The sequence below is a fragment of the Struthio camelus genome, chromosome 7, assembly GCF_040807025.1.
Source record: "Struthio camelus isolate bStrCam1 chromosome 7, bStrCam1.hap1, whole genome shotgun sequence".
Classification (NCBI taxonomy): Eukaryota; Metazoa; Chordata; class Aves; order Struthioniformes; family Struthionidae; genus Struthio; species Struthio camelus.
The window spans coordinates 1,849,255-1,921,011 of NC_090948.1; the positions used below are offsets into that span (position 1 = coordinate 1,849,255).

General features: G+C 41.8%; 2 protein-coding genes across 9 annotated transcripts; one reads left to right on the top strand and one right to left on the bottom strand.

Moving 5' to 3' along the window:
* Positions 1-6,077: 6,077 nt before the first annotated feature.
* On the bottom strand, positions 6,078-32,312 carry GLRX3 (glutaredoxin 3). Of its 5 annotated transcripts, XM_068951386.1 has the most exons (13): positions 32,158-32,248; positions 30,807-31,577; positions 28,331-28,461; positions 26,720-26,828; positions 23,659-23,733; positions 22,848-23,049; positions 17,323-17,495; positions 17,162-17,223; positions 14,385-14,442; positions 12,411-12,463; positions 11,187-11,226; positions 11,016-11,108; positions 6,078-9,538 (listed from the first exon to the last, which is right to left on the bottom strand). In XM_068951386.1, exons 3-13 carry the CDS (start codon positions 28,423-28,425, stop codon positions 9,488-9,490), a joined length of 1,011 nt encoding a protein of 336 aa, XP_068807487.1. In that variant the 5' UTR covers positions 28,426-28,461; positions 30,807-31,577; positions 32,158-32,248; the 3' UTR covers positions 6,078-9,487. The 5 variants fall into 5 exon arrangements, with proteins under 5 accessions (XP_068807487.1, XP_068807490.1, XP_068807488.1 ...); XM_068951389.1 differs by lacking the exon at positions 28,331-28,461 and having other exon boundaries at positions 32,158-32,241; XM_068951387.1 differs by lacking the exons at positions 30,807-31,577; positions 32,158-32,248 and adding an exon at positions 31,983-32,035.
* C7H10orf143 (chromosome 7 C10orf143 homolog) lies at positions 32,292-54,358 on the top strand. Of its 4 annotated transcripts, XM_068951394.1 has the most exons (5): positions 32,292-32,402; positions 32,698-32,781; positions 46,233-46,373; positions 46,492-46,557; positions 49,462-54,358. In XM_068951394.1, exons 2-5 carry the CDS (start codon positions 32,764-32,766, stop codon positions 49,489-49,491), a joined length of 255 nt encoding a protein of 84 aa, XP_068807495.1. In that variant the 5' UTR covers positions 32,292-32,402; positions 32,698-32,763; the 3' UTR covers positions 49,492-54,358. The 4 variants fall into 4 exon arrangements, with proteins under 4 accessions (XP_068807495.1, XP_068807492.1, XP_068807496.1 ...); XM_068951391.1 differs by lacking the exons at positions 32,292-32,402; positions 32,698-32,781 and adding an exon at positions 40,706-40,820; XM_068951395.1 differs by lacking the exons at positions 32,292-32,402; positions 32,698-32,781 and adding an exon at positions 41,769-41,795.
* The last annotated feature ends 17,399 nt before the right edge of the window (positions 54,359-71,757 follow it).

Below are 71,757 nucleotides of genomic sequence, written 5' to 3' on the forward strand. Positions count from 1 at the left end.
TGGTGGAGTCTCCTTCCCTGGAGATATTCAAAACCTGCCTGGACGCGATCCTGGGCAATGTGCTCTAGAGGACCCTGCTTGAGCAGGGGGGTTGGACTAGATGATCTCCAGAGGTCCCTTCCAACCTCAACCGTTCTGTGATTCTGCGATTCTGTGATCACCTCGCACACATAGCCTCACTAACACAAGAGACAGCAGCAAACGAAGAGTTTATAGATTTGTACGTACAGAAGCTTTTGCGAGACGGGCAGCATAGTGCAGCTGCACGACTCCTTCCCACACAAGCTGACAGCCTGCTGAGGAGCAGCTGAAGGGAAGCTGCTGGAACAGCTGTCTGTCAGAGGCAGGAGAGACATTGCCTGCCCAGCCGGATTTCCGAAACTGCCTTGTCAAGTGAAGCGCTGTTTCCTCTAGAGGCCGTTTCCGCCTTGGCTCAGGCCATACGAAGGCCTTTGGGAAGGCCGGCGCCCAGCCCCACTGCCCCAGGCCACCTCGAGCTCGCCGCTTCTCCTGAGGTGATGCCACGCGGCGCGCTGTGATTGGGCCACCTCTCCGTAACCCGCTCCCTGATTGGCTGCTGTGACACAGAGCTGCCGCCCACCAGCGCAGCCAGCTGGCCGCTGCTGGCCTGGACTGGCTGGAACCGGTCACAGCCAGCTGCCAGCTGCCGGGTCTGCGGGCGCTCTGTCCCTCCCACAGCACAACCATGCTGGCCCGTGGTGGTTTTTTTCCCCTCTCGGAGGGCTTCTTTGGCACCGTCTGCTTTTTTGCTGTTGTTTTGTTTTTCGTTTTTTTTTAATGAAGTGTTTAAGGCACCTGCGGGAGTTAGACACCCAAATCCTGCGCTTTGGGGGCTTGATTCTCAGGCTTCTGGAAATTTCCAGCAGCTACATGCAGTCTTATATGGGGGCCTGCTCGGTATTAAGCAGCAAAACCCTACAGCCCTGCCTTCTTCGCATACCCAGACCTCGCCACACCGGGTGGCTGGTGTGGCGCCTCCGCTCTGCCTGGCTCCAGCCCCCCTTCGCTCCCGGCAAACTCCACCACAGAAAGCAGAGGCTTGTGGACCCCAGAGGCTCAGCTCTCCCCGTTCGCGCCGCTCCTCTTTCTGCCTCTCCCTTATCTCCTGAAATAAGCTTAGCAATGCTTTACGTCTTTATTTCCAAAACAATCAGGCATTCCGCAGTACTCACCCAGAAAACAGCCGTTTGGGGGATTTACTAGCAACTGGTGGTGGTTTGTTGTTTTGTTTTCTTTTTAACCTTAAAAAACCCTTAAAAGTCCAAATTCTTCTATTTAAAAAAAAAACAATATAGTAACACTTCAAGACTGCTTGCTATTAACCTGATAGCCATATCAGATTATATGCTGAGCTAATAAACTCCTCTAGCTTCAGCAGTTACGAGCTCATAAATAAGATGTGCCCTCAAGTTGTATTTAAATAGCTTCCTATTGCTGTGCATTTCATTATTTTTTCTTTCACCCTCCCTGACTGCAGACTTCATCTGGTTTCTCAGAACACTGCAGCCCCTACAAAACCTATCTTGTTTTCCCAGCCCTGGTTTACAGCAAAAACACTGCAGAACCATTGCTCCGAAACTGAGGTGTTGGCATGTGAAGGACATGAAGTACATTTTACTGTTCTTTTTGGTGACCCATTAAAAGCTGTAACAGGAGAGCTGACTACAACCCATAGCTGTGCAAGCCCAGAAGCAATCCAGAAGGTGTCTGCAGCACCTAACAAACTTTTCTCCTACCCTTACATTATTCCCAGACCCCTTTGGTGAGGGGCTTAGTCGATATCTCCTGGAGAACGCTGTGACGAGGGATACTGCTAGTCCATGCATGCCCACAAACAGGCAGGTCCTCTCTGACCAGGAAAGTGCCAGACAAGCACGTGCACACCACTGGAACATGGCGCATCTGGTCCCTCTGGGCCATCGTTTGCTATTACTGATTTTGTTGCGGTTATGCAAAGTGCCACTCTGTGCCTCTAATTTGATCACGAGGCGAGCCTGTGTCGCTGTGGCAAGTCGGGCTCCGCGCGCTGCCCTGTGCACATCTAGCAGCCCAGTGACAAGTTTGGCCTTTGTATTAACGGACAGAAACAGGTTTCATTCCTGAGAAATTCATGCCCTGAGGTGTTTGTTCTGCTGCAAGTGACGGCTGGCACCTGTGATTGAAAATGGAGTTACTGCAGACAAGACGTTTCTGCAGAGGCTGGAAGCCCTCACGCTGCAAGCGGGGAGGTTGAACTCCAGAAAAAAATAACGCGTAGGCACCAGGCACGTTTTACCGTCTCATTAGCTATCCGTTAGCAAAGTTTGTCACCTGTCTTCTGGGTACGAATCAGCCGCGCACTGTCAGGGCGGCTTTTTGCCGATCCCATACGTGCTCCTGTGCTGACACCTGCTGTTGAAGCAGGTTGTCACATGCGAAGGATTTAGGCCGGCCTCAGTTGCTGCGGTGCGCAGCACCCTCTTGCGGAGGTCCGCTGGCACTGTCAGCTGATGAGCAAAAATCTAGCTCTTCTTCCACGTTGAGGAAAGAAAACACAGCAAAGTTAGAACTGTTTTATATATGAAGTCTGTGCTTTTCAAAATACTGATCAGACTGTTTCTTATATTAGTAAATAAGCATCCACGCACACGACATGAAAGTGTTCTTATTAGGTATAGATAATCTAACTTATCTTCTGGAGCACTGAGGAAACAATGTCTGAAATAGCTTTATTATTATTTTACTAATATTTTAAGTATTCACCTTGAGATTAGCCCTCAAGGAATGGAAAAGAATATGCTAACTCAAGATGCATTGGGCACTCTCTTGTAAGTCACAAAACTAGGAACGTGTGGCAAAAGTTTGTGGCTATTTTTGAAAATTCATCTCAAGAAACTAGTGTCTGTGCAAGTTAAAACGTTTACCATGGACATGGCAGTGTATGGGAAAAGATCACTGTGAAGGTGGTAATGAACCAGACCCTTGAGCATCCCAACATGACCCAAGCAAGCAGCCTTGGTCTTACTGCATGGTTCCAGTTGCTTCAACTTGACCTGAGCACAGGCAGCAGCAGAAGAGCTATTCCTCCTTCCCCCAGGGCTGGCAGACACTGGGTCTTGCCCCTCGCTGTCAGCCTTAGCCTCTGTGCCACCATATAGTAAGCCAGGTCCAGAGATTCTTATATTGCCTGTCTTAGGGATCATGGGCCAGCTCAGAGGCTATTTAATTGCTGACTGTGCAGCTAGAGCTACTGCAGCTTATGCTGAGTGTTCATATAGGACATGGTACAAAGCATCTTCTGTTGCAAACGTGTTTTCTCTTTCATGTAGGAGATCCTACCCAGTAAGAACCAATCAATCTGCAGCTTTTCACCATTCGAATTTATGTTACACCCTCCTCTTCAACTTTCAGAGGAAGTGCTTTTATATCTTAAGAGAAAAGGCTGCAGATAATCTGTGGTCTGTGCTTCCCCATCCCTTCACATCCTCTGTAGAAAATTGGAGCTTAAACAGATTTCAGCTTAAGGTAGGAAATAAGCTGGGAAACAGGTAACTGGGAGAAATATTTTGAGAAAGTAAATGGCTATGAAAAAAAGTAACCCAGTTTTCTGCTCTGAAGACTCGAGACCAATGTCCTAATACACTATGCTCTACTCAGATCAATGAAGTATCAGAAATGCCTTTACCTCTCACTCACACTTCAGCTTTGCTTGATACTACTGAAAACAGAGTTCACCTGAATAACTAGCTTGAAGATGGCTCTCCATCTCAGTACTGGCCCATAACCCAAAGAGAAGGAGTCACTGCTAATCCCGAACTGCCTGTCAGGGCAGCTAGCCCTGGTTATGCTAGCTAGTCCAGGTTACGCTGAATACTCAAAAAGCCTTACAGAGCATATCATAACCTGTCCTACATACTGTTTTTCTAGAGCTATTTGTGATAGGCTATGTGCCATACCACTATTGACAGTGGCCCCTCACATCCCCCTTTGCTTTAATAAGGCCTAAGCCAGAATTTCATGCGTCAGAACACATTGCTCCCTATTAAGGGCTGTCAGTAGCTAAAAGTTGTGTCTGTGTTCGTGGTCTGGCCGAAGTGCTCTCATTTCTGTCCTGTTAGATCTAAAGTCTTTAAATATACAGAAATAAGGTATTTTCATTCTACAGTGCACACTGGGAACCCCTTTATGTCGTTAAATCTTTATGCTGATGAGCAACAATGTCAGTAGAAATATTGGTTACGATTCCATGGTATGACTGCTCTTGTACTGGAGGAAATGCTTTTGTTTTTTTTTTTTTTTTCCTCCTCACTATGACAAAGAGAAAAACACTACAACTAAATATCCCCTCTAACTCTTATTTTTCCCTCTAAGAGGACAAACACATTATTTCTCAATTCCATCACTGGCGATATGAAGCGGCTGAATGCCATACTGTAGATTTCGGTAAAGTTTGTTCTTGGTTCTACCAAACATAGACTGTGCTTTGTCTTCTAAAATCCTTTGCATCTTCAAGAAAAAAGCACTTAAGAGGCATTACAGAAGAACTTTTAGACTCTGAGGTAAATGGTGGGAAGGGGAAAGGTTAAGGTTTTCTGTGAAGAGGTGAGGACTTTACCGACGTCTATCTCCTCCCTCCCTAATTTTGTTAACACACTTCACAGCGTTTCCCTGTTTTAGAAAGAGGCTCTATTCAGTGACTATAAGCATCAGTATAGATGAAATTATCGTGATCAAGAAAAAAAGACAGTTATTTCCACTGAATGGAGTTTGACAAAAGTCATTATGCTATTTATTCATGTTGCAACAGAGCAGACTGCAGTTAAATCAGGGAAACGAGGAAAGTAATAGTCAGAAATGAGCTAAAGACTGGCTCTTTAAAGACATATTTATTGATTGGTCTTTGAATAGGTCAGTAGCTTGATCTGAACTGGCTGCCTGGAACTAGAGCTTGAGGAGGGAAAAAAATCACTAGTTTTCTCCACTTCTCAGTACTGTCAAACAAGATACTCTATGTTACAAATTATCATGCATGAAATAGTCCCCTAATTAAAATTGACTGCATCAAATTTCTCCTTTTTCCTCATTGGACTATCAGAAGCCTTTAACTAGTATTCACATATATACATATTAATAATTTTTAATTCAAAAACTATATTGCATTACTTATCTCAGTTATATAGCACTTGCCTTTAAAGAACTGAATACTTCATAGTGTTTTCAGTAATCCTTAAGTACTTCTTGTTTCAGTATAGAGGGAGTGACTAGGGAAAATGAAGTTCTGTAGTTATGTAAAGTTTATATATATAAAGCTAATATCATTATCATATAGGAATTTATCACTCCAGAAGGGCTGATAATGCTATGACTCCTTAGAGGGTTCACATTTTGGCCACTTGAAGTAAGCCATAGGTGCGCTTTAACACTTCGGTCTATTTTAAAATTATAGAATAATTTAGGTCAGAAGGGACCTCTGGAGGTCATCTAGTCCAACTCCTTGCTTGAAAGGAGATCCATTTAGATTAGGTTGCCCAGACGTTTGTCCGAGTCTTGAACACCTCCAAGGATGGAGATTCCACCACCTCTCTAGGCAGCCATTTCCAGTGTTTCATCTCCCTAACAGTAAAAATAGTTTTCCTTATACCCTAATATGAAAGGAAAAGAATAATCTAACTGAAATCTTGGGGACAGACAAGGCAGAGAGAAAATACAAATAAGGGTATGTTAAGTAGTGTTGACTGCACACAAATACTAATGCCAAATGCTTCTCCTTTTGTAAAAAGTAATACAGGATCTCGAGTAGCCATTAAAGTTCAAGACCTCACTTAATATTTCACCTGGGAGTCTTATAGTTCCAATTCTTTATTGCCTTCTTCCCTTCCATGCAATACATGGATTTTTCTTTGGATGTCTCCCAGCTCAGTGCTAACTAGGCCTGACCATGTTCAGTTTTAGAGGTCTGGTAACACCACATAAACTGTAGAGCTTAATGCATTCCAATAAATGAATGTTACAAAAAACAGTTACGCAACTTGGTCTGTAGTTTTCTATTAAGAGCTAACAGAAGTGACTTGAGAACATTACCAAGAAAACATATTTATTTGTAGAAGACAACAACTGTGAATGAGCATGCATGCAGAAAGCTGAAATAAGAAGCAACACCCTGTTTATGGAAGTGAACGGTGTAAGTTTTCTCAGCATTTCTTACCCCCTGCTACTTCATCTTTCATTGAATGTAACTAAATCATCTTCCTCTCATTACAAATGAAGATAAACTACATGACCATTGTCTTTTTCATTCTATGTAAAGCCAAAATTTTAATAGAAACAGTCTATTCCAATGACAGAAGGACAATTTATTTCCACAAGAGGGCTTCAGTTATCCCTGAAGGCAGAAGTTGTTCACTAGCAACACCTATCCTCAGTATTCCCTTGAAGTAAGGTTTCAGCCATAAGGCTGAAATTGTTTTCAAGTACATTTTATACAGTTGCAGACTTCACTACTTTTTTTTTTTTTTTTTTTTGCAGTACCAAGGGATTGTAGGCCAACTGCACTTGAGTAATGTACAGTTTTCTACCACAAAGAGGCAGCCTCCACCAACAGATTCTTCCCTTTACGAAGAATAAGTGTTAGAGCTTAACAGTTGCACAGCTCTTTAGACACACAAAAAATCCTAACCAAAATTAGTTACGGGATATTAAAGTCTCCACATATTTGGAACAAATTATTAAATGACACAACTGTAGGGGTGTACCGACGCCATGCAAAAGTGCAAACCCTATGCAGAAATACTAGCATTTTCAAAAGCATTTTAACAGTATTAGCACAAAATTCAGGTATGACACCTCATTGATACCATTAAACTGCTGGAATGCGATATTCCAGTTCCCGTGTGTGCAGCTGTGGTTCTGCAGCAGCCTCCTCCAAGCCGCATCCCACTGCGCTGCACAGCCACCTCTGGGCACTCTGAGCCCAGCCATAGACTGGGCTCATAGCCAGAAACAAAATTGTTTAGCAAAGCTGCTTCTGCAACTAACCATTTTTAAAGTGCTTGTTTCCAGAAAGTCTATTTTGTCTAAAGAAACACCAAAGCATTACTTTAACTTATACAGAGCTAGTTTACACTGAATTTTGATAAAGGAGTAACTATGAGATATATCAAATGCTGCTAATTCCCCAAGTTAGAGACCCACAATTTAGCACCATGAAAAATTTAAAAGAATAATCACCGAGGAAGAATAATTAGTCCAGGGTATATAAAGTAGCATAGTAGTTTTACTTTAGTAAGACTCCCATATTGGTATAAATAGTGTAGCACCAGAATATATGGAATATAAATTGTCAAAGAAACAACTGCTATCCATTGGCAGTCTTTCACACTTCTGTAAGTACTCTGTGTAGACTCTAAACCTGGCATAGTTAAATTCTACTATAGTGAATTCTGATTTTTTTTTTAAACACTATTGCAGAAGAAGCAACATTTTGTACTTGCTTAATTAAAAGCTTCTAACTCCTAATTTGACCACAGGGATCCAATTTTTTGGTATACTTTTTTTTTTTTTTTAAAAACAAAGTAGGTTATGATTACTACTGACAGCTGCCTGGATGCATTTGCAATTCACTTTGAGAGATCAATTAAGGCTTGTTTTCATGACAGGGACAAGATTTTTTATGATCAGATTAAAATTGTTTTTAAATTATAATATATATGATTTTAAAACAATTACCAAAATTATTCCTAGAAAATTAACACTTGGATTGAATTAAGTATCTTAAGACTTTTGTATTATGTATAAACACCTTTTGCTTTGTAGTCAACCATTACCAGTTATGGACTAAGTCCAATGACAGTTTTGCTTCAGGTTCCTATATACATAGGTAGGATTCAAGCAACAAAGCCCAAACTTAACTCCAAAACCTTCCTTCTCAGCTGCTGCCTAGAACCTCACAGCACATAACTCATTAGACATCTCTTCTTGTCATATTTTAAAGAGCACATGTTCAGACCTGACCCCTCCTGAGAGGGGAGCAACTCTCCAGGGAAGATTCTAGCCAAGATTCCCAGGTAGACACTGGTGTTTCTCTGCAAGCCCAAGTAACACAAACATCAGCACGGCACAAGCTTTGAGCAACAACTCTGGCTCAAAATTTATTATTGGCAAGGGCTGGGCACTTCTCTGCTCACCACAGTTTTGTTTTCTGGGCTTCATAAATGGAGCTTACTCCGCTTCAGGTTCTAGACCAAGAATACGACATCCTTGTCCTTTTCATTGACTATAGCCAATGCACTTAAAGTATTTTAAACCGGCATGTCTCAGCTAGAAGTCAATAGCATGGCTATCATACACAGCAGTCTACATGTAATTAACTAGAAATATCTTCATATTTCATAAACAGACAAAAACTGCCTCCAAAATAAATACCTCAGCACAGAGACTAAGAACTCAAATGACTACAAGCAAACATTATTTCTTTTGAGGAAATGGTCCTCTCCAGCTGAGCACTGCAGATGATAAGGACTGTGCTGCATTTTGATGCAACTGTGTTTTATTTCTCCAAAGATAAAACATAGGGTATATGTTTGCAAGTATACATGTGCTGTTGCTGGTTTGATGGTCAACCTATTACTAGACTCTATTCCAACTACTAAAGTTTGAGTGGTAGAAATATATAAAGTATTACAGGTATTGAAAGAAGGATTAAAAAACAAATTAGATCCTCTGAATACAGAGGCAAAGGATCCATATATTAACACAATCGTATAAACTGCAGAAGTCACAGTCCAGAAAGTAAACACTTCCTTCTAACTGAAGTAACATTGATGATATACTAGAAGACTGGCCTAATCATTGCGTTTATTGGCTCATTTCCATTGTAATCTAAATATAACCAAAAAGCTACGTTTAAATAGGCTGAACTCCTGAAGTTACTGTACATACTTAAGATAACAAAGATGCAAAGTACACAGCTGAAACTTATTAACAACAAACTCCTAATGGTGCACTAGGAATACTAGGTGCAGTATCAGTAGCGTTATTCTTGCTCGCTAGACATGAAAACAATTATTAGCTGAGACACAGAAAATTATTATGTTCCATACTACGGAGGTATTCCCATTAATATTCTCCTAATGGAAGCTGAGTCCAAAACCAGATACAATTTAGTCCTGTGGTTGTGCGCTGCACAGTGGAGTCATTATTCCACTGTTAAATGTCTAGATACAATGAATATGTACAAAGAGTATAATAAAAACTCCAAACTTTTTCAGCATTACATTTTAATTGAATTTGAAGATGTTGACAATTTCATATCTTCAGTGAAAACATGTGTTTTCGTAAGTAGCATGTTCTTGTGAAATATACAGAGCCAGTAAGGAACCTTCATTTACTTCTGATTGGTTCCACGGGGCTAAGTCAGGGATTGCTCCAGTATAATCTATACACGAATAATTTTTCCAAGTATTTCAGTTCCCATTGATGTCCTTTTGCATTAATTCTCTCCCTTCAGAATAGGCAACAGTTCACCATTTTCCTTTAGTTCCTGTGAAGAAATATATAAAAAAATAATAATTCTCTATGTATATTTTGTGATTACACTAACAAGATTTCAATAGAGACGGTTCATGTATAAGAAAATAATTCACTGGCTATTAAAGGGATGAACTAAATGACCCACTAGAGGTCCCTCTCAACCAAGACTATTTAACATTCATAATACGGTATTTAAATTCTATTTTATATCCATTTAGCAAAAGAGGACTTCCTTTGTGTGTATGTATGGGGGGGGGGGGATATGCCCCTCTTCCCTCCTCCTGAGGGGAACGCCACGTTACTACTTTATGAGGTAAATTATTTCCCCTTTCAGATATATTTTGCAGGTACACACAACATTTTACAACATTCAAAATGCCGCCCCCAAAATGAAAAAGTGACATCCATTGATAGAATTTGTTCCTACCATACATTAAAACAAACGAGACAGATTCAGAAGTTATAAATAAGAAATATTTGCTTGCATTATCTTGATAGTTTAATGCAAATTATATAGCTTTTGACTTATTAAACAGATATGTTATTTTCCTACATCTCAAGAGAAATAATTCTATATTCCACAACATGTTATCTTAAAAAAAACTGCTGATATTCTGTCTCAATTTTATTTCATATTATGCTACATTATGGAATGTATTTTAAAATACTGACAACATTCATCTACCCATACAAATTAGTCAGTGTGAACTGAACACTATTAACAACGCAAATAGAAAATTTGTATTTAAATAGCAGAAAGGAAAGTATTTTGCAGCATCTCTGCAATGCCCAGGACTACACTTACTGATCACTGAAATAACCCACACACTTGTTAAATAAATAAAATTAAAGTAATCTATATAATTTAAGTAATACCAGTATTTTTAGAGCTAAATGAGATTTATTGATTGTATCTTCCCAAGAGTTACAACGTCTGAGGAATTGGCTATAAACCATTCAGACAAGAATAGGCTCAGGAGTATTTGGAGTTTAGAACACTGTGCCTGCTCTGTTACAAAAATCAAAAACCACAGTAACAGATGCAGATCTATTTTTGTTGCTTCAGGGTCTGTTCAAACAACTACAATAAACCTTACTTTTTCCAGGAATGAGACTGTTTGCTAGGAAAAAACGTCTCCCCCACCTTATTTCAGAAAAGCAATGTCAAAAGTAAAACTAAGAAGCAAGAAAAACCTGTAAAAATGCACCCACGGGGTAAAAATGGTCTTTACAGTAAAGGTAACTGACTGGTGTCAAGAAAATACATTTCACTGCTACATTTTAGCGTATAGGAACGCTAGAGATTTAAAGCTCCTTTCAACCATATGTTGAGATAATGGAAGTCACAGTAAAAGCAATCAAGTCATTCGACTTCAAAATCTCAGGCCACTACACAGGAATTCTTGTATATTATAGTCAGAAAAACATTTTTACAGTTCTCAACAAATGGCCTATTTACATGTCAAACAAAATTCTCCCCGTCTTACCTTAACAATATCCAACCCTCCAACAAGTTCACCCTTTACATATAACTGAGGATACGTTGGCCAGTTTGAATAGGTTTTTAGTCCTTGCCGCACCTAAGAAAAAATCTTAAATGTAAACTTCTGCTTTAGTAAAAGTAACAATGAAATCCACAATGTAGGAAAGACAGTTACCTCTTCATCCTCCAATATGTCAAACGTTTCATAATCAACACTAGAAAGAAAAAAAAAGTGATCTACTATGGACTTTTGCAATGCAAGACCCACAAAATTTCGTAACATTTATGTTTACAAAGCTAGCTTCCAAATCATCCAGGATATAATTAACATATACTAAGAAACAAAGAGGGAAAAAAAAAAAAGTCAGCTACTTAAGCACCAAAAACTAAAGTAAAAGATGTCTAGATTCATGGGAAACTCCTTATAACGCACAGATGACACCACGCTGTGCTAAAAATGGAGCTGAATACCTTTGGATCTTATTGTAAAAGATGTGTTCAAAATAATTGTGTTCACTAAATAGCTTTAAAAAACTCTGGAAGTTTTTATTGAGAGGTCCAACAGCTGCAGCTATTTCTTGATATATTACTTGCATAAAGACACCAAAATATCATGCCAGTGTAAATCTGAGTTCTGGCTGACTCATATATGAGTTTTGGTGTGCAATTCCTAGTACTCCCAGTACTGGCACTCTTTAATAACCAGGAAGTACATGGATCCCAGTAGGTGCACTAGGGCCAATGATAGCGATTTGAATAACTACTGTTTAGTTCTGAATTGATATACACATTGATATGCACAGCTCTGCTCTACTTGGCTATTATCTCAAGAGCTCCTTCTAAGGTCTAGTAATCAAGACAACCACTTAACCTCTAACTAGCGGTCCACATAAAACATGTGTTCATTCAAAGGAAGACAACGTTAATCTCTCACTACAGAAAGAGTTGCTTTGAAGAGAAAAACCGAGTCTGGATAAGACGAGAGGCTCCAAGATTAGGGAAAGATCAAGGGGGCCTCTAAGATGAGTTACTTTCTCAGAGAAGAGTGTTTGTTTTTTTTCCTTTACAGTCAACAATCACAGCAAAAAGAAGAAATCCACTGTTGCAATAACCTCCTAGCACACAATGTTAAATCAGAGCAAGACGATCACTATGAAGTAGTGATTTTTCACGAGTATTTAAGCAGCATAACATCTGACACATTTCAACTTGGTATCCAAGCAAATGTAGCAGGGATTTACACTATTGGTTTCTACATAGGGATAGTTTAAAATACTTTCAAGTAAAGAAAAGGATTCTTTTGTAAAGGCTGTCACAAATATTTTCCAAATGCTTGCTATTTACAAACTGCAGTTTTTAAAACAGAAATAGCTTCCTAAATTAAATAAAGCTTACATACCCAGTACTATTTAGGATTTCTATAATTTGCTTGCTGAAGCCACATTTTGCCATCTAAAAATGCAGAAAAACACCGGTTAAAACATATTTTTGCTAAATTTAGTTGTTTAAATCTACAAAATTCCAGGTCTTCAAATTATGCTACAGCTAACATCAGTTTTTGCTAAAAACATTCTTACTAGATGAGCATTACTGCTAATCCCTTTTTCACTCTTCCTTATACTTCACGCTTTGAGCTTCAAGCACTACTGAACAGTTCTTTCTTTCAGTGCTTTGCTAAAGTAAAAGTAAGTATTAAGAGTGATAATCACTATTACTTCAGTTGTGGTGAAGTGATACAAGGTGCATCTGTTTTCCAGGTTTGGCAATATTATCTTTAAAACTAATCAGGCTTCATTATTTTCCAAACATTCAAAAAGCCAAAGCTATAGGTAGGTTCAATACAAATGCCTAATATACATTTGTAAAAAAGATACGATTTATTCGGAACATACTCCACCCATTACTTAACGTTTTGGAGAGAGCAGCTTCCTACAGTCCACTGAAAATTGTGTGCATGTACAGCAACTTCTACTCTCAATTATTAATTTCAATTATCTACTGTGAACTCTTTCCATAGTAGCAGTATAGCAACACTGAACGTCTAGAAAATGATGGGTATTGTATATTTAATCCAAACTACCTTTTCTTCTTGGGGATTTAACTCCACTGGTAACTCGGGCAAAACCAAAACATGCATTAAGCAACTTTCCCAGACTCTGCTTTCTTCAGGCAAGATACTAGCCTTCTAAGCAGATGCACTTCTAGCGGTTTTAAAAACCTAAGTACAACTAGCGAGCCACCATTGCTTCAGCAAGGCAGCATAACCCACAAGGTTCCAGCGTTTATGAAACAGCTTAGTAAAACAGCCTGTAACACTCTCACAAGTATCTTCTGTTAATGCACAGAGAGGACTCAGGGAACGAATGAGAAAATGAAATGGAAAGAAATACCATGAATGAGCTCAGTCTCCTACTTCTGTATCCCTTCTAAAAAAAACATTGTATGAACGTCTCAAAATCTGATCACTAGATACAGTTACTGCTTAGGGTACATCACTCCAATGAAAAGCTTAAGGTGAATTGGGTGTCGTTCAGGTAACTTTGGCAGGAGGAATTGCACTGCCTTGCTGTTCAAAAGAGAAGAGCTTATCCCCTGCTTACCTTGCATAAGCATGCAACACAAATAAATAGGATGACCTTTTGGTTTACAGTCATTTGCCACTTTGCCACTATTTTAATCCTAATTGTAAACAGTCATCTCTCTTAGGCCACTAGCTTTATTTCAGTGTGAAAGATAATTAATTGCAGCATGAAAAGACACCAGGTACTGACCACTCCATGCATGCAAGAGGAGTGGATCATTTATGGCATGTGGCATTATACATCAGCCTTGAAAACATCTAGCAGTTTTTTTTTTTTTAAATGCAATTGCGCAAGCATAATAAAGTCAAAAAAGTTAAAAAGTATAGGACACTCAATCCAACTAGGTAGTCAGAGGGAAATTCCAAAAAATATGGAATTAACATGTTGGGTAATAGTCAAAGAGTACACCTCAAGCATGGTAGACTTTAGGAGCAAGCATTCAGAACATCCAAAGAAAATTCATTATCTGCAAAGACCATCAATGACCAAGACCAAAAGGATATGCACTGTTTTTACATTTGCACCAGAACTGTAGATCAAGTTGACAGTGGTCACTGAAATCAGGGAATTTGATGCCAGTACTATAACACTGCTATCAGTAGTTCAGCAATACATTTCAATTAGGAAAAATATGGACTGTTCTTCTATGACTTATAGAAGCATCAAATAAAAAATGTAAATAACTTCTTAGAACTACTAATTTTCATTAACAAAGGAAAAGATAACTGTCACTAAATGATGAAGAGCAGCAGTTCTACTCACTTCTAGTCAAACAATTTTTTAACCCTTACCTGTTTATTCCCCTTCATAAAAAGCATCACAGGAGCTTTGTTTATCAAAGTTTTAAGCCTACAGGAGGTAGGAAAAAGGAAGACATAGAACAGCTCAATTATTATCCTATGCTTCAACAGGGAAAAAAAATGCAAAAAGTAAAAAGATAACTTACATGTTTACCAAATTAATTTAAAGCAGTACTATAACCAAATGTATTCATTTATATCGTTCAATTTCATTCACTACACTTATCATAAACAACCTTTGTTACTTTTAGAGCAAAAATTTACTTTTCTAGGTTGACCTGTAAATATCAAGCAGCAATAAATTTAAGGAAGAACATTTCAGGGTATTTTTAAGACAATATCTATATTCAGTCACATATCACTACATAGCACACATCATTTTTCACATATTGAATAGTTAGAATTTTATAGAGCAATAATCATGACTGATGGATAGCAGCTATAAGATCACAAAGGACCAGGCACTACTGATATTCAGGAACAGGTCCACTTTGCTTCATCATGCCCTGTCTTTTTCTGGCCTATCCTTGGTCCACCCACATAACACCTCAGACACTTCTTTTCTCTCCCCTCTCCTTATAGGAAAGGTTTGCTGGGACTGACGGAAAAAGTCAGCAAAGCCTCCTGCCCAACAGTTTCCTGCAAAAGGCAAATTATCTTTTAAAAAGTGTATGGCAGGTGGTAATTTTCTATAAAAGGTCACTTTGCACTACTCGCACAATGCAAAATGATTCTAAACTGGAGAATCCAGGCTCTTTGCAAAATAAAACTGAAATGAAGTTTTGTTGGTGACCTACAGCCTGTGCTTGTGTAAACCTACAAACAAAGCCATTCTTTCCAACCAAGTTGCTGCTAAGGGAAAAAGCAACGGTAAAACTAACAATTACACCAAAAGGTGAGCCACAGGAGACCAGTTCCCCAGCTGCCAGCAAATCTGTTTGGTGAAATCAAGCTTATTTGCAGAGTTCATTTTCCAGGAGATTTTCAATTAAGCAGACACAGTTCACTGACAGGAAGAGATCAAACATTGAGTAAAGGAACAGAATTTAGCATTAAATAGGTTATACTACTGATATTCCTTCCTTTTATTAAGTCTTAACATGTTCAAACAACCCACAGTTTTTGTTTATTTTTTAAATGAGTGAATATCCTGATAGAGTGAATACAGTTAGGAAGAGAGCTAGTTGCCCAGAAACTGCATACAAGGGTAAGTACAAAGAAAAACTAATTAGTGCTGTAGAAAAACACTTCCCAGTTGTCACCAGAAAACAAAAGACAGACCTCAGCAAAATGCTATGCATTAACCTGAGAAACAAATACATCTAAGAGATGAATAACAAACTATGCAACAAGGAGCAGCTTGTGACTTGCCAGTGAATTTTCTACATCAAAATTTGGGAAAACTTCACACCTGTTCAGAAGATGCTGCTGCTTCTCTAGAGAGACATGGAGCTATACCAACAACTTTATTCTATTAAACACATTAGGTAAGTGGAAGACATTTCACGTTACCGTCTCTTGCCCAAAAAGACCAAGCAAAACAAAAAACTACGTACAAACTCAATGAAGTTATATGCTTTGCAAGTTTGCCAAAAGGAGGAGAGACCAAGAGAAGCTTTCTAAAAGTTTAAAAAAGGACATAGACTGAGACAATCCCATCTTTAAGTATAATTTAACTTCAATTAAGCTGCAGAAGGTAGTAAGTGATTGTTTTTTGTGATCTCAGTGAAACAATTTACTAGTTACCCTACCAGAGTAGCAACTGATCCTTCAAGAGTAACAACACGTGAACCTCAAGGATAGAACAAATTAAAAGGCATTATGCACCTGTGAAAGTAAGTCTAGTTCATTACCATACAGAGACAGCTTGCTTTATTTCTCAGCTGTGCTTTATCAAGGCAAAAGGACCAGAACCAGTCACCTCTAGAGCTCAGCAAGACTCTTATGCTCACCATCCTCAGACAGCAAGTGGGAAATCTATGCTAACGTATTTGCCTTCAAGGCACAGGCCTACTTCTTGTAAATCAGCCTTCCTTTGCATGTCTCAATGGCACTATTCACACAAAAGCTAGAGAAAAATGCTGCCATATACTAGCAACTTCTCTAACAATGATGTGTCACATATCTGGAGCTTGTCTGCCTGAGGTATGGCAGAATTTCAAACAGCAGCGTTTCTTCAAATGGGAAGGTTAAAGGAGGACAAATTGGCTTCTAGATATTACCTCCGACTCAGGAGGCAACACGCTTCCTATTGATGCGGCATGCATTCATATTGTCAAAGTGAAAGAAAACAGCAACTGAAGGACATGGGTAATCAAGAAAAATGGGGAGGCAAGCCTAGATATTTTGTCTACGCCGATGTCATAGTTGTGAAGGTAAGTGTGTGTCAAATAAAGCTAACAAAAGCTACTAGTGAGTTTAGAAGAGAGAGTTTTCTGAGTTACCTTTAAAAATAAGTTCTTAAAAATGAAACAAGAAATTCATATATTTTTATAATTTAAAATTAACAAACTAAAAAAAATAAGCAAAGCTTATTAGAACAGTATAGACTAATACTTTATATAAGAGATGCTTACTGTATAGAAAACAGAATATATTAAACAACTTGAAAAAAAGACTGTAGAAGGTCTGTAGTTAAAGAAAAGTCTTAGTTTACTTCTGATAAAGTCAGAGAAAAGGAATTTATATAGCAGATTGCCATATATAAATGAATAGGGAGGAAACCTCAAAAATGAATCCCCTCAAAATAAAGATATAATAGGTCATACTTGTCGTCCAGCTTGTGTGCCTTCGGACAGACTGTGTCCAGTTCTCCAGAAGCCTCGAGTTCCTAGGGAGATTACAGGGAGGAAAAAAAGAAAATCAGATATGAAAAAGAAAAACACTCATCTGGTAACTAGCAAGATTAAGAAATTTCTCAATTTCCAACCTTGACAATATCCAGTCCACCTATAAGCTCTCCAGCTACGTATAACTGTGGATAAGTTGGCCAATTAGAATACGTTTTCAGCCCCTGACGAACTTCTTCATCAGAAAAAATATCAAAACTGCTAAATGAAATACCATGTTTGTTCAGTATCTCCACCATTTGTTTGCTGAAGCCTGCAAATGTAAAAAGAGGAATTACATATAGTTTTAAACAAAGCGTTCCCATGTCTGTATTAAACTTTACTCATTAAAAAATGCAAATCTTTCAGGAAATAACTTCCCACCAACAGCTCTAGTGTATTATTCTTTGTTGTGTTAATATCCCCAAATATTATAAAGAGGCAAAAAATAAACCTGGTTTATTACTAGGCTTATAAAACCTAAGTAATTGAATAGTTTGGTAAGTCTAGAGCTTCTCTACATAGAGCACTACACAGTAAGTAATCTTCATGTACTTCCCTGTTGATCCAACATACAGTTAAGGCAAAATTCAACGCATTCCCTTATTCTTTCTCTTGCCAACTCTTCTCCATTCATAAAGAAAAGCTCCTCAATGACCTTAACAGTATCTTCAGTAGCCTTCTTTCACTTCCTCCACAGTGACTTGCACATCGTTTTCTCTGACTGTCATTTCTTCCTCCAGTTAATAACCTTCTTCCACACCAAAAGCGGATGAAGTTGACACAAAGCAGGAACTATGATTCAAACCCACTACCATGCCAATGATTCAACTTAGAAACTTAGCTTTTACCTTTTTTCTTTATTACCTCTGCTTCAAGAGCATCTCCTTTCTACTTCACAACAGAAGACAGATTCCTTTTTCTTCAATGTTTACTTTCATGAGTAAACAATGTAATTTGACTACCATAACGACACTCATGTACTAGAATTTTGTTTTCCTTTTGTAACCTACTTTGATTATGTCCTATTCTGACAATAATTTCTCATCAGGAAAGTAAGTGAAAGTTAGAATGTAAACATCCATATTTTATAAATCTATTATGTAGCCAGACTTGGAAAGGAGTTTTTCCCTCCTGTAACATAATATTATAGTTTTCTTAGAAAAAAGTGCTTAGTTATGATGTAAAAAGTTGTATGTATGAAGATTGGGATACTACAAAATTTGCAGTCTAGGAACACATAAATCTTCTTCCGCTAAAGGGAAATTCATACAAAATTTTATTTTCTGAACAATTCTCCTTCTTCTCTATTTTAAATGCACCATTCTCACTCATTAAAAGTGAAACCTGAAATCCAACCTTTTTTAAATCCAATTTATTTCTTATTTTATTTTAAAAAAAAAATCCCTACAGAAACTCTTCTAAACAAGCCAAACACACATAGGCTGTATCCTTCATGCCAACACCCCCATTCTTTATGGGGTAACCTGAAAAGCAACATCAGACTTTGACATCCAAAGTCACCTTCCTCCACTTAGCAGCTTCCATGGACAGCATCGCAAGTGCTCCTCTGGAGAGGACAGAGCTCGCTAGATGTTCCAGAGTAGACTGCAGAGAGTTACTCCATAAAGGAACAGATGTGAAGGTCTGCTGTACTTTACAACACAAGGAAGCCAAGGAGTTGATCTTTAGGACTGATGATCAAATCTTGATTTGCAACTCCACTGTTCCCCCACAGCTTATCCACCCTGCTATGAAAACAATGCTAATCAGGAAAAACTGCTAAATATGTAGCAACACACTGAAACATTCTGAAGTTTTGCTTCATTTCTAACATGCAGTCTTTACCTTGAAGTATTTTAACACCTGCCACTGCTGCTTTCATGCACATCCCTTCTGAGCAAAAAAGCCTCCTAGATAACACTACATGATTTGCAAAAGTGATCCATGACAATTTACCCATAGATCAATGCGAAAATAATGTGCGTTTTATGTTTTGCCAACTCATTCTGTTCTGGATTCACATAATCTTGCAACCCTTCCAACATCCTAAAAGAATTCCAACAAGTGCTGTGCAGACAAATAAAAACCTCTACACAAATATATATAAAAAATGCTTAAAGGCTTTAATAAAGAAATGAAAAAAGAATTTTGAAGTGGGGAAAAAAAGAATCAGTGCCATACAAGAATAACCTTTGATTTCAGCTTGCAAGATCACCTACTAGTTTTTGAAATACAGATTTTTACTACAGCTTTCTGCAGTTTTCATGATCTGCAATTTATTGAGATATGAAGTAGTAGTATTTATATGTATGGCATCTGAGTTGCTTTTCTTTCTACAACTGAAGTGTTAAGTTCATGTACAGCCTGGAGTAAAACACAGATTCTGAAATTTTTCATACACCTGGGAGTTCATTAGTAAACAGCTAAAGGCTGATTGCTGATGGTTATTCCATTGCCAATATAGTAACTCATTTCTACTGTAAGAGACTGGGGGGGAAAAAAAAAAAAGCTTTATTTTAGCTGTAGGCAATTATATGCAAACTAGAAAGATTGATTGGTTGTGTTTCATTTTGAAGGGATACAGTAGCAGTCTGGAAGTGTTATGCTTAGGGATAAAGTGCCAGAACAGCTTTACTCTCATAACAAAAGATTTAGGTTGAATTTCTGAAGAAATACCATACATGCATTACAAAGAATAATTAAACCGTGAAAAAAATGTTTTAAGTGGCTTAAGCAGACAACCACAAATGCCACTCTGGATTCTACACTGATAATGACAGACTACATATATTACTGTATCAGTGAAATAAATGAATACAATTAGAGTCCAAAATAATCTGAAATAATACAATGTGCATAGCTAACACATACAATAGCCAGTAAACATAGCCAAGGAGACAAACCTTACTTTACACTACATTGAATCAACTTTTCCAATGAAGAAATTATAAACTACAGAGAGATCTCATAATACACTGCTGAAGAGGGTTCCACACTACTTGCCAACTGTGCTCAAGCCAACACTGCAAGTCGGTATTATTTGAATCAAAATAGATACAATTCACCAATACATTCACCTTTAGAGAGGCATGTCTCCTTTTATTTAATTACATTTTTAATACTCCTACTACTGTTATAATGAATGCATATTATCTTTGACAAAATGTTAAATTCTCTCACGTGGAAAAAGTTTGTCTGTTCTAGGAAGTTTAACAGACCCAACTTACTAATGTCTCCCAACTACTACCAGAAACTCTAATATAAATGGTTCTCCTACAACACAATGTCTACAGATACAACGCAGCAAATACAATAATACAAACAGCAGTGGCTATCTTGTAAATCACGTGTCAAACCTGCATTATTCTCACTCCATCAAATCAATGGATTCCTTATTAATATCCACCCCTTCCCCCATGTCAATAGCACATGGTAATACCACAATCTGCATCCTTCAGGGTTAAAACAAACAGATAGGTCATGTGAAATCAGTTTCTTTTATGTCCTTCTACACTATTTCCTCCATTATTGTTGTTTACACAGTTCTTCTCAATTTAGTTTCTTTTAGGAACTTCCTGAATACACACCAATACAAAGCAAAAGACAGCTACAAAGGCATGTCTAAACTTGGAACTTGTTGACTGAGTTTAATACTTGACACTGTTACAAGATCTTTCATGGCTAGAATATAAGCAGTGCAAGCACACCACAAGGATATCTGGCAATTAACTGAGTATCACATCATTAAATCCACACACCATACCAACTTTTCCAAACAACACACTTGTAGACTTCTGTCAGAGACATAAGGCAACATTCTGCCTCCAGGCTGCACGTTCTGAGCCCTTTCCAGATGGCGTCAGAATAGCTCTGTGAATCCTCATTTCATCCTCAGCAAAACGTTGTAAATGCATTTAGTTCACATGCATCCCTGCCATGATATAAAAACCATTTAAGACCCTATATAGGAATCTTTCAAGTGAGTGTAATTTAACATAACTCATGCACAGGCAGACCAAAAAAAAGAAACTTGAACTTTCACTATTTGCTCTTAAACACAAACAACTGAAGTTTTCCACAACAATTTAACTTCATGAGCAGTAAATCTCTGTACCATTTCTGTAAATATATGCCATATGTCAGTCTCCAGCAGCTTGGCCTGGAAGGAGCTAACTATTTCTAATTCTTTTCTGATTCTCCTGTTACACTTTACAATCCCTTCATCTTTTTGGCCCTGAGATGTGGTTAATATGATTTGACTCATAGGATACGTGTTCACTTAGCAAAGGAATCCCACTTTAGTCATCTCAGTGCGTCAGCTACTGTGGAGAAAGGAATTGTGAAAGTTGCAGTATTTGATCTCTAGACCAATTTGGGGAGAGAAAGGAGGCAAAAGAACTCAAAACATTTTCTCATTGGTTCTCCTCCACCAAAGTTTAGAATTCTAGAATATCATCTTTAAGCCCCTATCCCCAGAATAAGTTCCTTTCAGTCTTCCCACTTCTAGTGAAGCTCTCAAGATAAGTGAGGAATGGTAGGTTTTCCGCATCGCATTTTGCTCCTTGTTTTTTCAAGAGGGAATACGGGCATTTGGGAATAGATGTATATGAAAACAACAAAGCAACTAGCAGCTAAACGTTCGCTTCTGTAAGGTATCAGAGGAAAAAAACTGGTGGGTAAGAAGCAGACTAGCAATAGAAGACATATCTCAGGATAACAGCTTGTTTGAGGCACGTCCCCAAAAGGCAGGCTGGGTTTATGCTCAAAGCAGGCAGTGTGGAAAGCCTCGTGCTGCCAATTGCCAAAACAATGTCCCAGCCCTGCCCTGAGGCAGGAGGGAGCCAAGAGGGAGTCAAGCCCTGCCAAGAGGGCTGTACAGCCAAGCAATCTCCAACCTACACCAAAGTAGTACCCTTCTGTTTACCTCCTGCAGATCACAACAGCACGCCCTGCAAGATCCGTTCTGCAAAGCAGTTTCCTAAGCCTGCGTGAGCAGAAGGATGGCAGCTTCACAGTACTACAATTTTATCTTTGAACATTTGTTTAGGTACTTTTCCAGTATAGATCAATGCTTCAAGTCAGCTAGAAACCAATCACTTTAAACCATGAGCAAACATGAGAAGAGTTAAGCTGAAGAAGAGGTTGCCTCTGTAGTGGCAACACAAGGTACTGGTCTTCCAATTTTTCTAGTTCGGGTAGTTGTACTTTGTTTTTCCAAATGGCAACAGTAATCCAGGATGTTAATCAATTCTTGTTGCTCCTCGAGTTGCTGAATTGAGTAGTTCTCTTCAAACTATTTTACATTTTTAACATGTAATTCGATGCATAAAATGTCATGATTAAACATTGAGCTAGATCAGAAAAAAGCATCCTAGTTGAGGGACAGCATTATACATACGGAAAGCCTTGGAAAACCCCTGACTTCTGTGACTCGTTTCCCAAATTTAAATAGGGGTACAGCAACTCTCTAACTGCATCTAAGCAATACGAAAACACTTCTGTTACGAATGTTTCTAGGTATGCAAGACATTGTTGCAATGCATGTTTCCAAAATTGAGTGAATCTGACAACTAGCCCAAAGCAACTACTGTCACACTGAACAAGGACTTCAGAAAATTCTTACCGCAGCGAGGCTCTTTTGGAGACCCTTTCATAAACAACATGCAAGGGGCAGCATTGATGAGCTTCTTCAGACGTACAGCAAGATCTTCTTTTGCAACGTCATTAGAACCAGCAGAAATGGAACTGCCAGATGCATGGCGCTGGACTTTTTTGGTCAACTCCGGGGCATGGGCACCATCTAACCTGTCAACTTTCTGAGAATTCTAAGGAAGCCAAAATATAGGCTCATATTAACAAACTAAATTCAGTATTTGTACTCTAATTAAAAACACTAAAATCACCATATAATAGATTTTCAGATGCAGAATGGATTAGTGTATTGATCATCTACCTAATCTTTATTTCCAGCAGAGACTCTAGACTTAAACCATCCTGTTAGCTAGTTCCTTTTAATGCTAACAAAATTTGTTATTAATGAATTAAAATATTTTTAATTTTTTTATCATAGGCAAACACAACCCATGCAGACTTGTCATTTCTAGCAAAAGATTATTTACCTGTCTTTTTTGCCATGTTGTAGAACTATAGCCAAGCCAGAAAACATCACTGAAAACAATTTTGACCCAATACAAGCTATGATAGCTAACATAAAAACATTATAGGAATCCCAATGCAATTAAGGAAGTTCTGAAATACTAAGATTAGGTATAAAAACAATTTCTGTCTACTTTCTGAGAATCCACTATCCAGATCACATACATAGATGTTCGTTAACTGTGAAAGTTCTTAACAAGTTTCTGCTGGTCCAGTAATAAAAGTGCACACTAAGAGCCCACACGGAATCCATTTCATTTAAATTCGTTTTCTCTTACCTTAAAGAATAAGAAAGTTGGAACAGAATTAATTTCATATTTTTCAGACACTTCAGGCACAGCTTCAGCTTCCAGCTTAAAAAAAGAAAGAAAGAAAGAAAAAAAAAAACAAGAAAAAAGATGGTTTTATTTTCATAATCTTCCTTAAAGTTTGAATGTGCATGTCAATCCTGCCTAGATTGTTCTTCCAGGCATCTTATATATTTAAAAAGGATTTTGATGCAGAAGTTTGTGACACATTTGCATTTAAATGAGACTCACTGGGTTGGCGTGTCATCCACAGAGCCTACACAGTGTCAAAACAGGTTCAGAGGTTTTTATTTTGCTGCACATTTCAAAAGATGCCTAGAGGCGGCGAATAAAATTTTTGGTGCACTAGTGACCTAGTAAATTTTCAATCATATGCAGCTACTACTATATTGAAATCCATAAATCATTGACCCCAGTTATGTCATGATTACAGTGCTTATTTTCTGCCCACAGCAATTCTTGCTGTTTGCTCTATTGACTAATTTCAAGGGGCAGTACATCATGACCGACATTTGCAGCCTTCTGCAAATTATGAAGCAAAAGGAGTGTTTCTTCAATAAACTATTGATGCCTAGTAAATTTTATTTTTAACTCCTGAAAGGCTACTGAGTATTGAGTGGAAAGCTTGTTTAGATTATTGGTTCTGAGTTTATTCAGCCCTCAAATGCTTACCTTGAAATTCTACAATGAAATTCTATATCTATTCTATTTCATTCTATAATGAAATTTACCGTGAAAATAGTAATCTATTAATTTAATCAAATTTATGATTTTCTATGCAGAGCCTAGAAGCTTATTTTAGTGACAGAGCACAAGGCTGTTTAAATTGCTAGCTCTGTAACACCAGTAGTTAGCAGTAAAATAAAGTGGCTATAATGGATATAAATGTTTCAGACTAATGCACAGAAACCTGTAATCCAGTGTACAGAAAAAAAAAAAAGATTTTCAAACTCTTAATCCACAAACAACAACAATTTATCAACCAGCACCTACAGAGCTACTTAACAGTTTGCTCCTGCTCTCCCCTGTTCATCCTTACTTACCTATTTAGAAAATACAACCTGCGATTGTTCTGTTACCTGAGATATAGTGAGTCTCTGAATCTTTTAGTATTATAATGTTATGTTTTGATTCACTCCAACGATTAAGGCTCTTAATGAGCTCACTGAACACAGAAGCAACCCAGTGATCAACTCAAAACTAAAAGTCCAAGCTTCACCTCGATTCCCATAAATCAATGCTCCACCAGGATCAACTGAGAAACTGTCTACTATGTAGAATTCCAGTTATCTACTTGCTTTCCAGTGGCAAAAGATGATAAACAAAACATACTAAATATACTAATCTTTTAGTAAAACTTCCTATCTACCTAGATACTTATGTTCCACTCTGATGAGGTGGATGCATACAGAACAGACTTCACTTCCTATTTCAGTAACTTACTGCTATTGGTACATCTTTCCAGGACACACTGTTCCTAACCATTTTTTGGATAAAAACACTTTCCTTCTAATCAAGTCAAGGATCTTAGAATTAAGATATGCAACAACGAAATGCAACAACTGAAATGGGAAATTCTATTCAGAAAGATTCATTAACCACTTTTTGAAGTTCAGTACATGCTAATTAGTTCTATTCTAGAATCCACCTATTTATGCCTTGCAAGGTAGTACACTGCTCCTGGTTAGTCATCTGTAACTGTCTGATAAGTTACCAGGTTCTTGCCAGTAAAAAAGTCAGGATCTGGCTATTCTGGAATACAGATCAAAGTTCCGCACGCTGAGTACGTTCAAAATTAAAAGATATTTCCTCTTGGGCGGAAAAAAAAAAAAGTTTTCTTCTCTGAATGAGCATGCTTTTGGCAGGGGTGAGGGGAGAAGATACCATTATCTTAGTTTTGCAGTGCTTGACCACTGAATACAGAACTTTGTTATTAAAAAATAAATAAATTCCTGCTGAATAATAAAGAAGCAGTTGAGAAGTTTCAAGCTTTCTTTGGCCTACTAAAAGTTACAGCAACTCTATACAAACAAATATCAAACATCTCTATTTTCTAATGTTGAACATCTATGTTGTCCGTTTTTGGACACACTAATTAAAATAGTTTTGTAAATTAATACAATTAAAATAGATTCATCCTTCCATTTTACAGAAAAAACACCAACTGTGAGAGGAATCATTAAAAACAAATCACAAAACCTAAAGGCTGTAAGAAATCAAATTAAAACACACACACACAGCTGGCTGTTCTATTACTCCCTGCCCTCATAATCACAGAAGTGTCTCATTAACAAGGGAAAGTTGTTTTAAAATGAACAGCATGATGATGAAGTGCATTCATTTTTCCCTCCACACTAGCCCTCTTACTAGCATATGAAGACGATCTCACAAAAATATAGCATCTCATTTGGGCTTATACCATCTAGCATTATACCACTTACACCCTCGAGTGACAACACTGCACAGGCTATCTACCTTTAAACTCCATAAAGACTACCGCTCTTTAGTAATAGGCAGAAATGAATCCCAAGATCTACTTGACTAACCAGTAACATCATGAGAACAAATGAAATCTCTAACAGACTTGAAAAAGAACAGTGTTGCCATTGTAATCTCAAATCCCTGGACAAAAATCAGGCTTTAACAACATGGCTAACTACAGTACTGAAGTACTGAGTCATTGCCGGAATAGGGAAATTTAAAAGCCTATTTGTTAGATGAAGTAGCTACTGAAAGAAGTGCCTTCACCGTATCTTAGTAGACTGACTTTTTTTTTGTTGTTTTTTAAAAACAGCAATGTAAAAATGAAGGCATTATTTAAGTTTGCAATATCGAGCTTGGAAAGATGAATCTAGAACTTAATCCTATAGATTTTTTGAAGCATCTTGCACGTGCTCAACTCACATCTTCAAACACAAAGCCAGAAAGGAACTTGAAACGCAACTTCATTCATATTTTGTAATAACAGCTCTCCAACATCTGTCTATCCTTTGTTTAAAATAGGACTTACTGTCTGGTAACAAAGACTTACCTTCACAAATGTAACCTGCACATGTTCCTTTGCTAGTGCCGCCATAACCTCATTCATTTGAGCACACTGAGGAGCCCATGGTGCCCAGAAATGGACAACTACAAGAGACCTATTAAAGAAAAAAAAAAAAGTACATAGTGTTTATTTTTTAAAAGTATCATGCAGTTTGATATGCCATGCAAAATAAAAAGAAAAAAAGAAAAAAGTCTTCCTGAGAGGAAAGATAATCAAGTGAAACTAATACCGTTATCTGTGGCTCAAACTAACACTTTTTTCAGGAAGTATCTCAAAATACAAAGAAATATGCCATCCCGTATTTTGGTAGTAAAAGATCACTCTATATGAATGACGAGCCGGAAAAGAACAAGCAGAAACATCAAAGATCAAGCCATACACTCCATGGCTGCAGATTTTGAGACATCCACAAGCCAAGCGCACAGAACCTTTCTCAGGGATCCTGCATCTTTTCCAGGCAGGTCTTCTATTTCCAGAAGCTTTAGGTACTCCACAACTCAGTAGCTTCATGCTAGAGGCTGCACCACTGCTTTTCTCCTCTCAGTGTCACTACTAATTCTTTACTATCTATCCAGAAAATAAAGTAGTAATTTTTCAAGTCAGTTGGGACTTGCTGGGACTAAAAATAAAGTACTCTTATACAGGAACATTAGTTTTTGCTTTTAGTAGTTTCAATTTCTTATTCCTTTTCCAGCATCAGTAAGGGTTCCTTGAATGTTTAGTATTAATCAAACACAGCATTTAAATACAAGAAGCCACACGTGTGAAGAGAAATCCCAAACTGGGTACCATGTCACCTTTCTCATGAGCTTAACCAAACAGGCATTGATGACAACAGTGACAAGACATTTGCATTTAATATTCAGTTCTGGTTTTTAGGTTTTCTGGTTTTAGGCTTTTGTTGAAGTCAAAAGCACTAGATAATAGAGGATAAAGAACAAAAGACATAATGTAGTGCTTTTAATCTACTTCGAAAGAGGTACAGATATCAAAGCAACCATACCCTACAAGTCATTTAGGGTCTTTCATTAGAGTGTAAATAATAGAAGCTCACTATAAATTTTAATAGTCTCACGGGCAGCACAATATTCATACTGGAACAGAAGCTGTATTACCTGACTGCGTACTCTGAATACAACACTAAGCTCAATTCAGACACAGAACTATAAAATTCATATGCTTTATTTTCCAAAGCAATTCTAGAAAAGTTCAGTAGAAGTATAATAAGGTAGTCTTTTTGCCATAACATGAGCAGTCAGCACACAGTTCTGCTTTGAAAGCTGACTAAAACTGGTATAGTTTACAGGCTAGTAAAAACTGAAATTATGTTCCATTTCTCTTCAAGGGCCAGCCTTACAAATTCAGACCTGAACTTAGGAACAGCAAGACATCTTCTCCAGGGTGCTCATCTGTATAGATTCTTCCAACACTTTTGTACAATCATGCACCTATAACAATGATCCTGAAAACAAACAATCTCCCTTGAATTACAATAGAACAGCCGTACATTTCTTTGGACTAATTTCACTGCACACAGTTAACACTAACATTTAGACCCCAGTAAAGGTTTGTTTCAGTGATTTATTCTTTACTTACAAATGGCATATGAAGATACGAACTCCCTGAGAAACATGAGAGTACACGTCACTTCTGGGAGTAAAAAATAACTCCAAAACTCTGCATTTGAACATATAAAATTTTCTATCAATGCTCTTCTTGGAATCTGTCTACAAAGCAAATGAAAATGCAGATAATAGCACAGGTAGCTCGTGAAGAAGCTTTATCTGTCCTTCCAGCAGACAGTCCTCCAAATATTACTACCAATTGCCAAAACCTGCACATTATGCTGTAATTTTTTTTTAAAGTTTTATCTTATTTAGACACATCTTTTGTGAGGTAAAGACAGACAAGACAAAAGAAAACTAAGAATGTTATATTTCTTCCACTTCCATTCATAAATAGAACACAGAAAGTTAACTTGCAGGCCAAAAGCCACAACATAGTGAGGTCATCATAATTAAGCAGGTTGAGAGGCAAAGGGAGTCATTTATATTTATAAGACTACCCAGTCACGATGACAGAGGCTTAAAATGAAAAAAACAGCAGCAGTTTGGTATTTCAGAACCCAGACCAAGCTCTAATGCAAAGAATAATCAAGAATTCACATTTAAAACCAATTATTTACAAATAACTTGTGCATCTGTTGAACTTCAAGCAAGATAAAAGAATACTTCCAGTAGCTTAAAAGAACGATATAACTGAACATAGGAAATATATTACTTCTTGCCTGCCACCAAGAAGTATCTCACAGGTGCTCAGTTTAATTTAGTATGCATAGGAGGGCACATCTGATCACAGGAATGTCACCGGACAACAAGTACAGAAATAATAATCAAATTTGTTTTAATTCTCATTTCATCAGGACTATTATTTCCTTACCAACATACAGTTGAAATGCACTTTAAATTAAAACGAAAGTTTCATGAAGGCAAAAAATAATTGGCACTAAGGGTTGTTTTTGCCAAATTCATTCACAGAACAAGTCTAACTAGTTTTGCAATTACGCTGCTTCCTGAGTTTCTGACAATTATAAATTAAGCTTGAAACACGACAAGAGTAATTCAAAACAATAAGAAAGGAAAAAATTAAGAGTCAACAAAATAAAGTGCATAAGTGATTATTATAATAAAGTGATTCTAAACAAAGTTTTTCTTACATTCAACCAAGATATTTCTACAAACTCTACCACTAGATAATGGTCATGAGAAAGAGCACAGTAATGAAAATGTTATAATGAGTCCCAAATTTTCTCTTCCTATGTCATTTCACATTTCAAATTTTGGCGGAGGAGCTTTGGGCCCAAAAATAAGGGGCCCACGTCCTTCATCCCCAGTAACTTTTGTTAAACTTGACTGGAAGCAGAAGAATATATCATGCATTCTCTATGGATAGATGAAAAGCACAGTCTTTGTTATATTTAAAAATGTTTTTTTTTTTTTTAAAAGAGAAAGATTTGCTTGAGATGGAGTCACAAAACATCTTTAAAATGAAAAGCCTATTTACTGCAGAACCAATATAGCAAGACATTTTCTGAATGAGAAAATCCAGAAAATTTTTGTTCCATAAGTCAATCACCTTTTAAGCTGAGACGCAAGTATTTTGTAAATATTTATATGCTACCACTGACAGGTAATGCAAATAAAATAATTTTATACACTGATCTTTCTAAAACGTAGTCTAGGTAAAAGAACAGACTGCAGAGTGATAATAAAAGTGGTTCAGTAATTTTGAAGACATTGGCTCTGTTCATCTTATGAGCCTATGAAATCTAGGCATGTTTTGGAAAAATATAAACCTTAAAATTTATACTTACTCTGTAACACACAACTTACTAATAAAACAGATGTAAGACAGATTAGCTTTCTGAAACAAGAGATCTTAAGAAATTAGGTTGAAAGATAAAATGGTGGTAGTTGTATCGCAAAGGCAGCAATTCTATTAGTTTGGAAAAGCAGGAAGGTTATCCAAACAGCAAATTTACTCACGAAACAGAACTATGCCTGACCTTAAAAATTCAACGTATCTTCTACCTTAAGCTTTAACTTTCAAAAGAAAAATACTTCCTTCAATAAATTTTCTTCTGTCTCACTTCGTTATTTAAAGCAATGTTTAAAACCACTTTTTGACATCATTAATTTTCAAATTCACTGTGATTATCTAAATATGGAAGGTATCTTAAGGAAACCAGTATCTATTTTTTAAATTCTAATTTTAAAAATTCACCATCAAGAGATGATGAGACCATAAGAAAAACTTTAATTTGGGGGATTTGTGTGCTTTTAAGTGCAGGTTTGTTGGCTTTTTTAAGTGTCTTAGCAGTAACAAAAAAACAACGTCCAATATTTTTTGACTGAAGCAGAAAAGAATCATCAGTACTATCAATCCCCGCTAGGATCCAAGGTAGTGTAAAATAATCAAATCCCTTAAAGAGAAAACTGAACCATGTTTTAGAGGACAGAGGAAAAGAGAAATATGTTTTTTTGTGGTTGAAAATAACTTCAAAATACCATACTTGCTCCTGGAGCTGTTCTATGTATTTCCCCCTTGGATACTCCCACGCAATAATTCAGCTGAAGCACAATTCCGACAAGGAAAACTGGAAGTCATGAAGAAAGTCTCAGAAACTCTATATCCAAAAATATGAGTGCATTCTTCCCACAACCAAGATTTTTTCAATATTTTAATATTGTCTGTAGGAAAGCAACACTAGCAGTTTCACCAGTCTTTTAAATGAGTAATTTCATCAGTTTTCTCTCCTTCTCCATTTAGAGGCCACTTTCTGATTCAGCAGCCGAATCAGCTAGCACAGAATCACAGAACGGTTGAGGTTGGAAGGGACCTCTGGAGATCATCTAGTCCAACCCCCCTGCTCAAGCAGGGTCCTCTAGAGCACATTGCCCAGGATCGCGTCCAGGCAGGTTTTGAATATCTCCAGGGAAGGAGACTCCACCACCTCTCTGGGCAACCTGTGTCAGTGCTCTGTCACCCTCACAGGAAAGAAGTTGTTCCTCATGTTCAGATGGACCTTCCTGTGTTTCAGTTTGTGCCCGCTGCCTCTTGTCCTGTTGCTGGGCACCATGGAGAAGAGTCTGGCCCCATCCTCGCGACACCCCCGCTTCATATACTTGCAGACATTGATGAGATCCCCTCTCAGTCTTCTCTTCTGCAGGCTAAACAGGTCCAGCTCTCTCAGCCTTTCTTCCTAGGAGAGATGCTCCAGTCCCCTCACCATCTTCATAGCCCTCTGCTGGACTCTCTCCGGGAGTGCCATCCCTCTCTTGGACTGGGGAGCCCAGAATTGGACAAAGCACTCCAGATGAGGCTCGATGCTTGCTTTTTTTTTTTTTTTTTTTTTTTAAAGGCAGCATCAAGCTTTCACATGCCTTACAAGGCCTATTCACCTCTCTACTCAGCTCAGGGATTAAAAGACAAAACACCACAGCTGCCCCACCTTCCCTCCCACAGGACAAGCGGGGCACAGGCCCGGCCCCCGGCGTACCCCGGCTCCTCTTCTTCTCCTCTGCGGCCCACCGCAGCCGAGGACGCGGGGGTGGGATCCCCAGCCCCCCGCCAGGATCAACGCCCGAGACCGGCGGCACCGGGAGGAGAGCCGCCACCAGCACCCAGCGCTCCGCGCTGCAGGGGACACCGCTGCCCGCAGCGCCGCGTTACGCTCACCTCAGCTCACCTCAGGGAGCCGCGCCGCGCCGCGCCGCGCCTCGCCTCCCCTCACGGCGCCGCGGCCCGCCCGCCCCTCGCCTCCCCTCACGGCGCCGCGGCCCGCCTGCCGACCCCTCGCCTCCCCTCGGGGCGCCGAGGAGGAGGAGGAGGAGGAGGAGGAGGAGGAAGACCCCCCCTCCTACCTGTCCGGCTGCTGCAGCAGCTCTTGGAACTGCTGGGCCGAGCCCGCCACCACCACCGCCATGGCCGCACGCAAGCAGACGGGGCGGGGGGAAGGACGTCACGCGGCTCCGCGCAGGCGCCGTGCCGCTCCCGCGCAGGCGCCGCGGGGCGGGCTGATGGCGGCGACGCGGCGAGGAGCAGCTCCCCCCTCACCCCCCCCCGACCCGTGAGGGCGGCCTGCGCCGTTAGAAACGGTTACTCTGAGGTAACGCAAGTCGGGCGTTAAATCATAATTCCGCTGAGCCAGCGCGTTACACAGGTAACGCGGTGAATGAGGCCAACACAAGGCGGAGTCCGCGCCAGGGTTGTCCTCAGAGCACCCTGAAGCCAAGCGGAGCGGTGTTCCGCGGGGCGCGCTTCGCCTCTCCTTTCGGCTGGTCTTCCTATGACCAGCTGTTATTAATGCTATTTATTTCCTGCCGTCGTCTTAACAGCTATTGGTTTATCTTAACTGGCGTTGCAATGCAAGCAGCAATTCTTTTAAATTCTTTTTTTCTCAGGCACGATAAGAAGTAGGAGAAACTCAGTCCTGCTCGCTGATCGCTGCGTCTCTCGGATGGTTTCAGATGAGCGGAGGGAAGAAGGTCTGATTCTGCGTATTTCCTCATTTATCCCCTTTTTCTCATTTATTTCCTCATTTGTGGTCCGTAAAGCCCATATTTGTGAAAGTTACTTAAATAGACCAAAAGAACTGCCACTTTAACGTAACAGAAAATACATAATCAGAAATTTGTAAGAACAGAAAATCTTGAGGGAAAGCATCTTTGGGATTTCACATCATCTTTTGCTCAGTTTCAGAGCTTACAAAAAGGAGTGATCCCTTCAGTCACAAAAGAAGGAAAACCCACTAATTTTTGCCTGATTTTTATTTGGAGTAAACTAAGAATATAAATTTGTTTGAAATCGAAATTTGTTGTGTTAGATAAGTATGTCCTACAGATCACCCATATTTTATCTGATTTCGGATAATAAAAAATTTCATGTATTTAAGAACCTGTAACATAGAGCAAACAGCTTATAATCTCCACCCGCACCTGTTCCATGACTAATAAAAGGCATTTGATTGTGTAGAGTGGCATAGGATACAACGTTGTGACATAAGACCATACATATTATTCTAAAAGTAAGTCTAAGAAGACTGCAATATGTAATTCCACAAACAAATCTATCTACTCGGGGTATTTTTTTCTCCTTTTCAGTTACCTGGTACCACACAAAATGTTCACTCTGTTTTGTCTAATAATTATGGATATATTGTAGATAAACATATTACTGGAACAGAGTGATTTTTGCAGTAGTAAAACATGGTGTTATAGTCTAATTATCTGTTATAATTAAGTCACATATTCTCCATATTTTTGGTCCCATTGCTTAACTGATTTTTAACAAATGCAGCTACTTTTTGCTGCAAAGGAATTCAACGCATGATAGTAGCCTATATGCTGTTCAAATCACCCTAATATGCAATTGAGGGCTACTGTACTCTCTAGTCTGCAGGCCAAAGCCAAATGACACAATTGTGTTTTAAGAATGACTCACGCTACTTCACCTGTAGGATGTAACTTCTCAAAATAAATGTCTTCCTCTGTAGCCTATGTCAACTACATCATGTAATTTAAAACCTCCTTCTTTAGTAAGGTTCACAAGACCTTTTCAAGGTTCATTTGGAAGGTAAAAATAAGGATTGCTGTTAAAAATGTATAGGCCCACTGAGACATAGGAGAACTAAATCTCCCTAACATTAGGCTATATTTCTGGGCATCCCATATGGAGTATTTGGCAGCACAGTCCCAGGGAAACCCAAGGCTTCAACGACTCCAGATTGAACAACAGGCAGCAGGCCAAATTAATCTGGCAAACCTCCCATAGTGCCCAGTTGATCTACTGCTCACCTCAAGTTGCAAAGAATTTGATTACAGAGGCAATACCCAAGTCTGGATAAAACAAAAGCTGAAGATGTAGCTAAAGTGGCATAGATGCTCTGCAGTGCCGCTAATGTTTTCTTGCTCTGCTTGAATATGTCAGTCTACAAAAGAATTGTGTTTTGGCTTTACATTTGCTAATAACTATGTTATAGTGCTCTGTTGAAGTACTGAAATGGATATTCCTTACAGACAGAGGTTTGATTTTATTATATTCAAGCTGGGAATTCCCCATAAAATACTGATGTGTTTTAACATAATTCTAGTTCTATACGATCCCTGAACACACTACTTCATGTGTGGCAGAAAAGTTACTGGTGCTTTATACTGTTTTCCTGACCCATGCATAGACAAAGACGGAAGAGACAGTAGAGAGACTGCATAATTCCAGCTTAACGAAGTTAAAGTAGCTGAAAGTTGCTAAGTATTCAAGATATACACAAGCTATTGTTTTTATATAGAAATACTATTTGTCAGTACCTGTGTAGCAGCGTACGTAAAATAAAAATAAACAGCTTTAGAATGTACAGAAGCAACACCTTTTCTTGTTTTATCCGGTTACAGTCTTTCTCTATTTTGATATAGCACTAGCTATTCTTTGAGGAATCTGGTCTGCCCTTTGCTCCAAAAGACTTTTTATTATGCACAAATTTGGCATCTCACTTACTCAGAGTGATTGAGAATAGCATATTTTTGTTGATACTTGCAAAAAAATAGCTTCTTAAGTGTCTGAACTCATGAGATTGACTGGACTGTACAAATTAAGATTGATCCTAGGAAAAAAAAAAACACAGTTTGAGGGAAATGGTGGTTGCATTCAAAGACAAGTTAAAATCTATGCTAAAATAGATTACTTGTTTTGATAAAATTATTTTATTTTTGAGTATGAGTTTTTTGCTAGGGCCCCTGACTTTAAGCCTTATCTATTAGGTGACATGATTATCACATGGGAATCTTTCCCTCCTTAAAAAATCCTTATAAATCAAGGCAGAGTCGTTTATTTATGTAGTGGGAGATATTCAGGGACAACCCCCTGGCCTGCACTGAACCTAAGGTGAGATTCAGTACATAGTGTGCAACCACATGTTCCCACCATGCATGTTGGTTCATAGAAGGGGGTTTTATTCTTCCCTTTTATTCTAGGGAGTTGAGGGTGGCTTGAACATGTTCAGAAAAAAAAAATGCTTAGATATGGTAAGAATGTGTAATATGATATGGTAAGAGGAGCCAGGCAGAGGGCACCGACAATGGTAAGAATGGATACCATAACAGGGGTCTGAAAAAACTTAATGATAGGCAAAAATACCGAGAAAGATATTATACTTGGACTTCTGGATGCATGACACAAGATCAAATGAAAAATACATATCTAGACAATGTAAAGGTTTGGATGATGAAGATGTATTGTATGAACACTGGGGGGGAAAAAAAGCAAATATTCTGAAAAAAGACAGGAATTCACTCTAAGACATGTCAGGTCACAGTATAACAGGAGTGGAAAAAAGCTATGAGAGATCACTCGTTTTCTCAACGAAAACAGAATGAAACAAAAAGAGGGAACATTTAACAAGAAATGAAATATAGCAAATGTAGAGATACTGATATTTTCATCTAGGAAAACAGCAAACTTAGGGTCCCAGTCTAAGGCCTAAGGATACAGACCTAATGTCTGTAATTGCAGAAGTTCCCACAGTCATAAGGGTTTCTCCAGCAGCATTCAGCAAGATATAAGAGGAAACAAGCTGGAAGGTGTGACAGGTCTGTGATCACTAAATCTATTTACTAATGGTAAATTCTTTCTCCTAAGTTACCTGGTACGATGCAAAATGAGGGAAGGAGTTAAGAACAGTAGAGAAAGCACAGAGAAGCATTTAGCAACTGAGCATGATGGAGAAATGGAAAAAAAAATTTGAGTAAATGGAGAGAAGAATGAAAATAAAGTTATAGCTATTAGTAGATTGGAGGTCTTTGAAGACCGTGGTATAGAGCCAATAGTCAGAAAATGCCTGTGCAATGACAGAGAAAAGGAAGTTATTCTTAGAAAGAAAGAACAAGGTGAGTGAAAGATGAAAGAAGGAATAGTCCTTGCCAAAAAACAGTCTGCTCAGTTTTTGGGTTATGCATTAAAGAAATCTCATGGGACTAGTTCATAAGGGTACTTCTTTAAAACATAGACTTGTGAGTCTTCAGTTTCTCAAAAGAATGTGAGAAAACCGAATCTGAGAATGTGATGTTGGGGGTGATACAGAGTAATTTCTCTATATATGCAAAAAAGAGCAAACTACTCCAAATAAAAGTCAAAGTCTCCAGAGGCAAAGGTCTGACTATGAGCTTAGCAACTGCGAAGATAGTTGACAGTCTGTAGATGGCAACAAGCTACCTCTAACAACCAAACTAAATCTCTGTTCCTCTGCTGGAGCTTTTCTTCATCAGGTCACCTGCAGAACACAGGGTTGAGAATTAGTGCCTGAGACTCTGACCAGGATATCTGCCCTATTCTCTTATCTAGCAGCATATATTAACACCTGCACTAAAACAGAAGAGAAATGGATAGCACAATACATCACCCACCCACACCACTGAGTACAACAAAATAAGTAAAGGGCTTGATTTTTTTAACAACAGAGTATCATGACTTTCACCTGCTCCTGCCCTGGTACTACATGGGCAGATAACAAGCTACTCCTTAGCACGCAGTTGTCTCATACTGCCTTACACAGCATGAGCTTTACTAATACCAGATAGGCTCTAGTTGAAAGCATAAGACATTGTATCTGGAGATGTATTCACATGAGGAATTAACACCTGTCACCTCTAGCCCAGGATGTTTTGAAAAGGTTTGTAAATTGTATCTCTTCCACCTTTGTTACTAAACTGCTTAAATCTTGCAATTTTATTTCCATTTTTACTTCAGGCCACACAATCTTCACAGCAGAAGCAATTAGTCACTTTACAAGATTACCCTTTTCTGGTGTGTATGAGTATGTTCTACAGCTTACTGAAGTGAGCTCTAAAATCCTGTAGTTTTTTAATACCCTTTACAAAGCTAAACTTTTTCTTATTCAGCAAAATATCCAAAGAGGGAAAGAACTAATACTAATCCTGTTCAAACAGATACTACTTAAACTTTGCGGTTTGTATGTCAGAAGAGGCTTTTCTAATGCAACTGACATTTCCAAATCTTGCACATGTAAAAAAGGACCCCCCGCCGTATGCTGACACATTTAGATGGGCGTATCACAAAATGAATGCTTTTTATAGTGCATCCTATTGTTCTAAACATGCAAGTTAAATGGGAAGCCAGTTAAGAATGTTAGATTTACTGGCAAGAAATGTAGTCTCTGGGGGTGGAACTGGAAAGTAGTTTTGAAATAATTAAATAAATCTGATTTGATGTGAACGGATATGAGTTTGATTCAAACTCTGAAAAGACTTATGCTTCAGATGTTCTGCAAAGTGGATTACCCAGATGTAGAGTTATTTTTCTATCAGGCATGTCAAATGCTAAATGAAAAAAAAAGAACATGTGGATTAATTTTTTGTGATACACCCTCACGCTCAAAGAACGTACCAGAGCGTATACTGTAAGTACAACTGGATCCCTGGTGAAGAATAAGCTCCCAGAAGGAATGCCAGGGATAACCTGACAACCCATATCCTTTCCTGCAAAATAGTTTGGTTTAGCAGGGCTGAAGAGACGAGCAGTGTGTTACACCTTCTTGACAGGATATCAGCCTGTGCTGGTGCCAAAACTCAGCAAAAGTAAAATAAATGAAGGGCTCTAGTTGTCATCTGGGACACAGAGTGCCAGTGAATGCTGAACACTGTTGAATCCCACTTGGTCACACCTCAAGAGTCCTCTGGAAAAGAGGATTTTGTTGATCGTTTTCAGAGTGAACGTGAAACTGGAATCTGTTCCCTTCTGGAATGCCAAAGCAGCTTGTGAAGGCAGATCCCAGATCCAAACCCAAGCTAACGCCCTGCTGTTGGGTTATCATGGGCAGGAATTAGAAGACGACCCTTGGAGGCTTCTGAAAGATTGTTTGGAAACTGGACATTTTCACAGTGAAACTCAGGCATTTTCATGCTACTTAATCTGGAATAAGTATGGAGATAAATAGCTTTTAAACTATGTGTTCTTAACATGCAAAAGGGAAGCAATAATATAGATAAAAACTCAAGTTCCATAGTCATTCCATTTTCTTAGCTGTAAATAAAACCTTGTCCATTTATTTAAAATGATGAAATAAGAGTAATAGTATTGCTGAAGGACTGCCTATAAATCATTGCATTCAAGAGAAAAAATGCTATTTTCATTTGAAAAAAAAAAAAAAACTCCAAAAAAGAGAAAAGAAGAAAGCTGATAAGCCACAAGGACTATGACGTGGAAAACTATCCCGTCTAAATAAATCTCGTGTCATTCTGGTCAAAAAAGAATCTACATCACGCTGGGAGGATGAAAGAAAAATAACCTTAATTTAATTTAAATATACAATTTATTAAGAAGCAATGAAGAAAATGAAGGCTATGGATTTGTGCCCTCCTTTCTTTACAGCTCTGTCACAATAATAAGACTAGGAAAAAATGAACCAGAATCTAAATTTAAAAATAAAGATTAAAATGGTAATTGGAGGTACTGTTAATAAGCATTGAGCTAACTAAATATTGTTAAAACACCACAGAAGTCAAAACAACCAGAGAGACGATCTTAGATTATATACGATGGGTTGATTAGGCAGCCTATGATGCTGCCACATGAAAGATACAGATCACTTGTTAGTAGCCTCTTGACTTTTTTTTTTGTCCAAGGCTTAGATAACAATGGTGTTCCATATAAGCAGTCAAAACCATCACCTTCGAAAGTAAAGGGAAAGTCGCCTCTGAGAAAGAGCACTTGATGTCCTCACATGTACACACACACTAGAAAAGGAAGCTATAATGGTTCATATAGTTGTATGAATTTATTTGTTAACACAAAAAATACACAGCTGCCCATAGTTATGTGCCCCCTTGTGCATCCAAAAGCAGGGAAGAGGCAGAAATGCTCCGAAAAACAGTTACAGGAATAAATATTGTAGCATGCTCTTAAGCTAGCAGAGAAACCCTACTGCTGAAAGCCATAGTGTGGCTTTAGTTACACAGCCTTACTGATCGGAGGTACCTCTGGACAACTACATAGCCTTTCACCTCAACGCACGGGGTCACTGTTACTAAACAGAAAAAGAACAATATGCAGCAACAGTGGAGGATGACACCGTGCAAGCGGTACGTCTTTGACATTCCTTTACAGGAATGTTTGCACGTAGACAATGGTATCTGACTTTAGGTCCCCAATCCTAAAGTCATCGTCATTCCACTCAGGGCTGCTCAAACTGCAGCTACGCCATAATACAGAGTTCTTCAGCGCATCATCACGTGGCATTTGAGTATTTCTTGCAGAGAAGGATAATTTGCTTCCAAGAGAAAAATTGGAACTACACTGGCATTTTCTTGTCAGCAATGTGTTCAGTTATTACTCCTCAACACAGTGGGTCATATTTAAAAAGTGAACTTTTTATTCCCTTGTGCTGGTAAGCTGCGTGATGCTGGGCCTGTGTAATTTTATATCTGTAATTTCCACTTGGCTTCTAATCCTCTGCAGGACTTTAAAGGAGGTTTACTCTTTTAGTAAATACATAATTACAGATAAAGATCTACTTAATGAGGGCAACAACTTGATCATATCCTTACCTAAATGGATAAACATGTACTGCTGTTAATAAAATGCTCACGAAATACACATAACAGACAAAACAGGTTAGCCTGTGTTTTAACTATGATGTTTTCTTCGGGCTGCACACGAACAGAGCAAGCCTTTTTACTCTTCCCTGGTTAGGTCTCTCCCTCTTTTGTTTTGTTTTGTTTTTTTTTTTAATCTACTGTGTCAATTTTAAAGTTTTCCATTTTCAGCCCCTAATGCAGCCAAACTCATACTTTTTGTTCTTTGATGTTATGGCATTCCAACAGCTTGGAGGCACAGAAATTAGACTAAATTATGTGACGTCATACACACACACAAATGCCTCAGATAGTATTTTTTGTTTGTCTTAATACCTTCAAAAACCAAAGAAATTCAAAGCAGAGAATGAAATCTAACCGCATTCAAGGTATCATTCCAGCCTCCTGCAGGACTGAAAGGAGAGGAACACGTTAAGACCACCCGGTACTTGCAGACCGCTTGCAATTGCTCGCCCAACTTCCACTTCTCCCGTTACCAGTTTCAGAAACGCTCAGGACGTCACCAGGACGAAACACGAATTCAGGAAATACGTTATTACGCGTGAAATAAAAAAGGCAGAACGGCTCGCGTGCGATAACGTCTCTAGTATTAGGCAGCGCACTGAAACACTTTACGGCTCGGTCACTCAGTTTGTCCTACGCGTCAGGAAAAGGCCGGGCCCGCACCCCACAGCGAACGCCTCGCCGGAGCATCGTCGGGACCGAGGCCAGGGCCCGGCGCGGGCCGAGGCCCCCGGCTCCGCGGCGGGGAGGCCGCGGCGGCCCGGCCCGGCCCCTGTCCCGCCCCGCCCCGCCCCGTCCCGTCCCGCCCCGGGCGCCCAGGCCGCGCCGCCTCCGCCATGGAGACGCTGGCGCTGCCCGGGCGGCCGCCGCTGCGCGCGCGCGAGCCGCAGCCCCAACCGCCGCCGGGGGAGCCGGAGCGCGTGAGTAGCGGCGGCGGCGGCCGGGCCGGGCCGGGCGCGGTGCTCGGAGCGCGCCCCTGCCGCGAGCGCTGGCGGCGGGGGGGCCGTTGGCGCAGGAACCGTTTGCCGTGAGGAGGCGGCGCGGGCAGCGTTGGCCGCGGGGGGTGGTCAGGCGGAGCGGGGGCCGTCGGCCCCGAGGCGGCGGCGGCGCGGGGGCCGTTGGCCCTGAGGCGGGGACCGTTGGCGCAGGAACCGTTTGACGTGAGGAGGCGGCGCGGGCAGCGTTGGCCCCAGGGCGGGCTGTGAGGCGGCGCGGGGGACCGTTGGCCGCGGGGGTGGTGAGGCGGCGGCGCGGGGACCGTTGGCCCTGAGGCGGCGGCGCGGGGGACCGTTGGCCGCGGGGGTGGTGAGGCGGCGGCGCGGGGACCGTTGGCCCTGAGGCGGCGGCGCGGGGGACCGTTGGCCGCGGGGGTGGTGAGGCGGCGGCGCGGGGACGGTTGGCTCTGAGGCGGCGGCGCGGGGGACCGTTGGCCGCGGGGGTGGTGAGGCGGCGGCGCGGGGGACCGTTGGCCGCCGGGGTGGTGAGGCGGCGGCGCGGGGGACCGTTGGCCCTGAGGCGGCGGCGCGGGGACCGTTGGCCGCCGGGGTGGTGAGGCGGCGGCGCGGGGACCGTTGGCCCTGAGGCGGCGGCGCGGGGGACCGTTGGCCGTGGGGACCGTTGGCCCTGAGGCGGCGGCGCGGGGACCGTTGGCCGCCGGGGTGGTGAGGCGGCGGCGCGGGGGACCGTTGGCCCTGAGGCGGCGGCGCGGAAGCCGCCGTCCCCCTGGCGGCGGCGGCGGGGCCCGGCGCTGCGCACCCGGGCTCGGCTGCCGCGAGCGCCGCTCCGCGGCCGGCGGGGCTCGGCCGAGCCCGGCAGCGGCGCGGCTGGAGGCGGTGAGGTAGCGGCGCCGTTAACGGTGCCGTTCGCGGCCGTTCCCCACGGGGATGTGCGTTAAGGTACGCTAAGACCGTGCGGGAGCTCGAAATAGTTGGAAACACAGCTGTACGCGGGAGGAGTTAGCACAGAATAGGTGTGCGCCCTTCGTGGCAGCGCGTGAGAGGACCGGGATGGATGTTGATCGGGCTTCTGTGTCGCTAGATATGACACTCAGAAAAAGTTCTTAAGGTCTTTCTGGCTGTCACGTTGCTCAGCAGGGTCATCGCAGAGCAGCAGCGCGGTGCTTTTAGAGGATCTTAAACGCTTGTCTTTACTAGGCCGTACCTGACAGCCGCTCGTCTCTGAAGGCACTTGCCACCGAATGTGCCGTTCAGAGTGAGGATTGTATAAACCTCATCTGGATTTCCCTCCAAGCGGAGATCGTGAGCCTGTACAGAGACTTTCATAATGCTGACTGGTATTTCACTGAGCAAGCTTCTCTTCTTTTTTTGGCTGGTATTCCTATGACCAGTTGTTGTTATTAATGCTGTTTATTTCCTGCCGTCCTAGTTCTCGGATGTCTGAGAGGGACAGCGTGTTCAGAGTTTATATGTTGTACTCCCAGAGTAGGAGTTTTCCATCTTAACTACACTTGTGTGCGTATGCTTCTCTAATCAGATTCATTCCAACAAGGTGTCTCTCTTCTGCCAGCTAGTAAGCGTTTCTCTTCCTAATAAGTGCCAAGCTTTTGTGAAGGTTAACAGGAGCTCCAGGACAGCTTGTCCTAGTGTTCATGTTCTTCCCTACCGTTACTTGATCATGACTGCACGTGTGTGACATGAGCAAAAATCTATCTAGTTAGGAGCTAACCTTGTTTATCAGAGAAATACCATTTATAGGTAAAGAAAAAAAATACCTGTTCCGTGAACTTGCATGTTCTGACTCATTTACACAGGAAAGAAGAAACCTCTCTTTCTCCCTTTTTTGAGGTTAGACAGCCAAATAATATCTTTCTTCTGGCTCAAGAATTGCCTTTTGTCTGCTAAGAAAAGCATTAATGAGAGAGCTTTCTAGAGATGGGCTAAAATTCTTCTCTCAAATCTCTGTGACAGATAACAGTTCAGAACTTCTGTTACCACCTCTGTAGACAGCAGAATACGTGAGTCAAGATCTGCAGTGCAGTTTTAAAAAGAGAACTTAGCAAATTTACTGATTTGTAATACACAATGTAGAAAATTCTAGACAATAATTTTTTTATTTTTTTTTTAATAACAGTAGTTGTTTCGGTCCGGACACAATAGTCATCATGACTTAATGAGTTAAGGGAACAGTTGAGCTTAGGTAATCGTGTGCACTGTCACGAATGTGAGATAAAACCTCTGTGCTTACCCTTTTTCAGCATTGAGATGATGCATGGTAACTTAATTGTGCTCCCCATCTTATAGTTCCTGATCACTGTGGTGCAGGGATTTTTTAATGACATAATTAAAAATATTTTCTTTTTAGATTTTAGCTGACAGCATGAGCCCTAGTGGCAGTGGAGGTAAACTGCTTTATTTTATATTTTGCACAATGCTGTTTGCAATTTTGCATATTCCAGTTTTCGCCTCAGAATACTTGCTACTCTTCTCCTTGGGGTTATGTCCTTTTTTGGCTTTTAAGCTGTTGCCGGTACTGGGACTTGATGTCATTATGAATACTCTAGCTGGCCTATGAAATGTTATCACTAGATCAACCGCTGTGTGCGGGAGCGCAGAGCTCAGCTCTACCAACTGACACAAACAGGGCCAGACTGCTTTTTGTTTTAGGGAGGACAACTGCTTTGAATAGGCTCTCTTAATCATTGCCTTATTCAGTGCTGCCATCCTGTCCTGTTCCATGCTAACAGCCGTTGTACATGGGCAAGATGCCTTAGACGACTTCTCTCCCACAGCTCCTCCTGTATATTATATACATGTACATGTGATTTCTTTGTCTTTTGTATATTAAAAGTTATTTGCATCGATTTCAGAAACTTATTTTACAGTTGCTCATTGGTGTTGCATTAGTTTAAGGCATTTGGGTTTAGAGGCCAGTAGAGAGTCAAACGTTTTCTAGGCTAGGGTTGTTGAGACTGCAAACAAAGTTTTCCAGGACAACGACCTCCAGGCCTTCACGTTCCTTTTACTTTCCCAAACTGAGCAATCTGCATCTCTTTCAGTAGGGAGCTGGGCGCTAGCAGTGGGGAACATCTACAGGCCACTGTCATTGTCCTCTACGTAAACGTATCCAGCAGAGCTAAAGACGTAAGACTGAGCTGGATGGAGACCGGTTTTATACCTGCAGGACAGCTGTTTATGAAATACACAGAAGCTAGCCAGACTTCTAAAAATTTGGCAAACAGAACAGAAATTGTTTGTAACAAACAAATGTATAGACAATCCTAAAAGTCTTACAATTAAATCAAAAAGCAACTGGTAGTCCTTCTGAAAAAAGTTTTCAATTGCATTCAGGTTAGTTAGTTGTATGTAGCTAGTAATTGCACCTGTTTAGTTTCATAATTTATGAAAAGTATCTTCTGTGAGGTCTTTATCCTTTCAGCAAAAATGAAGTAGCCACAGGCTCACTTTTTGGCATGTCTCTTACAGGCTTATTTTTTCAGGACTTTCCAACTGAAAAAGAAGGTACAGAATATCTTCTCTCTAGATAGATCTGTTTGCTACCTGTGCTAGGACAGTATATGATTTGCTGTTGCTTGTCTTGAACTATACTTCCAGGCTGGGTGTAGCATAAGAATTCTCTAACAAAATTAGTCATTTTGATGAAAACTTTGCTTGTCTTTTGAATAGCTAGCTTGTTGATCTTTATTAATCAAAAACTTTTTGAATCCTGTGTTAAATGTGTTCTGTTGTCAGGCAGGATTGATGTATTATTTCTTTGCTAAGAGATAGAATTCGAGGAAATGAAGTCTTCCCTGAAGCCAGCAAACAAACATCAGTATGATAAGACTGTCAGCTAGCTGCTCTGTATGCTGAATGTTTGTTACTGATATTAAGTATCTCAACACCCCCCCCAAAAGAAAACCCCAATACTTTGAATTTATTTTTAATAAGCCAAATTTCTTATGATGTATGGTAGGAAATCATTTTTTCCTTTTCTGCTTCATCTCACATATCTTGCTAGTTATGCTGCTGTACCACCATGCTGTAGCTTTTAATAAAGGACGAGTTCTGCAGCAACAAAGGCAAGAGAATGTTTTCCCAGTGGAGGGCAGTCTATCTTTAGAGGACCTTCTCAGATTTTCTGTTGTTATATTATTCACTTTTGTAGTACAATACATATGTCACTTTTTGATTTATCTCCCATGCAAATATCTTGTATTCCTTCATAGTGTTCTCATTTCAACTGTTTTCCACAGAGGTTTCTGTTGTATTGATCCATTTTATTTTTACGTAAAGTATTCAAATTTTAAATTTAGTGTCCATGCTTCGGTAGTCTGTTAGTTCTGTGGCAACTCATCTTTTGCCTGTACAATCATATGCCTGTGAAAGAGATCAAATGTTGTTATTCCTAAAACAAAGTTTGTACACAAAGGTATCAGAAAAAAATTTCCCAAACATCTTTATCTCTTTGGAATTCAGTCAGAGTCAGACCTTGAAACGTCTGTGTCGGTTCTGAAATTTTCTCTCATTCCATTAATTTGATGCTACAATTTCAAGGAGACCCTGGGATTTGGGTAGTCCTCCCACTGCATGGCATAGCAGTCACAAGCCAAAGATATTCTACTTAAGGTTTCCTGTTGGTAGATCTCTTCCACAGACTTGCACTTCAACCTTATGGATTCCTAAACAGGTTCTTATAGAGTACTAAAGCAGTACTTTCTGGGGACTTTTAATTTTGTACTGGGGTGTGAGAAAGACCACCCTGTTGAGGATGAACAGGGGGTTCCTATTCTCTAGAGAATAAGTGCTTTTGATTTGCAGGCATTGAAAAGTCACTCAAAACTAGACAACAGTTCAAGGGAAAAGTAGAAAGTTAATTTATTTCACAGCAATGGAAAGCTTTAAAAGGGTGACAATATTCAGAAAAAGATGTAAAGAAATCATTACAAAATATATCTTCAGAACTGTCTGACTTGGCTTCGGGGTTTTCCTTCCGTTTCCTTGATTTAATTAGCTGTTTCACACAACTTCCCATGATCCGCTCCTTTGATAAGCTCCATCCTAAATTATGCACTAATGCACGGTGAAGTATATCCTTGTATCTTCCTTTCCCAGTGGCATTTTATCCCCATTTTATGAAACTGAGGCACAGAGCCGTTTAGTGTTATCTACAGACTTCCCTGCTCATCCTGCATGAGGCACAGAGTTAGATACAAACTTTTTGAGTTCTGGACTAGTGTCTGCTAGGCCTTATTCTCCATACAAGACGTTCCAATGGAATGTGAGATCCGTATCACTCATAAACAATAAAAATACTAAAAACTTGTATTCAATGGCCTTGCAAAGATATGTAAATATTGCTTTTAATTCTTTCAGAAGCGAATATGCAAGCAGTTAGAAACCATTCCAAATGAGGCTGATGTTTGCTTCATTGATTGCGCTATGGAGCTGGATTCTAAACAAAAAGTCTCCACTGACTGTTTTCCTCAAGCTGCAAAGGCAAAGCAAGATGCAATGGTACGTTTACATCATCAACAATATCTATTTATTAGAAGAATATATTTAAAATATGTTTTATAATAAAATTGCAAGTAATCGCTTTTTTGATGGTTTTGTATGTGGTTTTGTTAATTAGATTTTTGAAAACCATGGAAGCAGAGGTACTGCCCAGCCTTGTCCAAGATGTATTGCTGGAGAATCTGTAAGTGTATTAACCTTCTTTCCGTGACATAAAAGATAGAGTTGTTCTTAAGTATTAGATCCATAAAATATAAAGTTAATAAAAACCGCAATTACATTTCTCAGGAATAAAGCATGTAAATAAAAGAAGGCAGATTGATTTAGTGCTTTGGAGGTATACCAGCAGAGTACAAACTAATATGTTTTCAGCATCAATTGGAAAATATAGAGACTGCAAACACATTTTTCAAATTCACTCTAAAAAGCAGAGTTTAGGAAGTAACTAAAGCCCACAGTAACATACAACTTCCTCTAACCCATTTTTACATCTTTCTTGGTTTATCTGATGATGATAAAATATTCAGGGATTCCATTCTATCTCCTTTTTTCCCCTAACTCAATACTTTCTTGCCAAAAAATAGCAGCCTGAACGTATTGCACCATAGACATACTAGCACTAGTTTTAAACTAGTTACCTAAAGAACCAATGGCAATCGGAACTCAGTACAGACAGCCTGAGTTTTCTGAAAAACAAGGTAAGTACTTGGATCATTGAATAGTGCTGAGTTCTGTATTGCTACAAATAGGCTCCTCCTGATAGCCAAGTAAGCTAATTAAAATCTACATTTTTTTAATGTATTTATGTAGGCTGTAGTCACAGCTGTGGTTTGGCACAATGTAATATGCTGTAATACTGCAGCAGTAGCACTAGACTGTACCGCTAACAGATGATCTTAAACACTCTCTTTTTCCCAGGATAAAAAGCTAAAGCCCTCAAGAGATCCTATCTGGGAAACAATGAAAGCGATTAGGATGTTTTTACGGTTTCATTTTTCATACAAATTGTCTAACCAACGTTTAGGAAGTCTCTCAAACTGGGAGCTACCATTAACTTCTGTTTGCATCCTCTGCATCCTTTTGAACCATCATAGGAGATTCTTTAGAGAGCCAAAAACAAGGAGGGGCTTGGGGAATGCCATGCATTTCTTTAAAAGCCTGAATGTTTATAGCAAAATCTTTGATCTGATGGAATTAATGGCAAAATTCCCATTGAATGCCATAAGAGTTAGGTTGCTCTCGTAAGTCAGGTGTTGTGACTGAAAAGACATTTACTATGTGTGTTGACTTATTTCTATTCATCCTTAAAAACAAAGTAGAAGCCAGATCGATGGCTGACTCCAGGAATATAGAAATTAGTGTGACCACATGTTTGAGTTACCAAATTTGAACTTTCACATGTGTTACCATCTTTGGGGGCATGGAGACCTTAAAGAGCATCTTTGGATTGAAACCCAAGTTGGCATATTTGGAAGTCAATTTTGTTATATTGCAGAACTAAAATGCCTACATTAGAGTTTGTAAAGTTCTACTATATTGATGACCAGTTAATTTTGGAAAGCTGTGAGTCGTTTTATGTGACATGAGTGTAAATATCTTTATTCCAAATAACACCATTTCTATTTTAAATCAGATTAGCCTGAAGTATTCTTCTTCATATGGCCTGCTAGTGAACTTGAGATCAAAAATACAAAGCCAAATAGCTTGAAGAGTTAAAATTCACCTCTTGCACGAGGGTTGATGTATTGAAGTTTCACAGCATATGATATATTTATACTTTGATAAATTTGTTAGGAACTACATTAGTAAATTATGTTCATTCTTAAAATAATACAAAGCTTATATCAAGCAGATAGTGCTTAGTAAACTGGAATTAGCTCAGATAAATTTTTTTAGAGTTAAAATTTCACTTCAGGAAATTCAGAGACTGTCACAGTAATTAACACATTGTGGAAGCCATTCGGAACAGCTAAAATGAACTTGAGGGAGGAGCCTACAGGCAGAAGAAGATTATTAACGTTACCATCTATTTTCATAATCAACAACAGTGTTAAAATTCTGATAAGAAGCTGTGTTTTCTACAGGGAAATTCAAATAAAGAAAGCATCCAAATTGGGACAAGTCAAACAGAAAGCATATTCAACTGAAAGTTTGTCATGGTTGTAGGTAGACTCCTCAGCATTGTATTTTGCATCAAGAAATCCTAATATTTATGGAGCTAATAGGTAATGTGAGTAACTTCACTAGCATCAGCATTCATGAAGACATTTAAGTCTGTTTCAGCACTTGTAAGTACCTTGGATTTCAATATGTATTTAAATACAGTATCATTATTGTTATGGTTTGCTCGCTTACCTTTTGGGTCCCTTTTCTACATTTCATGACTACTACGTTTCAGAAGGAACGATAGAATTGTATTAAACACGAATTTGAAAAAAAGTATTACTTCAGTTCTTGGAATTTTTGTAAGCTTTCGATGTGTTATTGAGTATTTAGGCAAGGATTAAGTAGAAAAGAAGGAAGCTAGGTAGGATCTTTGTGCGGGAAACACCATCATTCTTAAGATTTTCCTGTGTTACATGATAAGTAGAGGTGAATTTGTTTTGAAAGTAATATTGTGAATACATTTTTTAAATCGACACAAAACTTTGTGTTTGTTTCTATCACATTTTAAACTTAAGTTTTAAATAACAGTTGCCAATCAGAAAATAAATTTCTGTTCTATCCTCAAAATCTGTAAACATTTAGTAATTAAATAGAGTAAAATACCTGGTGTTATAGATACCCATATGATGCTAAAATTGTCTGTATTCTTTCTAGGTATAGTTTAACCTGATGTGCAAAACTACTGTCATAATGCAATCGTACTCCTCATACAGATTACATCGACAATTCCTTTTACTCTCCAGTCTCTTGTAATTGTCTATGAGTTATTCAGGGAGAAAGGGAACGTTTGTGATGCTGTTAATGGAACTGTTGCACAATATGTTTTTAAAAAAAAGTTTGAAAACATATATTATTAAAAGAATTAAAAAGAAAAATTTTTAATTTCACTCATTTTTAATGACATGGAACTTTGTCATTTCAGGGACACTTCAACCATATTCTGGGCTTCTAGAAATTGAGAAATGGCAAATCAGCAACACTGGTTTTCTTTTTACATTCTAAGGATGCACGTGTGAATACTGTACTGCTGGATATCTGTACATCCGTTCTACTAGTGGCTTGGATTTGTGTGTGTGTTATTAAGCATATAGCAGTTTGCTGTATGCGTTACTTTTAAGTGCACTATTCTGTATATCATTTTTTTTACACTTGAAAAATACTTCTGCTTTTCACATAGCTCAGTATATGGGAGGAAAAGTGACATTAAGCTTGGTTTAACTTTTTAGAGTAGTTTAGCTGATTTGGCTTTTGGCCTAGTCTTTACCTGGAATTGGGCTAAAAGTGGTATTGATACAAGATGTTTTCCTGTCTCTCTTCTGTGCTTTCCCTGATAACGTTTAGGAAGCGATCCTTGCATTTACATCGATACAGGGCCTGCAGTTGTACCTGAGCTGTATGTAAGTTGGCAGGAATGGGAGGACTCTTTTCAGTTTCTGAGATAGAGCTATGGAGCTTCGCACCTATACAAAGGCCAGTAAAAGTCCTTTTGAAGCCTATGCTTTTTAAAATCCAAAATATGCATCCAAATCAGATATCTGATATGTTAAACTTTTAATTTTTTATGGTAAACAGTTTGCGAATGTGGCAGATAAGCAGTTAGTAGAAGAAGCAAAATTATTTGAACAGCACTCTAATGCAAATGAACGGTAATTCAGTTCTCTCAAAGTTGTTAAAGATACCATCTGACAGTCCATGAATCTGTCTTTCCCATTACTGTGATAGTAGATCCTATCTGTTTAAAAGATCTTGAACTTTTTAGCCACAAACCATTTCATTTTCAATTTGCTAGTATTTATGACTATATAATTTTTAAACATGTTCAGATTTTTAGACTTTCTAAGATAGCTGAGTTGTGGTGTTTGGGTTTGACACTTCACTAGATGCTCTGGGACAGGCAGAAGGATTCTGAAAGCTCAGAACCAACAAGCAGTATGTTAACCCTTGGCATTACAGGCAAATTGCTGTGACCTCCTGAGTGTCACAAAGAAGGCCATCCCCGCTGTGTGAAGAACTGCTGAGCTACGGCTGTGCCCTGCTGCGTTCGGGTACAGTTCAACCCAAAACAAATATGGCTGGCATAACAGCGTTTGGAGAGAGACTCCAAACTGTTTAGAGAGCAGCTAGGAACCAGTTTAAATTGAAATGGTAGCTCCAAAGTTGCGACAAGCTAGTGACAGATCTTCAAAGGCAGGGTTTACCAGGCCATAAAATGTTTAGACGAAGCTTTTTTCATAGTCCTAGAATGCTTTCCATATTGTGTGTGGAGTTGTTGCTGGCACTGAGTTGACAGTTATTAAGAAGATACTCTTCTTAAATAAACTAGTATCATACAAACACTGAATTCAAATAAGTGATAAATGAGGAAATAAGTCTATAAAATAGAGCTGGAATAAATTAGCATCCAAACTCTTTGGTTAGGGAAAAAATAAATTTCTTCCAAACCATTATAAATTTTAGTTACATTGAAAATAAATTCTTTCGGAGCATGAAATATTTCAAATGCTTCAAAACTTTGTTCAATCAAAGAAAAAAAGTACAGTCTGGTCAAAGATCGAGTCTGTTAAGAAACACAGTGATTTTTTTAAAGTTCCATCGGTACTATTACCTTGAAGATACAAAAGCCCTCCTGAATTCCTCCCACTCCTAATACAGATTGATAAATGCAGTAGTATCTATCCAAGCTAGAAGGGAACTTAAACTGCCTTGAAAAGATAGTAGTGCATAAGCAAATTCCCATATATTCAGATCAGAGTTTATCAATTAGTGCAAAGTAATAATACAAAATATATTCTAAAGAGACTGATGTTTACTGCAAAAGTACATATTTCTCACAGAGGTAACTAGTTCATATATTATGGACAAATCATTTTTACAAAATTTTCCAATCCTTAGTTTTTTAAAAATCCAGATAATAATAGGAGCCAAAAAATAAAAAAGATAGGCATCAATTTCTGTGCTGTAAGAGCTCAAATAGCTGGTTGAAGGTAAAAGGCTAAAAAGTATCTGAAAGGTTAGTCGTTGCAGAATAACTGAAAATCTAGGACGTTTCACTGAGTAAAACGTATGGCAAGTAATGATGAGTAGAACAGTGTATAGTCAAAAAAGTTTTCTGCTAGAATATATTAGAGCAAAGAAGCACGTTACCAGTTTTAAAACGTATGGGGATGATGTGTGCGTGCATCATCAAACCAACAAGGATATTTTCTGTTTAAATAATTCAAATTTTGTCATGTTAAGAATTTACAGGTAGGGCTGATGCATGTATTTTTTCTGTTTGCTTTAAACTTACTTTGTTTTAATCTGGTATGGAACGTGGCAAAAAAGAGAATCAATTAGTTTTCCTTATTATCTCCATAATTTTTATATCACATTCTTTCTAATTCTTCTCCTTTTAGATTAACTATTATTTGACTTTTATAAAGTCTCGTCTTACATAAGTCACAGGATTGGTTATAGTTCTTGGCTGCGTTACAGAAGGCTGATGAAGTCATACTAGTGTTTGATTTTAATGTAATTTTTTCATATCAGTCTTCTCATTGTTACTGTATGCTGTGCAGGTATTTTATTACACTGTCCACAGTGACTCTCAAGACAGTCCTTGGAGATTACTGCATCTATACAGCTTAACAAAATAGGATAACTTTATACTATTTTTACTCTGTAATCTGCAACATGAACATGGGCCTGTTCTTTACATTGTTGCAAAGGTAATGGTTTCAAGTCTAACTGAGTAGTAATTATTTTATTCACATGTACATTTTGAACATCTAAATGCTATATTACAGAAAGTAAACTGGAGTAAAATTGTCACAAGTAATTTTTTTTTTTTACTATAGCCTTTTGCATTCTCCAGGAACACCGTACAGGATATAAGTAGGATCAATTCTATAATAATGTTTAATAGAAGAATAGAAGAATAACTATTCACCTACCAATTAAATCTGTTTTGAGAATGAAATCAAAAAAGGGGTGTAGGAATAGATTAAGTAGTGGAAAGTTAACTTCCCCTTATTTTCAGCCTATCCCACTTACCATTGTCATGTAGTTACACTGAGTGTAAATAAAATGCATTAGTACAGGAAAGGGATGAAAAATACTTGGCAGTTACCATCTCTGCTGCATCATAACACAGTTTGTAATAAGAGAGTGATTACATAAAAGCAGGTTTTGATACAGAAATGTGATGCCTCTCTTCCTTAGCAAAGATTTAAAAGGATACCTGTCTATAGCTTTCTGTTCCTTCAGATTTTACGAGTGTTTTAACTTGTGCATCCCTAGCCTCTCAATTTCCAGGATAATTTTCCCTAGTTATTTAACTGCAAAAGTACCACACTGGGCCAATCGAGACCACCTCGTTCGATATCCTTTATGCTCTAGTGACTCATAGTGGACACATGGAAAGAGTTGTCTTAGACTAGACAGGACACATTGTGTGGGAACAGTCTAAACGTACACTATGTCAGTATTTTACACCAGGCTTCTTGTGAGCATTGCTTCATTTCTTGCCTCTGAGCCTCAAACATCAAATATCAGAGACACTGAAAATGTCTGTAGTTTCCAATGGCGTTTTTGTCTTCACAGTTGTTTGTTGATATAAAATGCATTGTCCCGCAGGAGAATGTTAAACTTGACTTTTCCATTTTTATTAAGCATTGGTGTCTTTACTGTGTAAGAAATAATTCCTCTACTTCTAGAATTCAAGTGTTGTGTGTGTGTATGCTCATATTAATTTAATTCACATGGTGTAAGTATGCTCTGCCTAGCATTTGTTAAAAATAGCTCCTTTCTATTTTTTCTTGAGTTAGCTTACAGTAAAATAAATAAATAAACCTCTGGGAGCTGCAGTTGAAGGTAGGAGGGGGAGGAAGGGTAATTTTTATTCAGCGTTCTAAATTACTGTTCATTACATGAGGCCAGAAATCCTAACAAAAACGTGGCCAAATCTTACTTACTTTTCTGGGAATGCTACTGCTGATAAATAAAATAATCTGTATAGATGTAAATTTGATTATATTCGATGTAAAGTATCCAAATGTGAAATAACTAGTGTTCGTTTCACGAGCCTAAATTCACGTGCAAACTCTTCATTTCTTTATGGGGCAAAGCAGCATGTGCCATGTATCATTGCTTCTGCTTTCTTTGGTCCTTGTCAAATGGCTGCTAGTCTATTCATTGTAAAGTGTTAACTGACATCTTTGGCCGGTTCTTTTTAGAATCATCATCGTTATCCCTGATTTTTCACAAACCAGAGTTCATACGTTTGTAGATAAACTTTAGGTGTTTTAGGCTAGGAAGTATTTGGGTGGTTTTTTTCCTAATGGAGTACGGAATGCATTTATAAATCAGCCGGTGTGGAAACACTTGAAATAGTTTAATTTATTGAAGACTTATAATAGTGGTATTTTTTAAATAGATGTACTGTATTTGTCATTTGTTTCAAGATTTGCCATTAGTCAGAATCATAAAGCTATTGTAATAGGTACAGATGAATGCAGTGCAGGTTTGGACAGGTAGATATTTCTTCAAAGCAGATTTGTGTCAGATCTGCAGTAGTACCACAAAATTATTTTTGTAAGACTTCCTTCACCTTTTAATGACTATGGAATTTTGCTTTATTAGTAGATTTTATATGCTCTTTATATTAATATTATGCTTTGTACACACAATAACTTGAGTGGTACTTTATTTACATGTGTATAGTAAATTACACATACAGCCCGTTTTTAATTCAAGTAAAAATGATATCTAATATTTTTAACTTTGTATTTTGTAAATTGTTACTCTCAAAAGCAGAATCATTAAACACCACTTTGACTACAGTATGAAATCGACTGTTTTTCTTTTATTATTCCATTAATAATTGAATTGCATTCTGCAGACGCCAAGGCATAAAGGTAAATAAAAACTCATTCTGGTTCATATTATATGAAGTGCCATTTCCACAGTATAGCCCGCACAGTTTTTTTCCCCTCACTGGCCAGATATATGAATGATATGCAAAATCAATATTTTGAAATGAAGTAATTCCTCTATAGGTTTGGTTTAGTAGAGTTAAGCTTCAGTATTCGTCAGATGTTCCTCTCCCTCTGTGTTTCCAGATTTTGTTTTTCCTCACCTAGTTGGAATGTTTTAGGATTAGCTCTTAAGTTCCTGTAGACTTCAAGAGAAAGATAGGTGCCTAGATGCCTTTGTGAATCAAAGCTGTGATCTCCTGCAGCTATGGCTTTATTTAGGTGATCGTTTCACTTCGTAGTAGTGTGATTTTGAAGCAAATCTCCCAGCCATTGCCATTTACTGTGAGTTGGTTCAATTTTTAGCACTCTTCCAGTGCCTGTGAAGCAGCTCCTTCCAGAAGCAGTCCAACCTAGGACCTTTATTCCAGGTGCACATCAAACGCTGCCCAGCCCTCATGGGACCATAGGAATCTGAACCAAAACTGGTCCTTCAGGCACTTCTACTCAGTGCGGCAAACTAGGCTAAATCTGATCTGGAGTAAAACCTCCAGCTACATACAGGCGTAGGGGGCTCAACAAAAGCTGCTTCAGTGGACTGTTCTGCTGTACTGAGCTGCCGCTAGTGCAGACCTAGCCTATGTTATCTAATGTCTAATCCCAAAAGAGAGTCCGTTGCACTGTATTACATAAGCCTGCTGTTGCAAGGCTTAATGAGAAACCTAGGTACAGGGCATTCACCTATGTAAAGTCCTCATGAGGACTCAGAATGCATCTGTTAAAGCAAATACAGGATACACACTGCATTTTAAAGCCCTTACTTTAAATAGCCGTTTCTGCAAAGTCTTCAAAAAATTGAATGAAACTTGTTTGAGGAATTATTACATGTTAATTTATTTACTTGCTTGCATTTATTTGAGTGCTACAGAAGCCTTCTTTTAAATGGCTGCCTTGGAAAAACGTACCATTTGCCAAACAATACAGTCTAACGTCCCTGGGAAGGGAACAGTTGTACTCGGGAATGGTGATACTGAAACCAAGGGAAGGGAGGGTGAAGGCACAGGTTGTGCTTACTTTTCTGCTTCTTTTGTCAAGTATCCTTGCATATACTGCATGTAAAGCAACTTTGTCTGTTTATGGATGAATGCAGGATTTTGACTGGATAGCATTGTACATACGTTTTGTATAAAGGTAAGCAGATGAAACATTATTTAAGAGAATTATACCTGGTTTCATGTCTGAAGCAGCAAGAGTGAATGTGAAAGGGGGTAGGATGAGCTTGTTATTGATGAAAATAATAAATACGTTACCTGTGTTATGTAACATCTTGTACTAGGTTAGGTTGTTTTAGACTGATGATAGTGTTCACTTAATTATTCATTTGCTAATAATTACTTGTTGACTTCATCTTGGCTGCTAACAAAGACAGAAAGAACTTTGTTTCTGGTATATGGGGTTTTATGAAGCCAGGAAATTTATAGTTACAACATATCTATTGAAAATAATAAATTAAAAATGAATAGTGTTTATGCCTACATTACTAGGGAAAACTGAATGCCTGCAAGTATAAAAACCTTGTCAGCTCTCCTGAAAACCTAATATGGAGGTTCCTGAGAACGTAATACGATATCCTGTATTAGCAGATTAATAGCCACAAATTAATAATACAATATTTGCAATAATTGCTCTCAGCAAGTATAATATTAAAAGTTACAGCTCACCATTTTATCATGCATGAAACTTCTATTGAAAATGACCGCATACAAAGACTGGGAAACATGGGTCTGATAAGTGCAAGGCGTTTGCATTGCTGGTGAGACAGATATTTTACTGAAGTGACTTGTGCAGAAAACTAAAATTCACAGACGTAGCTGGAAACCATAGGAAGAAAATAGAGTGAAAAACAAAGCTATTTGGGCAAGACTCTATGGCCCAGGGTTGCACGTCTCCCTTACCTCACATATAGCAGACGCCAACAGGTTCCTGTTCTCCGAGACTTCTCAGCCCTGACAAGTTTTACCGGTGAGCCGTGGGCTTCCCCAGGTCAATGATCATCTGGATTGATCTGCTGCTGTGGTTCTGCCTTCCTTAGTTGTTCTCAGCTTTCACAAGTAAGCAAGAAAAAGATTGGCAGTCTTGTTTTGTTCTCAAACACAAAAATCAACCAGCCCAGGACTGGTTGTCAAATAGCCGTTTATTGATCTGAACCCGAGTAGGCCCTCAGCAACTTTTAAGAACAGATTTGCCATTCCATGACTATTTATGCATTAAGGTCTCTAAATTGTGACATCCTAACTGGAAAACGTTACTCTCTGTTCTTTGCTAGGATATATTAAACTGTGCTTCTGAATCTAAGTTTTCAAATAATAGCTTTTAGGAACCTAAATAACAACTTGCTTGATGTTTGAATACCCCATGGGATATGGTCCCTGCCAATACTAATGTGCACACGTTCAATAAATGCTGGCTCTTATTTAGCACTAGATATATATTGTATTAACTTCTGAAGCCCAGGCTATTTAATACAGTTTGCTTTGCAGAATCAGGTGTAGTGATATTTGTGTATGATTATAGTGTTGTTACTGAAACAATATAGAAATCACTGCATGATATTTGCTTGCAACACAGGGTGTCATTCATGAGTTATACATAAATGGCAGCTTTACATATTTAAAAGGAACATGGACTGCTTCATATCTGAAGTATGTTTCCCAGGAGATAACACCACCATTTGATCTATTTTTGATTAAAATGTAAAAATTAAAAATTAAATCAAATGGTAGTATAATTCCTTAGGGAAAACATACTTCAGTTATGAAGTATTCCCCACAGTAACCTTGAGAATCTTACAGCTGTATTGTCTCATCTGTAGGTGGTCTTTTTATGTCTCACATAATTAAAATGAATTGCTGTTAGAGAACCCATACTACTGCATACAGATTTATGAACCTTGAGGCACCTCCATTCACAGACAAACAGCGATATCAAAAGCAAACCGAGCAGATGCACTGCACCCAGGCAGGTACTGGTCACCGAGGTGTTTACTGGTGAGCGCCGGTTGCCTGTGTCTTGAAAGAGCAAACACGGAGCACACCGTAAAACTGCAGTACATCTATCTCCACTAAAGAATGGTTTCTAAAGAACGACCATGTACAGGACAACCACATTATGCTACATTTTGTTGCAGAACACAGTAGTTAAAATATTCAAAGAGCATTTTATATACTAAGGAATGGCTAATATGTCACCAGAAAAAAAAATTGTGAAATTGGATTTACTAGGAAAATGTGCTCTACAAAATCTAATGCAACTTGTTTATATCAAGCCGCTTTATCAGACTGACTCAGAATATGGGAATGTGTATTTGATAAGATTAGAGAGTAGTGGGGATCAGAAAAAGTAAGGCTATAGCATTTGCATTCACATTTTCACATATCTGAAGGACAAAAGTGTCATTTATTTTTTGTTTGGTTTTGATTCTCCTAGCCCTGTTAATGCTATCCATAACAACGGCTTGTGACTGTGCATTCTGTTCAGACTGTAATTAAAACTTCCATAACATACATTTCAATAAAAGAAACTGAGATGCAAACAAAATGCCTAGATCCAATGTTTAAATAGAGCAAAAAAAAAACCCGAACAATGAAAAGCTAAAGTCTCAGCCTTCCGTGCTGCCTCGCAGACACGTTTTGTAATAAGCAGCAGGAGTGTTCAAATTTCAATGTAATACTTGAAAGAAAATGTCTCTGATCTTCGAATTTCTTTAGAGAGAGGAGTTTTTAATGTATAATCAGACTAAAATCCTCCTGTAATTGCACAGTAAGAGGCCTGTGAAGTTTCAGGAGGACTGCAGATGCAACGCAGACCTACAGAAGCAAAAAAGGTTTCTCCTAATCTACGGAGGCAGCAGTGCAAAATCAGCCCGCGGCTTCCCGAGGCGCGCGTTGGCACGGGCAGAGCCGCCCGCCGCCGCGCTGCCGCCCAGCGAAGCCCGGGCACGCTTCCAGCCGGACCGGACTGTGACATATTTGCGGCAACGATAATGAAACAGTCCATCTCCAAGCGTTACAACGGCAGCGCGCCGTTCACGTGGTACCTTCCCTTTCCAGGTGCCGAAGGTCTGCGAGGCCGGGGTCAGCGCGGGCCCCGGCTCCGCAGGATCCCTTCCAGATCGAAACCACGCTGCGAGCATCTACCAGCAAGAAAAGGACCCTCCGCGCAGGGAACGACCCAGGCTTTGCCCTGCCCAGCATCCCGTTGGTCCTGCGTCGGTGCGCTGCAGCGGCGGCGGGCTGCGGGAGCCGAGGCACGGCGCGCTCAAAGCCGCTGCGCCGCCCCGCGCCGCTTAACCACGTAAGGAAGTAAGGCAGCAGGTCCGAAGCTCGAGAGAGAGGGAGATCGCGGTGGAAAAATTAAGACTACAGACCCGATGTTCGCATCCATAATATCGGTATTTTCACCGGTATTTCTTGCTGTGCAGGAGACACTTCTTTCAAAATAGGCCGAAGCATGAATTCGTGTTAATAGCAATGGTTCACGGCGCTGTCACAGACGCGGTGCTACGGTGACGGGGAATCAGTACTTTGTCCTGATTTTCTGTTGGAAATAGCGAACGTCTGCTTTTGCCGCCGCTCAGTTTTCAATAATCCAGGCTCGTTAGTGGACACTGTGCGGCACGGAGGGGGGAACCAGACAAAACGGACGTTTTGTAGAATTTAAGACTAAACAGGGCCAAGCAAAATAACCGGCGTGGACCTCGTCGCAGGACAGAATCAGGAACTGCCCAAACGCAGAGCTGAGCTTAACGCGCGCTGCGAACAGCGTCGGCAGGGAGAGCAACTGCGGCCGCCCATCGGTGCGGCATCAGGCTGCTGCGCGGTTTCTTCGCGTTTGAAGAATTACGTTGGGCAAGAGGGAGAATCCCGGGAAAGTTGTAACGAGGCACATGACAAATAAAAACAACTTTTCTGCCTTTACGATTTTGGAAGAGCGGACGATTCAGCAGCAGTATGAGTAAATAATGAAAGCCGCAGATTGCAACTCGCACGTCCGTATCTGAGGAGACTCCTGTAGAGCCACGGATGCGCGACTATACGCGTGCTACGGACTTCGGGTCCTTTACAAAATAATAAAACACTAAGATTACCCTTAGCTTTATGTAAATGTAATTCTAATATTTTAACCTCGTCAATTATCTAAACGGACAACATCCTGGGAGCCAATAAACCACTGACACAATCTGCAGCTATCTGGCCAGCAGGGCGCCCTTGCGTCGCTCGTGCCGGGCCGCGGATCGGCAGGGCGCCGGGGTCCCCCCGCTGCTGGCCTGGGTAGTTACACGCGCTTTGATTTTGGCACGCTGCGCTCCGCCGGCGACCGCGGCCCTCGCCCGCGGCGCTCTCCTCCGGTTGCCTGCTACCTGCCTTTCCCTTGCCGCTCCCACAGCCGTCCTGGCAAACCGGCCCGGATGCTTTCCACCCGACCTGGCATTTTATCCAGCCCTGCGCCTGGAAATGCTCATGCTAAAGGGGATTCATTGATAACTCATATTGAGTTTCTTCAGTGCAAAAAAAAAAGCAAAATCGGTACATGGGACAGAAAGCGTAGCGTCCGAAACGGCCGTCGCCGGCCCAGTCGGCACCCGGCGGCGAACGCTCCCTTCGGGGCTCGTCGGCTGAGACGACAGATTTCGAAGCAGCGGCTCTGGCACCGCACTCCCCACGGCGACTCATTACGTTATACAGCTTCCCGTCTGCTTTATGAAAGGTAGAGATGTACATTACGGTAGTTTGCAGGCTATAATTTTCATTAATAATCTGATCCATGTCTTTAGATTATTTTAGTAATTACTTCACATAAAAAGACTACCGAGTATGATTACAAATATGTCTTTGTTTTCATTGCCTGCTTTGGTGGTGAGTACCAGATGTCTGAAGTTCTCGACTTTGTGTAACAGTATAAATAATGTTCGCTGAGGTTTCCAAATGCCTTGCTCTGACCCCCGGAGTATACGACTTAATAACGCAGCACTCTAATAAACTCAGCTGCAAACTGTTCAAAGTCCAGAAATTAAACCTTATTTGCACACACAAACAAAAAAAAAAATACATCAAAAGAACATTAAGGGCCAAATCCGGCTCTTTGGCAGCTCTGCTCACACAACCCGCAGGCGGCGGTGAGGACAGCGGGAACGCCGCGGGAACCTGCCCCGGACGCCTGGGCTCCCCGGGGCCGCGGCGCCCCGCGGGGCAGAGCTCCTCCTCGGGGCCTGCTCCGCGCGTAGGACCGCTGCCGATAAATGCAAGAGACATGATAGATAGGACAGCAACGAGCAACGTCCGCGGCCAGGCAAGGGCCGCCGGGGGCTGCCAGACGCCAGCGACGGCACGCCTCTAGCCTTGCCGGGAGTTAAGGCCGTCGAGTTGCTACGTTTTTCCGGCAGGCTGCGTGTAAACCTCTAGGCGAGCCCGTGACGCCCCCTCCTCGCAGGTCTAGCGGCAAAGGCAGAGCCGAGCGCGGCTGCGTTCTGCCCACGGTCGCGAGCGGGCTTTGCCGTTAGGAAAACAAAAAAAGTACAGACGTAAAGCACAATGGAAAAAAAAATTATTTAAATCCAAGTTTTTGATTTAAGTCACGATGAAAGGCAGTTATTTGACTCACTGATTTAAGTCAAGCCACAGCATCTCTCTCAGACGATCTCAAGCAGCTAACTCAAAATAAGAGAATATCATCAATAACCCGTCTGTGTCGCAGATGAGAAAACCATCCCGTAGGGATTACTTTTACCCATTTTCCATGTTGCGATCCCCAGATTTCCAAGGAGAGGCACCAGCCCGTAGGAAGGCACGAAAGGCAGGAGGCTGCATCGCCGGAGAAAGGGCTCACGCGGCCCGCAAGCATCGGGAGCGCAAGCTCATGCTCACTACATCGTTTCTCATCCTTCCTCCTTAGCACGCGTAGAAATCACATGTTCCAGGAAAATTATTTTTTTCTGCTGATGCCACAGCCTGCTTTGGGACAAACTCTGCGGAAACGAAAGGTGGGCGCAGGCTGGGACTGCGGGACGGCAGCAGGCGCCCGGAGCCGAAAGGCGCCGGTCGACCAGGGCAGCGGCGGGAGAGCTGCCCGGGCACAGAGTCACGCTGCACGGCCGTGTTTTGAGGAGAAAATAAACTGGAGGGGGAAAAAAAGGTGTATATAACTGAGAAATAAGGAAGGGTTTAAAAAAAAAAAAGCAGAGAGGAGGATATTTCAGAGACGCTTCATTTGCACCTGTAAATATAGCTGCTTATTAGCTCTGAAAGAGGTGACAAGACTTGAATATTGGAAATCTTTTAGGTTACCTGTTATTGCTGTGGGATCAGCCTTAAAAAGAAAAGAAAAATGTAAACAAAATGGTTGAATAGGTGTTAAATTTGGGACAAGCCTCTGGTGAAGACCGCTTCCAGGACAACTACTGCGCTACAGCCGAGCAAGCAGCTGTGCCTCCGTACCCGAAATCAGTCCTTTGACGCAGTTTCGGCTTTTTCCCCAAATTCTTGCCTCAGAGCAGGTCACTGCCTCGTGCCCGCTCCTTCCCTCCCCATTAATTTCTTTGTGTGCTCGAACAATCCTGCCCTAACGGGAGGGACGGATTAAGGGGCTTCGAGAGTCTTTCCCTGCATTAATCGTTATGATTTTAGAGCCCCGTGGGGTGACAACTTCGGAAAGGAGACCTTGCGCCGAAGGTTGCGAGGCGGATGAGAAAAGGCGGCGTGGCGCGCCGGCTGCGCGGCACCGGCGCCAAGGCCGAGCCGGGGCGCGCGCCCCGCCGTTTCGAGCCGCCGCCGAGCAGGAAGGAGACTTCAGTCGCGTCCGGTCGCGGGCTGAGAAGGCCGGTGGGCTGCAAAGTCCAGTGCGCTAGAGCCACATACTTGACGTTCAGCTGGGCAAGCTGCGGACGCTCGGAGCAACCCAACACATACCCCAAACTTCTGCAGGAGAGCTGCGGCCTCTTTCCTGGCGCTTGGTATAAACGAGACTCGTATTAGGCGCTCGGAGACCAAGCACCTGCACGGCGCGCGGGCTGACGTCCCCAGCCGGGCGGACCCTGACTCTCCATCAAGGTCATTTGGAGACAATTCACTTTGTCTGCTCCAAACCAAGCACTGAGCGGAGATTTCTTTTTTTTTTCAGCGCTGAAAACATTTTGTAGCATTTATGCAAATACATAATCTATTCACAATCTGTTTGGGCCGGGTTTTTTTTTTTGTTTCCCTCGTATTACAGACTCAAGAGAAGCATTTTGCCCTGAAGCAGTGGGAAACCCCGGACCAAGAGCAGCCCCCTCCTGCCCGCCTTCAAGGCGTTTAGCAGGTGGGAGCCGACCGGTGTTCGTCTCCTCGGCACGTCTGTCCCACCAGCGCGCCCTTCTCGCCTTCACGGACCTGCCCTCGCGGCACGCGCCCTGGTCGCGGAGGAGGCCTCCTTCGTGGAGTTCCCCAGCGTCGTGGGACGGGAGCCACCAGCTCGCCCGGCCTCTGCCCCCGCCGCGAGGCTCCCGCGCCTCCTCCCGTGAGGGCTGAAAGCAGCGGCAACGCCGCGACGACGGCGTTGTTGGTGACCGCCCGGGGGTAACGGGGGGGGGGTCTCCGCCCAGGAGGAGCGGCGGCACGAAGCCATCGTGCAAAGCAACGTCCACCCCGGGCGGCGACCTGCGGCGCCAGCCCTGCTCAGCACGCTCGCGCTCCCCTTTCTGCTGCGCTATTCCTGAGTGGAAATAAACCGCGAACACGCAAAGTGAGTGCGTGCATGTGCTATGTTCATCGTCCCCTCCGCCGCGTTTCGCCTGGCTCAGGTGCGTGCTGAACATATATATATATATATATATGTACCTGTTGGAAGACTGAGATCGCTCCCGCTTCTTCCTGCGATGAGAGAATTAAATACAAAATCTTCTGTAGGAAGCAATTGCGAAGTGTGGAAGTTTCTAGTCAGGCAAATAAATTGGATTTAAGTATATTACAGTCATAATCTTTTTCTGCCTCTCTCCAGACAGCCTTTGTACATGGAGAAATGAGAATGTATTCTCAGACAAATCTTGACCTGAGGGAGAAGGCTGCGGGAATCTGGATTTTCAATAACATAAGACAATAAAGCTCAGACTTCTAACCTGCCGCAATATGGTAAAAGTATAAAGAGCTTAGCAACTAATAAAAGAAAAGGGTCTTCCAACTCATATTTGAAGATCTAGACCCCCAAAAGGACACTTCATAAAGATCATAATGGGTTAGTCAGTACCTAACAGATACCATGTACCTTGTTGACCAATTGTCTGACAGTTGTCTTCTGCAGGCCTGGATATTAATAAGCCGTGTGTTGATTTCCTCAGGGTATTTTGTCTTCGTAATTGTACATCTACTTGTTGTGACACCGTGGCTTGCTATATATTTATTTAATGCGATTCCTATAGCAAAATCGCGTGCATGCCATTGTTTTCCTTAGATGATATGCATCCATTGCAAATTTCATCTCCCTCTAAGGTACCGTGAATCAAAGCAGTTTCGGTGTAAGGGAGAGTACGTGATCTTGGGGCAAAGAGGAAATCCAGATGTGTTTTCCCCTTAGGTGCGAATATGTCTTACTCCTTGCCTTACACAGGGAATATGAAGGGATTCAATTATCACTGCATTTTTATTTCTAATGATAACAAAAACTTGTTCTAGAAGGTATTGCAGTTAAATAATATTTTGACAGATAATGCTAGTGTGAAGTAGCTGTCACTCACGCAGCGAGATCAAGGAGAAACAGATGCATAAGGAAGAGCACACAGTGACTTATGTAGTGAAAACGAAGCCTGTTAAAAACTCCTCTCGCTAGCAAAACAAAGCCGGGCTGCGGCTTGATCCTGCTCTCACCGTTTCCTGCAGATACAGCTACAGAACAAAATGCAAATATTTAGAGATTTTATGTTATATATAAATGGCGCTTTTCCAATATATACTCAAATATAGGCATATTTTAAAGCACGCTGTGTTTGCGTCGCTCTCTCAGCCGTAGGAGCCGCCGTGCAACGTCCAGGCAGGACGAGCTGCGACAGCTCCAAGGCCGGCCGTGCTCCAACCGTGCCAGCCTCGCAAGGGCTTGCACCAAGGGGCTGTAACGCAGCTATAGTAGCCCAGCGTGAACGCATGACCGCGTGTTTCTTCACTGACACATCCCTACTTTCAAGCAAATCACGCTCTCCTGCGGTCCTCGGGAGCCAGCTCCCGCGGGAGCGCGCCGGACGCTCCAGCCCGCGGACGGGATGCTCCCATTAGATGTAAGACTGGAGGGTCAAGCTCACAGCAAGCCTGGAAATACCAAAATTGTCCACGTCTCACCACCTTTGTTTGCCCACTGAATCAAAACTCAGGCCCATGTGTGTTGTTTGGCCCATTTCTTCAACTGCTTTGGCCAATCTGTGCCCTTATTTTCAGCTAAATGCAGACTTGCTTAATACCACCATATTCACGTTTGGGGCACTCACCTAAAACCCTAGGTTTATCCCATGAAGAGGTATTTTCCTTTAGCTGCAAATTCTTCAGGGAAGTCCACACAAACGCCTTCCCGCGCTGCAGCCCGCTCTCTTCTGCTAATTCGCGCTACCCGGAGCCTAGCTGGGCTCGCCTGCACCTGCCGCCCGCAGCCCCCGCCGCGGTCCCGGGCAGCCCCGGTGCAGCTCGCCGGCTGGGCAGGTTTCTCCCCTCGCCCGCCGCCCCGCTCGCAGCATCACCGGCCTCAAGACCCGGCTCCTGCCTACGCCGTTTCCCGCTGCACGGCGAAAATCTTCGTGCGCGAGGCTCGGCACGGACAAACGGAGCCACGAAGGCGGTCGATGCTGAAAAAGGCATAGGAGAGCACTAAAGAGAACACGAAGATCGAGCGGGCGATGATCTGTAGGGGCATCAAGAGCAAGAATGAAGCGTCAAGCCAAGCAAACAAGCGCAGGCTGCAAGGGGCGAGCAGAGACCATCTTTTGGTAAGTTGCCCTGTGCTTGACTGGGGGTAAGATAAATCGTGCGGAACAAGAAGAGCAACAGGATGTCGCGCGGAGGCATTTCTTAGGGGGAAGATTAAGTTACAGCTACTTACAACATTCAGGATTTAAGAACAAAAGTCCTCACATTCTGTTTCAATAGGAATTGTGCAAGAGCTCATTGGAAGTCTCCTGCCGCCTTTTCAAGGCACCGATTTTGACCCAGATTTTTCACAGCTGCTTTGGGGCAGAACTGAAATTTTGCTGGACACCGAGGACAAAGCGCCAGCGCGAGCGTCAGGAGGAAGGTGCCGTCGGCGGAGCTCACGGCCGGGAAGGGGCTCGCGGGGCGGTCGGGGGCGTCGCGTCCCCGGGGGCCGAGGGTGTCCCGGCGGGCAGCAGGGCACGAGACCCGCCTGACATCCACCACACACCACACCGCTTCCCTCCGGAGCGCGTTGTTTTCAACCGAAAGGTGCTGACTGACCGTTTTGAGCTTCCAGGTGAAATTTCGAGGCGGGATTGGAAATAATCGACGTTTGCGGAAGGAAGGAACAAACCAAGCAAAGAAAAATATCTGATCCCAAACCTCTGTACAAGAGTCCCAAGATAAACAGGGAGCGTTTCTTTTCTACGTATGTTATTAATATACCGTGGCCTAAACCTCATGTTATTGTCAGTATTTGAGGTAGGTCCAATAAACTTTGTTTTTAAGACGGCCGATACTAAGAAGGGTTTTTGCCCCGTTTAAGTATTCGGCACCAGCGACAGAAGCGCGCGAGGCACACGGATATGCTGCCTGAGCGCCGCAGCATCGAAGGGACGTGACATTTGTCACTGAACACACAGCTTGGAACTAATTTTCCTCTGTACATATTTTTTTAAATCCACATAAAGATTTGCAAGATAAAGGCAAATATAACTGAAGTTAATGAGCATCTTATTTTAGCTTTACCTCTGCCTGCTGTAAAGTCCTAGCCGAGAGCTGCAGCTACGCGTGGGAAGGAAATAACAGATTTACATCTGCCACGGAGTGGAATGTATTTTAGTCAATTTGCAGTGGTTATATGAAACTGCCATTAAAGAGTTTGGTCTTGTTCCCTTCTTTACCTGAGCTTCCTTAAATAAATAAATATAATTGTATAAATAGCTGTCTGTGAGCATGCAACCAACGGCTTTTACGTTTTTCCACCCAACTCATTAAAACAGTCCAAAATCCATTTCGTACTAACGCCGCGGCCAGCTGGCTCCTCCGGGAGGTCTCACGCGCTCGCGATAACTTCAAGGCAGCAACAGCTCGGCCTCCGGGGGCTGCAGAAACCCTGCAAGGGAACGTCCCGTCCGGAGGACGGTTGTGGTGCGCCCGCCCCTGCTACGGGGACGTGTACGGGTGTTTTCTCCACGCTGCCGACGCGGATTGTGAAGTGTCCAAACGCCGACCGCGATCCCGTTGGGGACAGGCAGGAGAAGATGTTGGGTCACCCGGAGCCGCTGCCGCCGCCGCGCGCCGGCCGCGTGGAGTGGGGATTTCAGGGCCGCAAACGGGACTGGACAAACTGCCACCCAACGCCAACGGAAGATTTGGCCCGTAGAGGCCAGTGCGCAATCCAAACCGCATGTGTCAGATCTGGAGAGCTAGGGAGGATCACCCAAAAGGCAAGCGGCTGAGTTCATAGGTGCTGCGATATTCGGGCGACCCGAGGCTCAACCAGCGGCCAGCAGCTGGGCTGAGGCTCCCAACGTACACTGCATTTTAAGCACCACGTCTCAGTAGGGCCTGCTGGCTCTTGCTCGTTATTCTTTACGCTGCTTCATTGAACTTCAACTTGGACATGTGTATTTTCAAGCCGATATTTACCTTTGATGAGCAAAAACAGTAGCTGCTTGTTCTCTCTGATTATATGAAACCAGAGGAAAAAAAATCGTGCTGCAAAGTGGCTAGTCGCCGGTCCTTTTCCTTCTGCATTTAATCACTAGAGGTGCAGCAAGTAGCCAAATGCAAAGATTTGTGTGGGCCAGTAGCTAATAACAGGCGAGCACTTGCTGGAGGAGACCTAGCGCAGGGCCTAATGCGATCTTGCCATGTGGTAATTTTCCAGATAAATGGACAGTTGCTGCAGCAGCTCCACTGCTGAAGGTCAATGATCCATATAATGCGGGCAATTACAGAAGTATTTCCATTGCAGACTCGGTGACAATTTTTTAGCGCAAGACAACAAATAAACTGTAGTCGATGCATGAAGATCACAGTAACAGACTTGAAAACCTGCAGCCCCACTCCATCCCGTCCGATAACGGATGCCGGAGGAACAGCTTTCCCCTTCCCTCACCTGATAACATGCCCGTGGGCTCCTCGTACTGCCCCTATTTCGACATTTCTTAATCCTCTAGATGACCCACTCCTTGCTTTCATGCAGTTTGCCGTTTTCTTGCAGTCTAGTTCGAAGTTAAGCACTTGGCTATTTTATAAGGATTCTCGAGGGCTCAGGAAAAAATAAGGGAAAACTCCTCCGCAGTGTGAAAACTTGGATTCCCAGTGGATGCACAAACATAACCATTTCTAATTGCATTTCGAAGCAAAGGAAGAAAGCATTTTGCAGCGAGTATGTATTGCTGATGCACTTACAAACGCTACACACAGTGCTTGTTTGAAACCCGGCTTACATGCCAACCGCTTGTGTGCCGGAAAGGAGAGTCCAAGCAGTATATGGATTGAAATAAATAATTGTTTTGTGTAATGAAGTGTGCATGAGGAAATAAACTCCTGTGCCGTGCCACGGATTGCCTTATCATTACTTGCATCCTCCAAAGCGCAGATCCTGGCTGCGCGGTATCGCAGCCTGCCACTAGAAATCAATACCGAAACCTCTGAAAATAGTTAAGAACATGTCAGAGTCACTAACGTTTCCAGCTCCGAAACAGCTTGTAAAAACAGAGAGGCTCCTGCAATTTCAGCATTCACTTATAAAATGTCTACATGCAACAACAAAATGTAAAATATACAGGTGCCCTTACTCATCCAAGTGTTGTAGGCCTTTAACGATAAACGCATAAGACCCTGAAAGACTTTTGTGATTTCTGAGGGGAATACATTAAACCTCTGGTAGTGCTTCCCCTGTGAATTGTACTTCTGTTTCAGTTTCAGTTTACTGCTGCTTTTACCCATCATGGACGAGACACGCTGCCTTTTCACTGCACCGAAACCAAGGGAAACATCCGCAAAGAGCAGCCGTAATGGTGGAGGAACCCACCAGGGAGGGACTGCGGAGCTCTTCAGGAGCCCACTTCAGCGTTCAAGCAGGTTTGGCTAAAAAGGAAAGAGCGAAGAAAGAGAGAGACTTGAAGCGCCAGATTTTAACCCTCATCTCTGAAATGAAGAAACGCATTTATCGCTACCCGGGGCGGTCGTCCTGCCTCTGCCTCCCGTGAGCTGGAATACAAGATCCGTTCTGCTGCCGCGGGGCGAGGTTTGAACAACCGGCAGGGGAAGAGCCGCAACGGCACGCTCTTTCCGAAAACCGCGTAAAAAGTTGGCTCTGCTGCGATTAATTGTCCCAGCGGCTTGGTGTAACATTGCCCCGGTTGCGGCTGGCGCCGGCGGGGCTTCGCCCACGAGAGCCCTGCACGTTATTGGCTTTTCCGACGAAGCGTGCTCTGCCGCGACCGGGAAAACCACTTCTCGTGCAGACGAAGCGTCCGCCGCGGCGCTCGCCCGAGAGCTCCGCCAGCCCCACCGGCGCCCGTCGCCAGGCCCAGGCGCCGACCGAGCGTCGCTCACGCCGCCTCTCCGAAACACGGCAAAAGCCGCGGGCTGCAAGCGGCCGGGCTGGGTTTGGCTCGACACCGCCGCCCCCCCGGCCCGGCGCCGCTGCAGCCCCCGACGCGGATCGTGTTTGCCTTCGGTACACCGCGAGGAGGGCAGAGCAAAGGGGAGGCAACGGCAGCCCCGCCGCGGCACCCGCTGCCCTCCGCGCCGCCCTCTGCTCCGCCAGCCTGCTCCGCGCCGCGCCAGGAAAACCAGCCCCGCTTCGCGAGGCTTTGGGGCCCTCGCCGAGCCAAGCCGGCAGACGTTGCGAGGAGGTGACCAGCGCTTTAGGCGTCAGCGCTCCTTACGGGGGGACGGACGTAATCGGCTTCGTTAGGAGACGGCGTTATGGCGACGCCCTGCAGAGCCGTCGCGTACAAGGCCGGCAGGACTCGCTGCCCGGAGGGAGGGAAGTCGCCAGCCGTTGCTTAACACGTGCCGCTCGTCGCTTGAGCCCAAGAAGGAGGAAGCACGGGGCAGCAGGCAGCCTGCCGAACGACGGGGGCGCGCGGGCGGCGCGGGCGGCTGGCGGGGGGCCGGGGCTGCGCCCGCGCCCCCGGCCCCGCGGGCGCCCCACCGAGCCCGCCGCCCCCGGGGGGGCCGCGCGAGCCACCTTCCCCGCAACAGCCAGCAGATGGCAGGGCCTGCAAAGGCCGAGGGCGGCGCGGCGCGCCGCTGCAGGAGGCAGGAGGGTGCGTGCCGGACGAGCGGCTGGATGCTTTCACTGCCCCGGCAGGGTCTCCCAGTCCGTCTGCAGCGCGATCCTCAGGGGGGACGGCTGCGGGACGACAAGGAGCGAAGCAAACCTCGCCGCGGATGGCAAGGCTCCGTCCAAGCCAGAGCTCTCGCTTTCCAAGCCCAAATCGAGGAGCGCCTCTAACGAAGCGTCGGCCACGTGCCCCGCCGCCGCGGCATGCGCCTGTCGCCCCCGGCGCGTTTGTGAGATAGCGGAGGCCCGTCAGAAGCGCAAGCACGTGCCCGCGTCTGCTCCCAGTCCGCAAGGCAAACAGCCGACAGCCTCCCCTTCCTTGAATCGTTTGTCGAGGGGCTGAACTCCCCGCGTTGCACGCAGGTCGGTAGCGCGCCGCCTGGGCGGTCGTGGCCGGCACAGCAGCAGCTGAGACGCCTTCTGACGCCCCTCGGAGCAGCAGCCTCCGGACCGGCGGGAAACCTCCGCAGAGAGAAGAGACTCGGCTCGGCTCGGCCCTCGGGCGGAGGGATTGGCAGTAAACGCGCGTTGACTCGCCTCCCGGAGATGCCAGGGCCGGGCGCAGAGCCGAGGGGCGCGCGGTCCTCACCGCTATCGCCGCTTGCAGCAGCCTGCCCGCGCAGCCGGAACCGCTCGTCCTGCCAGGCCGGCGCTGCCCAAGTTACCCAGGGCCTGAAAGTGAAATTTGGATACATTTACGGGGCAAACAAGGAGCAAATTGCATCGGCGGGGGTAATTAGTCGCCGGAAGAAGCCCACCGAGAGCTGTTGCGCGCCCCCTACTAAACGCCGTTTATAAACCAGCGGTTAGGCGTTGTGACGTGCTCGGAGAGGGACTCGGGGCAGTCCTGCAGCCCGTTTTATTCGGGAGCTCGGGTCGGAGGGTCTCCGCAGCCCGCGACGGACCTGCCGCGCGGCCCGGGAAGTGGCAGCTGCCCGAAGCGGAGCGCCGGAGCGGCCCCGCGGCGCTCAGGCCGGACGCAGAGGCGAGAGGTGGCCAGCGCTGCCGGGCCCGCGTGCAATCCTGCGTGCAAGGGAAACGTCTCCGAAACGCCGAACGCTTGCCGCGTAAGGGAGAAACGGGTCACCGTCTGCCGGGGGCGGAAAGGTGACAAATACCAAGCGAGAAGGCGGCTTCTTTCAGGTGATCAAACTTGACATAATTGTGAGTAGCAGGATGAGCACAAAATTTAGTGCGTTCCTTCGATTTACAGATGCCGCAACCATCTGATTGCGATGGTTGCCTCCCACCCTCGGTTACAACACACACCTACCTGCTGCGCCTTCCTGGCTGTTTAGAATAGCCTGAAAATATGAACTTTAAATGATAAATACCACGGGACAGATAAAGAAAACCCGGAAAGCCCTAATTTTTATTTCATGATTCTGAATACTGGAGCTTGGCAAACAAAGTTTCAGGACGCTAAAACAAACTCTGCCTCATTTCTGTTATCCTTCTGCTGGTTTGAATTTGTCAAGTTAAATAAAACTGAAAAGCAGCACGTACGGGCCTGTATGTACTTTTCTCAGGAAAGGAGGCTACCGCTCCGAAAAGGATGATCTTTCCTGCCACATTAACATGCAACTGCCTAAAGTCCAACCTGCTTTTTTCATTTGGAGCCAATAAAAATCTTCCGCCGTTCACAACCAGCACCCAAAAGTCTCTTCTCCTTCTGTGCTCTAATTGCACAAAAGGGAGCGCTGGCAGAGCTCTTTGGCAAGCAAGCGGGTTGCTCGCTAAAAGCCTGTCCAAATCAC

What these genes read in the sequence shown, in the direction of transcription:
- GLRX3 (XM_068951386.1), bottom strand. Translation starts at nt 28,425, where the DNA reads ATGTTCAAATGCAGAGTTTTGGAGTTATTTTTTACTCCCAGAAGTGAC. An exon ending in TCCAAAAGAGCCTCGCTGCG is followed by an intron (nt 17,496 to 22,847) that starts GTAAGAATTTTC and finishes TTACATTTGCAG; the next exon opens with GCTTCAGCAAACAAATGGTG. An exon ending in GCACACAAGCTGGACGACAA is followed by an intron (nt 14,443 to 17,161) that starts GTATGACCTATT and finishes TACCTCCTGTAG; the next exon opens with GCTTAAAACTTTGATAAACA.
- C7H10orf143 (XM_068951391.1), top strand. Translation starts at nt 40,737, where the DNA reads ATGGAGACGCTGGCGCTGCCCGGGCGGCCGCCGCTGCGCGCGCGCGAG. An exon ending in CGCCGGGGGAGCCGGAGCGC is followed by an intron (nt 40,821 to 46,232) that starts GTGAGTAGCGGC and finishes TAATTCTTTCAG; the next exon opens with AAGCGAATATGCAAGCAGTT. An exon ending in GATGTATTGCTGGAGAATCT is followed by an intron (nt 46,558 to 49,461) that starts GTAAGTGTATTA and finishes TTGTCATTTCAG; the next exon opens with GGACACTTCAACCATATTCT.